Source organism: Nerophis lumbriciformis, linkage group LG15, assembly GCF_033978685.3.
Source record: "Nerophis lumbriciformis linkage group LG15, RoL_Nlum_v2.1, whole genome shotgun sequence".
Classification (NCBI taxonomy): Eukaryota; Metazoa; Chordata; class Actinopteri; order Syngnathiformes; family Syngnathidae; genus Nerophis; species Nerophis lumbriciformis.
The window spans coordinates 34,711,110-34,783,198 of record NC_084562.2 but is presented as its reverse complement, the minus strand read 5'-3'; the positions used below and the strand labels follow the sequence as shown (position 1 = coordinate 34,783,198).

Genomic DNA, 72,089 nt, shown 5'->3' with positions numbered 1-72,089 from the left:
ACTTTATTTTTCAATGTGTTTGTTCTGTAAAGGAATGAGTTCATGTTTAAAATGACTGGTTAATAGTGCTATTATAAAGTGCAATGTCAGCACAATTTTCTTTCCTGCAATTTAAAATGCACTTGTTTTAATAAATAAATACAGCGTTTGAAAAGCATACACAATCTGTGTTAATATATTAGTCTGTGGTTAAAAGGACTTGAAAGGACTCGAAACTCAAAATGCAGGACTTAGGACTTGACTTGAGACTTTCCAGTCTTGACTTTGGACTTGACTCGGGGCTTGCCTGTCTTGACTCGGGACTTGACTCGGACTTGAGGGCAAAGACTTGAGACTTACTTGTGACTTGCAAAACAATGACTTGGTCCCACCTCTGGAAAGCACGATACATATGTCTGACCTGGATGCTCAGTATTGTCAAAACAATAATCAGCACAATAATCCTTCCTTCCACCGTTAGCAATACATCGCCAAAGTTCATGGCAAATACATGCTTTGTTGTCTGTGACTATTCTTCTTCATTCTCATTGAGTTGGTCACAACTCACAACTGGACTGCCCAGGATGTGTTGGAAGACATTTTGCCTCTCATCAGAGCAGGCCTAATCAGTTCATGCGCCAAGACTTGATAGGACTACTCTAGTCTCAGGGGATGGTGCAGGACCTGTATCTTCTTATCTAGTGCACCAACAAGAAGGATTTCAATCTTTTGTGAGGCAGAACATCAGTCAATTAAAAAAATACACCAGAGTCAGATCTTTGCCAGACAGTCATTTTGGTGGACACATCTCCATTAGTATTCCATTTTGTAGGGAACAATTATCATGGGCACACCTGTTCTACAGTCTTCCACACTTTGGGTGGACTCACCCTGTTTAGTATTGGGTAAAACACGGCACACTGATAAAGCTTAACCTTCCATCCATCCATCCATCTTCTTCCGCTTATCCGAGGTCGGGTCGCGGGGGCAGCAGCCTAAGCAGGGAAGCCCAGACTTCCCTCTCCCCAGCCACTTCGTCCAGCTCCTCCCGGGGGATCCCGAGGCGTTCCCAGGCCAGCCGGGAGACATAGTCTTCCCAACGTGTCCTGGGTCTTCCTCGTGGCCTCCTACCGGTCGGACATGCCCTAAACACCTCCTTAAGAGGCGCTCGGGTGGCATCCTGACCAGATGCCCGAACCACCTCATCTGGCTCCTCTTGATGCGGAGGAGCAGCGGCTTTACTTTGAGCTCCCCCCGGATGACAGAGCTTCTCACCCTATCTCTAAGGGAGAGCCCCGCCACCCGGCGGAGGAAACTCATTTCGGCCGCTTGTACCCGTGATCTTGTCCTTTCGGTCATAACCCAAAGCTCATGACCATAGGTGAGGATGGGAACGTAGATCGACCGGTAAATTGAGAGCTTTGCCTTCCGGCTCAGCTCCTTCTTCACCACAACGGATCGATACAGCGTCCGCATTACTGAAGACGCCGCACCGATCCGCCTGTCGATCTCACGATCCACTTAAAGCTTAACCTATTTTTTAATATAACAATCTACAAGGTTAATACAGTTTGCCGCTCTCTCTGTCCCTCCATTTATCTGCTTTCTTTTGCAACTCAAGTTTTGATTACATATATGTATTGTTGCATTTGAAACAATTGTATTGTTGATAATAGAGGTTATTATTATTATTATTATTATTATTCATTATCAATAGTGCTATGTATATTGGTGTTTTTATTGCTCCATTTGTAGTGAAATAATGTTCATTGTCATTTCTGCGTTATTAATATTTACTTCACTAACTACTTCTTTGCTATCACTTTTCGTATCATAATTGTACATATTGTATGTTGCTGATGTTGTTCTGTTGTTGTTGTTGTAGTTTTTGTTGTTGTTGTCTCTCTGTCTTATCCCCCTCTGTTTTCTTTTTTTCTTCTTTCTATCCCCTCCTGTTCCAAACATTAAAAATATCCATTTCATAAAAGTCAAATACAAATGAGGCAACCATAAAAGTATCCCACACTTCTCTACAAAACCCAATACCAATGAAGTTGGCACGTTGTGTAAATCGTAAGTAAAAACAGAATACAATGATTGGCAAATCTTTTTCAACTTATATTCAATTGGCAAAGACAATGTTCGAACTGAGAAACTTAATTTTGTTTTCCAAATAATCATTAACTTAGAATTTAATGGCAGCAACACATTGCAAAAAAGTTGGCACAGGGGCATTTTTACCACTGTGTTACATGGCCTTTCCTTTTAACAACACTCAGTAAACTTTTGGGAACTGAGGAGACACATTTTTAAGCTTCTCAGGTGGAATTATTTCCCATTCTTGCTTGATGTACAGCTTAAGTTGTTCAACAGTCCGGGGTCTTCGTTGTGGTATTTTAGGCTTCATAATGCGCCACACATTTTCAATGGGAGACAGGTCTGGACTACTGGCAGGCCAGTCTAGTACCCGCACTCTTTTACTATGAAGCCACGCTGTTGTAACACGTGCAGAATGTGGCTTTTCATTGTCTTGCTAAAATAAGCAGGGGTGTCCATGAAAAAGACCTTGCTTGGAGGGCAACATATGTTCCTCCAAAACCTGTATGTACCTTTGTACAGATGTGTAAGTTACCCATGCCTTGGGCACTAATACACTCCCATACCATCACAGATGCTGGCTTTTGAACTTTGCGCCTACAACAATCCGGATGGTTCTTTTCCTCTTTGGTCCAGTGGACACGACGTCCACAGTTTCCAAAACCAATTTGAAATGTGGACTAGTCAGACCACAGAACACTTTTCCACTTTGCATCAGTCTATCGTAGATGAGCTCGGGCCCAGCGAAGTTCACGGGCATTCAATGTTGGTTTTTGGCCTTACCGCTTAAGTGCAGTGATTTCTCCAGATTCTCTGAACCCCCTGATCCCTAAATTCCTTACAATAGTTTGTTTTGAAATGTTGTTCATAAACTGTTCGACAATTTGCTCACGCATTTGTTCACAAAGTAGTGACCCTCACCCCATCCTTGTTTGTGAATGACTGAGCATTTCATGGAAGCTGCTTTTTTTTCCCCAATCATGGCACCCACCTGTTCCCAATTCGCCTGTTCACCTGTGGGATGTTCCAAATAAATGTCTGATGAGCATTCCTCAACTTTATCAGTCTTTTTTGCCTCTTGTGCCAGCTTTTTTTAAACATGTTGCAGACATCAAATTCCAAATGAGTTAATATTTGCAAAAAGTAACAAAGTTTACCAGTTCAAATGTTAAGTATCTTGTCTCAGCAGTGTATTCAATTGAATATAGATTGAAAAGAATTTGCAAACCATTGTATTCTGTTTTCACATCTCATCCACATCTCCGGGTGGATGAGATCCGCCCGGAGTTCCTTAAGGCTCTGGATGCTGTAGGGCTGTCTTGGTTGACAAGACTCTGCAGCATCGCGTGGACATCGGGGGCAGTACCTCTGGATTGGCAGACCGGGGTGGTGGTTCCTCTCTTTAAAAAGGGGAACCGGAGGGTGTGTTCTAACTATCGTGGGATCACACTCCTCAGCCTTCCCGGTAAGGTCTATTCAGGTGTACTGGAGAGGAGGCTACGCCGGATAGTCGAACCTCGGATTCAGGAGGAACAGTGTGGTTTTCGTCCTGGTCGTGGAACTGTGGACCAGCTCTATACTCTCGGCAGGGTCCTTGAGGGTGCATGGGAGTTTGCCCAACCAGTCTACATGTGCTTTGTGGACTTGGAGAAGGCATTCGACCGTGTCCCTCGGGAAGTCCTGTGGGGAGTGCTCAGAGAGTATGGGGTTTCGGACTGTCTGATTGTGGCGGTCCGCTCCCTGTATGATCAGTGTCAGAGCTTGGTTCGCATTGCCGGCAGTAAGTCGGACACGTTTCCGGTGAGGGTTGGACTCCGCCAAGGCTGCCCTTTGTCACCGATTCTGTTCATAACTTTTATGGACAGAATTTCTAGGCGCAGTCAAGGCGTTGAGGGGATCCGGTTTGGTGGCTGCAGGATTAGGTCTCTGCTTTTTGCAGATGATTTGGTCCTGATGGCTTCATCTGGCCAGGATCTTCAGCTCTCACTGGATCGGTTCGCAGCTGAGTGTGAAGCGACTGGGATGAGAATCAGCACCTCCAAGTCCGAGTCCATGGTTCTCGCCCGGAAAAGGGTGGAGTGCCATCTCCGGGTTGGGGAGGAGATCTTGCCCCAAGTGGAGGAGTTCAAGTACCTCGGAGTCTTGTTCACGAGTGAGGGAAGAGTGAATCATGAGATCGACAGGCGGATCGGTGCGGCGTCTTCAGTAATGCGGACGCTGTATCGGTCCGTTGTGGTGAAGAAGGAGCTGAGCCGGAAGGCAAAGCTCTCAATTTACCGGTCGATCTACGTTCCCATCCTCACCTATGGTCATGAGCTTTGGGTTATGACCGAAAGGACAAGATCACGGGTACAAGCGGCCGAAATGAGTTTCCTCCGCCGGGTGGCGGGGCTCTCCCTTAGAGATAGGGTGAGAAGCTCTGTCATCCGGGGGGAGCTCAAAGTAAAGCCGCTGCTCCTCCGCATCGAGAGGAGCCAGATGAGGTGGTTCGGGCATCTGGTCAGGATGCCACCCGAGCGCCTCCCTAAGGAGGTGTTTAGGGCATGTCCGACCGGTAGGAGGCCACGAGGAAGACCCAGGACACGTTGGGAAGACTATGTCTCCCGGCTGGCCTGGGAACGCCTCGGGATCCCCCGGGAGGAGCTGGACGAAGTGGCTGGGGAGAGGGAAGTCTGGGCTTCCCTGCTTAGGCTGCTGCCCCCGCGACCCGACCTCGGATAAGCGGAGGAAGATGGATGGATGGATGGATGTATTCTGTTTTTATTTATGATTTACACAGCATGCCAACTTCATTGGTTTTGAATTTGGTACATCAACACTATGATGGAGTGGCTGGACAGGACAAAAAAAAAAGGTTCCATGGTATATTAACAAAGCAAAATATACCTAAAGGACTGTAGATGTCTGTCATTTTTGCATTCCAGAAGAGGGAAAGTGTTCTTATGTGGGGCATACCACTACCTTAGAGCAGTGGTCGCCAACCTATTTGTAACTGCGGACCGGTCAACGCTTGAAAATTTGTCCCACGGACCGGGGGACGGGGGTATGTTTTTTTTTTGTCATAAAAAAATACAATCATGTGTGCTTACGGACTGTATCCCTGCAGACTGTATTGATCTATATTGATATACAGGTAAAAGCCAGTAGATTAGAATATTTTGAAAAACTTGATTTATTTCAGTAATTGCATTCAAAAGGTGTAACTTGTACATTATATTTATTCATTGCACACAGACTGATGCATTCAAATGTTTATTTCATTTAATTTTGATGATTTGAAGTGGCAACAAATGAAAATCCAAAATTCCGTGTGTCACAAAATTAGAATATTACTTAAGGCTAATACAAAAAAGGGATTTTTAGAAATGTTGGCCAACTGAAAAGTATGAAAATGAAAAATATGAGCATGTACAATACTCAATACTTGGTTGGAGCTCCTTTTGCCTCAATTACTGCGTTAATGCGGCGTGGCATGGAGTCGATGAGTGTCTGGCACTGCTCAGGTGTTATGAGAGCCCAGGTTGCTCTGATAGTGGCCTTCAACTCTTCTGCGTTTTTGGGTCTGGCATTCTGCATCTTCCTTTTCACAATACCCCACAGATTTTCTATGGGGCTAAGGTCAGGGGAGTTGGCGGGCCAATTTAGAACAGAAATACCATGGTCCGTAAACCAGGCACGGGTAGATTTTGCGCTGTGTGCAGGCGCCAAGTCCTGTTGGAACTTGAAATCTCCATCTCCATAGAGCAGGTCAGCAGCAGGAAGCATGAAGTGCTCTAAAACTTGCTGGTAGACGGCTGCGTTGACCCTGGATCTCAGGAAACAGAGTGGACCGACACCAGCAGATGACATGGCACCCCAAACCATCACTGATGGTGGAAACTTTACACTAGACTTCAGGCAACGTGGATCCTGTGCCTCTCCTGTCTTCCTCCAGACTCTGGGACCTCGATTTCCAAAGGAAATGCAAAATTTGCATGGTTGGGTGATGGTTTGGGGTGCCATGTCATCTGCTGGTGTCGGTCCACTCTGTTTCCTGAGATCCAGGGTCAACGCAGCCGTCTACCAGCAAGTTTTAGAGCACTTCATGCTTCCTGCTGCTGACCTGCTCTATGGAGATGGAGATTTCAAGTTCCAACAGGACTTGGCGCCTGCACACAGCGCAAAATCTACCCGTGCCTGGTTTACGGACCACGGTATTTCTGTTCTAAATTGGCCCGCCAACTCCCCTGACCTTAGCGCCATAGAAAATCTGTGGGGTATTGTGAAAAGGAAGATGCAGAATGCCAGACCCAAAAACGCAGAAGAGTTGAAGGCCACTATCAGAGCAACCTGGGCTCTCATAACACCTGAGCAGTGCCAGAAACTCATCGACTCCATGCCACGCCGCATTAACGCAGTAATTGAGGCAAAAGGAGCTCCAACCAAGTATTGAGTATTGTACATGCTCATATTTTTCATTTTCATACTTTTCAGTTGGCCAACATTTCTAAAAATCCCTTTTTTGTATTAGCCTTAAGTAATATTCTAATTTTGTGACACACGGAATTTTGGATTTTCATTTGTTGCCACTTCAAATCATCAAAATTAAATGAAATAAACATTTGAATGCATCAGTCTGTGTGCAATGAATAAATATAATGTACAAGTTACACCTTTTGAATGCAATTACTGAAATAAATCAAGTTTTTCAAAATATTCTAATTTACTGGCTTTTACCTGTATATGAACTGATAAAGCCTGCTCAGATGAGAGGCAAAACGTCTTCTTGGACAACCAAATCGATTCAATTCCCTTGTCCTTATATTTTAGTATAACAGGAGAAATGTCCTAATTCGGACTTGAACAGGTAAACTTTTCCATGGAGAAAGATGGATGTTATTCACCTTTTGCCCACGCAAACTGCGGGTTCGTCTACTTATATTTATGACTTGTCATGATTGTCTTTTAAAACATCACCTGCCGAGTTATTACAAGTTTTATGATGGTGACAGTTTGACGAAGGACACATTAAATGTGGAGCGGGACTGACTGATTGACTTCGGCGGTTCCGTCACTGGCCGTATTAATATTTGTGAAGGACAGGAGTGTCGACACTTTTTCCATTGAGGGCCAGATACATAAAAAGTTGGAGGTGGAAGGGTAAACCTAAGGTACTTCAACACACACTAAAAAACAAACAAAGCCTGCATCTCAGATTTGTTTTATTGTCATTGTAACTGGATTTTTCGGTATGGATCTGTATCGATTAAATTGTATACAATAAAAGTGAGGGCTAGGAAGCAGAGGTGGGACCAAGTCATTGTTTTGCAAGTCACAAGTAAGTCTCAAGTCTTTGCCCTCAAGTCCGAGTCAAGTCCCGAGTCAAGACAGGCAAGCCCCGAGTCAAGTCCAAAGTCAAGACTGGAAAGTCTCAAGTCAAGTCCTAAGTCCTGCATTTTGAGTTTCGAGTCCTTTCAAGTCCTTTTAACCACAGACTAATATATTAACACAGATTGTGTATGCTTTTCAAACGCTGTATTTATTTATTAAAACAAGTGCATTTTAAATTGCAGGAAAGAAAATTGTGCTGACATTGCACTTTATAATAGCACTATTAACCAGTCATTTTAAACATGAACTCATTCCTTTACAGAACAAACACATTGAAAAATAAAGTGCAAATGTACTTATTTGTACAAAAGTGTTAACATTGAAAAAACATGACATATACGTGAACATAACAAAAAAGTTGTACTTATTATATGTCAGGGCCCTATGCTGCATTGCATTTGCAAAAGACCAAATTAGCCAAGAGTCTGTCAGTCATTTGTGCACGATGGGGGCGTAGTATGATGCCACCATGGCTGAAAACTCGCTCCACTGGAGCACTGGAGGCAGGCACTGCCAAGACTCTCATGGCCACTTGGAACAGTGAAGGAAGAGTCTTCATGTTCAATGCCCAGAACAAAAGGGGGAGAGAGTTTTTTGGGGTTGGTGCACTACTTGTAAGTGTATCTTGTGTTTTTTATGTTGATTTAATTAAAAAAATAAAAAAATAAAAAAATTATTTCTTGTGCGGCCCGATACCAATCGATCCACGGACCAGTACCGGGCCGCGGCCCGGTGGTTGGGGACCACTGAGGTAAACAACCAACAGTATGTCAGAAAGCTAGCTAAAACGGTACACATATTCATAATATAGTATACATTTTAACTGACCTTTATTTTACTATTTTTGTCTTTTTTTAGGTGGCTAAAATACGCGGTGCTGCTGACCGCCGTCTAACGTTACGTGTGATATATTGACTAACGTAACCCTGCTTAAAAAAATCACTGAACAAAAAGTATGAATAAGGTAGTGAACTGCAACAGATTCCCGTGTTTGCAATAACGTTATAACGTTAGCAGTGAGTTTACAGCCTCACTGATTTAACTACACAGCAAATAAAAGTCACGTTACTTAGCCAATAAACGTTATCTTACATTCAAAACTTACCGTTCTTTGTGCAACTTCAAATGCCGGACGAAGTTGGAAGTTGTTGCCTCTCCATCAGTCATTTTCGAACCGCATGTGTTGCATACTGCAAACCGTTTTGTGTTGACCACCTCGTAATTTTTATACCCAAACTAAATTATTTTAGGTATAATTTTTTGTTCACTGGCGTGTGGTTTGGACATGTCTTCTTCGTTGGTTGTCCTGCAATTTGATTGGATGAATGCTGTGTGATGAAAACAAAGTAGATCTAATTTGATTGGCTGTTGTACTGAGAGCACACCAGCTGACACACGCAACGCTGATAGACAAGTACACAATGAAAAATACGGAGCGCTCCCGAATAACTTTTTCATCTTTGGGTTTTGGGGAAAGTAGCAAGTCATGTCAAGTCATGTCAATTCAAAAGGCTCAAGTCCAAGTGAAGTCACAAGTCATTGATGTTAAAGTCTAAGTCGAGTTGCAAGTCTTTTTACATTTTGTCAAGTCGAGTCTAAAGTCATCAAATTCATGACTCGAGTCTGACTCGAGTCCAAGTCATGTGACTCGAGTCCACACCTCTGCTAGGAAGTGTAACCACATCAGGCGTCTACTCAGTAAACAAATGCATTGCAGCCCAGTTTTAGCTAGCGGGAGTCTTGGCTAGTGGAGGATGCCGATGAATATTCAGCGCCTGGAGACCCTCTTGCTTTGTTAAAGTCTCCTGTTTGGGAACAATTGGTCTTTCAATGAAACGGACAAAGACCAAGGTACAAGATGAATGCAGAGTGCCGCCATTGTTCAGGAGAGATGGAGAACGAGGCAACAAGCTGGAAACTATTAATGCTGCAATTCAACCAAGAAGGAATCTTACTGTTGGACTTGTTTGCGTCTTTTCACTTTAGTTAGGAGGCAACACTTTAAACCGAGGGGGGCCTCGAGTGCCGCCGGGAGACCATTTTTGTCCCGCATCTTGTTTTTTTATTGGCCCTCTGCATATCATAAAAATAAAACGTATTCATTTTTAATGAGATAAAATATCAGATTACACCACTATGCTTCATCGCTTGAAAAAAAAATCAAAGATGTTGATGTTTTGTTCTACAGTACATCGGATTGGTTTTTAACACATTTAGGGCCTGATTTACTAAATGTTTGTGTCTACTAAAACACGTGCAAACTTCGTAGCAATCCATTTTGCATCTCTGTCTTCATTAATATGCAGAATATATGCTGATTAGCAAAACACCCACAATACTGAGAGAAGAATATGCAGATTAATTATACAGCATGGGCAATGTTATTTATTAACGTCCATCACCACTTTGGGAGCATTATTTCGCATTTTATTTAGCACGTTTGGAAAGGACGTGCAAACTGACACAGTACCACACACTGTGAGAGAGGAGTGCTTTTATTATTTCATAGTTGCTAGATGAGTTAAGAGGTTGATTAAAACAAATACAATTACCATATTTTTCGGAGTATAAGTCGCACCGGAGTATAAGTCGCACCTGCCGAAAATGCATAATAAAAAAAGAAAAAAACATATATAAGTCGCACTGGAGCCCGTCCAAACTAGGAAAAAAACTGCGACTTATAGTCCGAAAAATACGGTATTGTGTTTTGGTGTCATTTTAAAAAAAAAATTTATGAAGTTCATTTTTTCACATAGAACTTTTGCACCGACATACAGGTAAAAGCCAGTAAATTAGAATATTTTGAAAAACTTGATTTATTTCAGTAATTGCATTCAAAAGGTGCAACTTGTACATTATATTTATTCATTGCACACAGACTGATGCATTCAAATGTTTATTTCATTTAATTTTGATGACTTGAAGTGGCAACAAATGAAAATCCAAAATTCCGTGTGTCACAAAATTAGAATATTACTTAAGGCTAATACAAAAAAGGGATTTTTAGAAATGTTGGCCAACTGAAAAGTATGAAAATGAAAAATATGAGCATGTACAATACTCAATACTTGGTTGGAGCTCCTTTTGCCTCAATTACTGCGTTAATGCGGCGTGGCATGGAGTCGATGAGTTTCTGGCACTGCTCAGGTGTTATGAGAGCCCAGGTTGCTCTGATAGTGGCCTTCAACTCTTCTGCGTTTTTGGGTCTGGCATTCTGCATCTTCCTTTTCACAATACCCCACAGATTTTCTATGGGGCTAAGGTCAGGGGAGTTGGCGGGCCAATTTAGAACAGAAATACCATGGTCCATAAACCAGGCACAGGTAGATTTTGCGCTGTGTGCAGGCGCCAAGTCCTGTTGGAACTTGAAATCTCCATCTCCATAGAGCAGGTCAGCAGCAGGAAGCATGAAGTGCTCTAAAACTTGCTGGTAGACGGCTGCGTTGACCCTGGATCTCAGGAAACAGAGTGGACCGACACCAGCAGATGACATGGCACCCCAAACCATCACTGATGGTGGAAACTTTACACTAGACTTCAGGCAACGTGGATCCTGTGCCTCTTCTGTCTTCATCCAGACTCTGGGACCTCGATTTCCAAAGGAAATGCAAAATTTGCATGGTTGGGTGATGGTTTGGGGTGCCATGTCATCTGCTGGTGTCGGTCCACTCTGTTTCCTGAGATCCAGGGTCAACGCAGCCGTCTACCAGCAAGTTTTAGAGCACTTCATGCTTCCTGCTGCTGACCTGCTCTATGGAGATGGAGATTTCAAGTTCCAACAGGACTTGGCGCCTGCACACAGCGCAAAATCTACCCGTGCCTGGTTTACGGACCATGGTATTTCTGTTCTAAATTGGCCCGCCAACTCCCCTGACCTTAGCCCCATAGAACATCTGTGGGGTATTGTGAAAAGGAAGATGCAGAATGCCAGACCCAAAAACGCAGAAGAGTTGAAGGCCACTATCAGAGCAACCTGGGCTCTCATAACACCTGAGCAGTGCCAGAAACTCATCGACTCCATGCCACGCCGCATTAACGCAGTAATTGAGGCAAAAGGAGCTCCAACCAAGTATTGAGTATTGTACATGCTCATATTTTTCATTTTCATACTTTTCAGTTGGCCAACATTTCTAAAAATCCCTTTTTTGTATTAGCCTTAAGTAATATTCTAATTTTGTGACACACGGAATTTTGGATTTTCATTTGTTGCCACTTCAAATCATCAAAATTAAATGAAATAAACATTTGAATGCATCAGTCTGTGTGCAATGAATAAATATAATGTACAAGTTACACCATTTGAATGCAATTACTGAAATAAATCAAGTTTTTCAAAATATTCTAATTTACTGGCTTTTACCTGTATATCCTCGATGAAAACACTTATTCAATGCATTTTTGGGGATGCATTTTTTGCGTCTTGAGCACAGTAGTGCAGCCTCCCTTCTATAAACCTTCCGCTGTAAATAAAGGACAAACGTAGATGCTCTGCACGACTGCTTCTAAAACGCCCATAAAAAGTGGTACATGACAGTGTCCCTGTATTGAAAGCCCTGTATAGTACACGCAAAATCCTCATTTAAATAAGGCGGTCTGCACCACTTCTCAATTGCACACGGAGTCTTAGTAAATCACACGCAACAAGCCCACTAATAGTACACGTTGTTTTATAAATTGTACACACTGTTTAGCACAAGGTATTTAGATCTTAGTAAATCAGGCTCTTAATGTGCAAACATGGAGCAAAAAGAATTGGAGAATTACCTGCCAGCGATTTACAGTTTCTATGTTCCAATTGAAAAAAAACTATTAAAACTGGTTACACAAAAGATAAGCAGTTTTTGGTTTTGCATTGCACCGGTTTGGTGGCTGCAGGATTAGGTCTCTGCTTTTTGCAGATGATTTGGTCCTGATGGCTTCATCTGGCCAGGATCTTCAGCTCTCACTGGATCGGTTCGCAGCTGAGTGTGAAGCGACTGGGATGAGAATCAGCACCTCCAAGTCCGAGTCCATGGTTCTCGCCCGGAAAAGGGTGGAGTGCCATCTCCGGGTTGGGGAGGAGATCTTGCCCCAAGTGGAGGAGTTCAAGTACCTCAGAGTCTTGTTCACAAGTGAGGGAAGAGTGGATCGTGAGATCGACAGGCGGATCGGTGCGGCGTCTTCAGTAATGCGGACGCTGTATCGATCCGTTGTGGTGAAGAAGGAGCTGAGCCGGAAGGCAAAGCTCTCAATTTACCGGTCGATCTACGTTCCCATCCTCACCTATGGTCATGAGCTTTGGGTTATGACCGAAAGGACAAGATCACGGGTACAAGCGGCCGAAATGAGTTTTCTCCGCCGGGTGGCGGGGCTCTCCCTTAGAGATAGGGTGAGAAGCTCTGTCATCCGGGGGGAGCTCAAAGTAAAGCCGCTGCTCCTCCACATCGAGAGGAGCCAGATGAGGTGGTTCGGGCATCTGGTCAGGATGCCACCCGAGCGCCTCCCTAAGGAGGTGTTTAGGGCATGTCCGACCGGTAGGAGGCCACGAGGAAGACCCAGGACACGTTGGGAAGACTATGTCTCCCGGCTGGCCTGGGAACGCCTCGGGATCCCCCGGGAGGAGCTGGACGAAGTGGCTGGGGAGAGGGAAGTCTGGGCTTCCCTGCTTAGGCTGCTGCCCCCGCGACCCGACCTCGGATAAGCGGAAGAAGATGGATGGATGGATGGATGGTTTTGCATTGTTGCCATACCAAAAACCAGGGCCCCCACTGCCTAATTGTATATTGGAATCTGTGTATAGGGCACCACAATCTTTAGTGAGCCACGTTTCGTGTAAAGAAGAGCATGTAAAATGTCAATTTATGAAAGACACAGTGCTAAATATTAAAATTTTACCACTAGTGTATTACTAGTCGTGTCCTGCTCCTGATTAGGATATAATGACATTATTCCCCACGCAGTAACACTGACTCCCCCCATACATTTTAGAAGTATGGGGGGACAATTGACTTGAGTTCAGGGGGCATGACTTAAAGTGGGTGTGGTTTGAACGGTTTGATGCATGTTTTTTTTTATCTGTGTGAAACATTTTTAACACTATTTGAATCAAAATCTACATTTTTGGATCGTTAAGATTACATGATGAACAAATGATTTATTTTCAGTACAAAATAACAAAAAATAAACAAAATGACTCTGGGCTTACCACTACTTATTACTGTCATTATAAATACATTCATGATGGGTGGGTCTGGGAAGGGGATTCAGTTTGTTATTACATTTCATATAGAGCACCCTGGCATTTATTATTTGACATTTTACAAGCTCATTTTGCTTATCAACGCTGCCTTACATGTTGGGGGCGGCGCATAGTTAACAAACTCCCGATGGCCAGTCCTCCCCTGTAACCTGCTCTCTTCCTGGTCCGATATAATGTACTGGAAACTACCGTATTTTCCGCACCATTAGCCGCACCTAAAAACCACAAATTTACTCAAAAGCTGACAGTGCGGCTTTTAACCCGGTGCGCTTTATATATGGATAAATATTAAGATTCATTTTCATAAAGTTTCGATCTCGCAACTTAGGTAAACAGCCGCCATCTTTTTTCCCGGTAGAACAGGAAGCGCTTCTTCTTCTACGCAAGCAACCGCCAAGGTAAGCACCCGCCCCCATAGAACAGGAAGCGCTTCTTCTTCTACTGTAAGCAACCACCCGCCCGCGTAGAAGAAGAAAAAGCGCGCGGATATTACCGTACGTTTCATTTCCTGTTTACATCTGTAAAGACCACAAAATGGCTCCTACTAAGCGACAAGGATCCGGTTCATGAAAAGACGCAATCTCTCCATCCGCACACGGATTACTACCGTATTTCACAGCTGATATTCCTGTGAACCGCACTGTGGAACGGGAGCACGTACGGTGAATATTCGCACCACAGGGAATGAGAAGTCATCCTTCACTGTGGTTCTAGCTTGCCATGCTAACTTCCACCCATGGTGATATTCAAAAGGAAGACCTTGCCAAAAGAGACCTTTCCAGCCGGCGTCATCATAAAAGCTAACTCGAAGGGATGGATGAAGAAAAGATGAGCGAGTGGTTAAGGTAAGTTTAAGTTTACGCGAAGAGGCCGGGTGGCTTTTTTCACGCAGCTCTGTCCATGTTGATATACGTATGTTTGTGATTGCACATTTGCGTACATTTTGGGAGTGAACAGAGTTGTTAGAACGCTGGTTTTTAATATATTATTAAAGTTTGACTGACCTATCTGACTGTTTTTTTGACATTCCTTTAGCGCAGTTAGATGCGGCTTACAACACGGGGCGGCTTATTGGTGGACAAAGTTTTGAAATATGCCGTTCATTGAAGGCGCGGCTTTTAACCCAGGGCGCCTTATGGTGCGGAAAATACGGTATATCCTTCATTTTACAAAAGCAGTGTTTGAAAACATTTATGATCCCACCCACCAGTTGAACAGCAAAGTAACAAACATTTTCAAATAATTTCTGGGAATGATGCGACTCGCTCTTGAATCGAATCTGACCTCTGATTGGTCAGCTGTTGCTTGCTGTCAATCAGTACCACATTGACTAGAAAGCAGCGGCAGAAAGCCAATTAATGTGGGCAGTCTAAAAGTACAAGCTTGGGTCTGAGCGGTGGTTTTACGCCTAGCACAAGTGTTTGACTTGACTCCATTCAATACTGTGCATTATTTTTGTACACTAAAAAATGCAGGGGACATGTGGCCCTTGTACAACCCCAATCCCCAAGTTACATTTGCGTAATGTGGGTTTAGCTCATCAGGCAATTGTAATTAAGGGCTATATAAATACATTTTGATTGATTGAATAATGTATGTGGCGCACACCTTGGTGTTTGTCTCATAAAGTGATGAAACTGGGAACGATTTTTGTATATTTGGGAAATTTGACAATTCATAATTTAAAGGCAGTACGTCGGACACGTTTCCGGTGAGGGTTGGACTCCGCCAAGGCTGCCCTTTGTCACCGATTCTGTTCATAACTTTTATGGACAGAATTTCTAGGCGCAGTCAAGGCGTTGAGGGGATCCGGTTTGGTGGCTGCAGGATTAGGTCTCTGCTTTTTGCAGATGATGTGGTCCTGATGGCTTCATCTGGCCAGGATCTTCAGCTCTCACTGGATCGGTTCGCAGCTGAGTGTGAAGCGACTGGGATGAGAATCAGCACCTCCAAGTCCGAGTCCATGGTTCTCGCCCGGAAAAGGGTGGAGTGCCATCTCCGGGTTGGGGAGGAGATCTTGCCCCAAGTGGAGGAGTTCAAGTACCTCGGAGTCTTGTTCACGAGTGAGGGAAGAGTGGATCGTGAGATCGACAGGCGGATCGGTGCGGCGTCTTCAGTAATGCGGACGCTGTATCGATCCGTTGTGGTGAAGAAGGAGCTGAGCCGGAAGGCAAAGCTCTCAATTTACCGGTCGATCTACGTTCCCATCCTCACCTATGGTCATGAGCTTTGGGTTATGACCGAAAGGACAAGATCACGGGTACAAGCGGCCGAAATGAGTTTCCTCCGCCGGGTGGCGGGGCTCTCCCTTAGAGATAGGGTGAGAAGCTCTGTCATCCGGGGGGAGCTCAAAGTAAAGCCGCTGCTCCTCCGCATCGAGAGGAGCCAGATGAGGTGGTTCGGGCATCTGGTCAGGATGCCACCCGAGCGCCTCCCTAAGGAGGTGTTTAGGGCATGTCCGACCACGAGGCCACGAGGAAGACCCAGGACACGTTGGGAAGACTATGTCTCCCGGCTGGCCTGGGAACGCCTCGGGATCCCCCGGGAGGAGCTGGACGAAGTGGCTGGGGAGAGGGAAGTCTGGGCTTCCCTGCTTAGGCTGCTGCCCCCGCGACCCGACCTCGGATAAGCGGAAGAAGATGGATGGATGGATGGATAATTTAAAGGGAAACTGCACTTTTTTGGAATTTTGCGTATTGTTCACTATCATGAGAGACAAGACGACAAAAGGCTTTTGTTTTTTTTTCCATTCTAACATACAAAATCTGGCTCATTCTTGGTAGCTAGCAATGCAGCAAATGGGAGCAATCAATTCTACCTCTAAATCACTTTAAAAATGCATTTAAAAAACGTCACCAATACTTAATTTACGTTCCGTAACCTGTGTTATAACTAAACCGTAGCGACAATGCACAACACAAGGCGATAAGACACCAATCTGTACTGACTGAAAAACATGAACAATCATATAACAGTATCTGTAAAGTATTATTTCATGTTTCGTTTGTACACAGCTAGCCAGACAGCGTATGTACTGTAGTTGTAACAACACGCATGATGTGCTACGTGTATCATGATTTATATAAAGTGTGACTCACTCAGTGGACAGTTGTTTGTTTGGTCCAGCTGGCCAGAGATGTTTTTTCTGGTTTATTTGCAGTAAGCACACCATTTATGTCGAAATAGCTTGTCTCCAAATTCCACATATGCAGCTTCTAGTCACTTCACCTCACTCTATAGGCTTCTGTTTGCTCTAACGTTTCACCCTCTTCTTTGTGCTGGCTTCTATAAGCAGAAATTAATCCTCCTTTCTTTCAGCTTCAAAAAAAATACGGTTGTGAATCCTCATTTGTTCAAGAATAGTCATCTTGGTTGTTTGTTACCAAGTCTGCCATAATTAAAACATACACAGACGTTTCGTATCCGGAAGTAGGAACACACATTGTCGGAGGTGCGTTGCTACGTAAACGAAAATCATTGCGCGTAAGAAGTCAGTCCCGGAATTGATTAAAATGATCAAAATAGGGTAAATATTGAACATATTACATATTGTTATAAACGTGTTTGTTAATACATTATATGACGCGTGGCGCAGTGGAAGAATGGCCGTGCGCGACCCGAGGGTCCCTGGTTCAATCCCCACCTAGTACCAACCTCGTCATGTCCGTTGTGTCCTGAGCAAGACACTTCACCCTTGCTCCTGATGGGTGCTGGTTAGCGCCTTGCATGGCAGCTCCCTCCATCAGTGTGTGAATGTGTGTGTGAATGGGTAAATGTGGAAGTAGTGTCAAAGCGCTTTGAGTACCTTGAAGGTAGAAAAGCGCTATACAAGTACAACCCATTTATCATTTTATTTATAATGTATTAGAGGGCCTTAAAGGCTACAACAATGTTTTATCATCTTTAAAATCCTTTAAAAAAGACGTATGTGTTCTTGTCTCGCCTAATGATTGTAAACGATAGGCAAACTACCAAAAAAAGTGCAGGTCCCCTTTAATAATCTTAACGTTGTTGTTTTCTGCAAAAACAAATGGTTACTCAACAATTTTGTTTGTCGGCACAAAACATGCATTAAATAAAATTCATGTTTGATTATCCATCCATCCATCTTCCGCTTATCCGAGGACAGATCGTCGGGGCTGTTTGATTAACAAAGTATAAACATTGTTTAACAGAAATAATAACATATGATTTTTATTATATTGAGGATTGGTCTCCAAATTTAATGCTGCTTAGTACCCAAATTTAGACTGGAACTGAACCGTGACCTTAATACCGAGGTACATACTGTGATAAGGACGTACCCTTCGTTATTTGATAGCTTCTTATCTCATTAACATTCAACCTTCCACTTTTACTCACTATTTACATCTCAGAATCTTTTTTTTCTACTTCTGATGCAGGCCATGTTTCATCTATTTTTTTGGGTAAGCCACAGGACAAGAAAAAAGAAGATGCAGACCACTCCTTATGCATCAGTGGGTGACGTCTCTGCGCCTCGACGTGCCTTGCGACTGGCCCCACTATGGACGAGACCAGGGGTCCCCAAACTATGGCCTACGGGAAGTCCAAAAAAAACAAAAAAGGAAAACATTTTTAAAATCTGTCCTTTCTAATCCATGTTCTACCACTTGTTACTCTCGGTGTCTCCTAGTCACTCAGGAAAATCATATTGTCTAAAAATGCATTTTCCCATTGATAACGACTATTAGTCAATTAGTGTGCGAGGAATATATATATATATATATATATATATATATATATATATATATATATATATATATATATATATATACATACAGGTAAAAGCCAGTAAATTAGAATATTTTGAAAAACTTGATTTATTTCAGTAATTGCGTTCAAAAGGTGTAACTTGTACATTATATTTATTCATTGCACACAGACTGATGCATTCAAATGTTTATTTCATTTAATTTTGATGATTTGAAGTGGCAACAAATGAAAATCCAAAATTCCGTGTGTCACAAAATTAGAATATTACTTAAGGCTAATACAAAAAAGGGATTTTTAGAAATGTTTGCCAACTGAAAAGTATGAAAATGAAAAATATGAGCATGTACAATACTCAATACTTGGTTGGAGCTCCTTTTGCCTCAATTACTGCGTTAATGCGGCGTGGCATGGAGTCGATGAGTTTCTGGCACTGCTCAGGTGTTATGAGAGCCCAGGTTGCTCTGATAGTGGCCTTCAACTCTTCTGCGTTTTTGGGTCTGGCATTCTGCATCTTCCTTTTCACAATACCCCACAGATTTTCTATGGGGCTATGGTCAGGGGAGTTGGCGGGCCAATTTAGAACAGAAATACCATAGTCCGTAAACCAGGCACGGGCAGATTTTGCGCTGTGTGCAGGCGCCAAGTCCTGTTGGAACTTGAAATCTCCATCTCCATAGAGCAGGTCAGCAGCAGGAAGCATGAAGTGCTCTAAAACTTGCTGGTAGACGGCTGCGTTGATCCTGGATCTCAGGAAACAGAGTGGACCGACACCAGCAGATGACATGGCACCCCAAACCATCACTGATGGTGGAAACTTTACACTAGACTTCAGGCAACGTGGATCCTGTGCCTCTCCTGTCTTCCTCCAGACTCTGGGACCTCGATTTCCAAAGGAAATGCAAAATTTGCATGGTTGGGTGATGGTTTGGGGTGCCATGTCATCTGCTGGTGTCGGTCCACTCTGTTTCCTGAGATCCAGGGTCAACGCAGCCGTCTACCAGCAAGTTTTAGAGCACTTCATGCTTCCTGCTGCTGACCTGCTCTATGGAGATGGAGATTTCAAGTTCCAACAGGACTTGGCGCCTGCACACAGCGCAAAATCTACCCGTGCCTGGTTTACGGACCATGGTATTTCTATTCTAAATTGGCCCGCCAACTCCCCTGACCTTAGCCCCAAAGAAAATCTGTGGGGTATTGTGAAAAGGAAGATGCAGAATGCCAGACCCAAAAATGCAGAAGAGTTGAAGGCCACTATCAGAGCAACCTGGGCTCTCATAACACCTGAGCAGTGCCAGAAACTCATCGACTCCATGCCACGCCGCATTAACGCAGTAATTGAGGCAAAAGGAGCTCCAACCAAATATTGAGTATTGTACATGCTCATATTTTTCATTTTCATACTTTTCAGTTGGCCAACATTTCTAAAAATCCCTTTTTTGTATTAGCCTTAAGTAATATTCTAATTTTGTGACACACGGAATTTTAGATTTTCATTTGTTGCCACTTCAAATCATCAAAATTAAATGAAATAAACATTTGAATGCATCAGTCTGTGTGCAATGAATAAATATAATGTACAAGTTACACCTTTTGAATGCAATTACTGAAATAAATCAAGTTTTTCAAAATATTCTAATTTACTGGCTTTTACCTGTATATATATATATATATATATTAGGGATGTCCGATAATATTGGCCTGCCGATATTATCGGCCGATAAATGCGTTAAAATGTAATATCGGAAATGATGAAGTGAAGTGAATTATATTTATATAGCGCTTTTTCTCAAGTGACTCAAAGCGCTTTACATAGTGAAACCCAATATCTAAGTTACATTTAAACCAGTGTGGGTGGCACTGGGAGCAGGTGGGTAAAGTGTCTTGCCCAAGGACACAACGGCAGTGACTAGGATGGCGGAAGCGGGGGTCGAACCTGCAACCCTCAAGTTGCTGGCACGGCCGCTCTACCAACCGAGCTATACCGTCCCAAATGATCTGTATCGTTTTTTTAATTATCGGTATCGTTTTTTTTTGTTTTTTTTTAATAAATCAACATAAAAAACACAAGATACACTTACAATTAGTGTACCAACCCAAAAAACCTCCCTCCCCCATTTACACTCATTCACACAAAAGGGTTGTTTCTTTCTGTTATTAATATTCTGGTTCATACATTATATATCAATATATATCAATACAGTCTGCAATGGATACAGTCCGTAAGCACACACGATTGTGCGTGCTGTTGGTCCACTAATAGTACTAACCTTTAACAGTTAATTTTACTAATTTTCATTAATTACTAGTTTCTATGTAACTGTTTTTATATTGTTTTACTTTCTTTTTTATTCAAGAAAATGTTTTTAATTTATTTATCTTATTTTATAATTTTTTTTAAAAAGTATCTTATTTTCACCATACCTGGTTGTCCAAATTAGGCATAATAATGTGTTAATTCCACGACTGCATATATCGGTTGATATCGGTATCGGTTGATATCGGTATCGGTAATTAAAGAGTTGGACAATATCGGAATATCGGATATCATCAAAAAGCCATTATCGGACATCCCTAATATATACATACATATATATATATATATATATATATATATATATATATATATATATATATATATATATATATATATATATATATATATATATGTGTCTTAATAAGGTTATCCAAAAAATAGTGCTCGATACCGTAGTAGAGCGCAATATATGTATGTGTGGGGGAAAAAAATCACAAGACTATTTCATCTCTACAGGCCTGTTTCATGAGGGGGGTACCCTCAATCGTCAGGAGATTTTAATGGGAGCATTCGCATACCATGGTTTATATAGGGCACAGAGTGGGTGGGTACAGGCTGGCCAACCAATCACCACGCCCCTAGGCCAGCCTGTACCCACCCACTCTGTGCCCTATACAAACCATGGTATGCGAATGCTCCCATTAAAATCTCCTGACGATTGAGGGTACCCCCCTCATGAAACAGGCCTGTAGAGATGAAATAGTCTTGTGATTTTTTTTCCCCACACATACATATATATATATATATATATATATATATATATATATATATATATATATATATATATATATATATATATACAGCCCAAATTGTTATAACCCAATGCGGCCCCCGAGTCAAAAAGTTCGGATGAACCACTTTGCATCCATTGCACCGGTCGCCCAGGGAGGGGGTCCCCACATCTGTGGTCCCTTCCACGGTTTCTCGTTGTTCTCATTGAGTTTTTTCTTGCCCTGATATGTGATCTGAGCTGAGGATGTTGTTGTGGCTGGTGCAGCCCTTTGAGACATTTGTGATTAAGGACTATATAAGTAAACTTTGATTGATTGATTAAAATATGAACTGTCCTACCACCATATTACCAAGGAACCCTGCCTTCCAATTTGTACATCACGTACAAAATGATTATTCCATCCATCCATCCATCCATTTTCTACTGCTTGTGCTATTGAATTAATTATTAGGTGGGTAGGAGATAAATAAATCATTTATGTTTGCATTAAAGCCCAGTGTTAAGACGGATGAAAAATGAGTGTTGGAATCTGTTATCATTTCTGGGTGTGAAACAGAATTCTCTCAAAGGCCTTCCTGAAGTCTCTGTTAAAAATGGTGTATATGATCGGGTTCAGGCAGCTATTGCAGTAGCCGATCCAGAAAAAGAGGTTGAAAAGAGCATCGGGGATTGTACATTTGTCTCTACAGAGTGCATGCAGACTGTAAGTGAAGAAAAATGGGAACCAGCAGAGGACAAATACTCCCATCACCACTGCCAGAACAAAAGTGAAGCGTTTCTCCCTCATTTGTGCCACTTTGCTTTTGGACAAAGAAGTGTGTCGCCTCGGAAGCGGCACAGGAGAAGGGAGGAGGAAACGCTGGGAGCAGTGGTCGGATGATACCCACGATATGGAGGCACAAGATGGAGGAGGAGGCTTCAACCTTCTTGCTGGTCCCTCAGTGTCCTTTCCAGCAGCTCTCCTGGAGAAGCGGAGTGAGGCACAAAGCGAAGACGTTTTCGCGTTGTCATCCCGTGCTCTTTCCTCTAAGACAATTTGGTCCAAGTCTTCTCTTTTGCGGTCGTCTATGATGGCAGAGATGTGTCTGCCTCCTGGCGGTGGGACGTCCAACTTTGTGCACTTGGCTCCCTCTCTTTGGAAAGACCTCGGGGCAGCCCCGAAGCAGGTCTCCGACTGAGACGGTTGGCGCTCCATCACGTTCTTGGCCACGAACACGGTGGAGGCTCGCTGCTTGGCAACACGATATATCTTACAGTAAACCAATATCATGATGACTCCAGGTACGAAAAAGGACACGAGGCAGGAGGACAGGATATACCACGTCTGGTTGTTGAGAAGACACTCGTGCCTCTGCGGGTGTTGGACCTCACCCGTTGAGTCCGAATGTTCTTCCGTCTGCGTCATCAGGAGAGGCGGTGAGGAGATGACGATGGATATCAGCCACACTACACTGATCATCACTTTGATCCGCTTGGGTGTCCGTTTGCGGTTGTAGCTGACGGCTTTGGTGACGGACCAGTAACGGTCGAGACTGATGGCGCAGAGATGGACAATGGATGAAGTGCAAAACAGAACATCCAGAGCCAGGTAGAAGGAGCACCAGGTGGAACCAAAATACCAGTAGCCCATCACCTGGAAAGAGGACAAACCTGTTAGGCAAGCCATCAAGGAGGATTTTCCATTTTCCGTCATTATGGTGCTTACATCGCATCCGGAAAGTATTCACAGCGCTTCACATTTTCCACGTTGTTATGTTACATCATTATTCCAAAATGGAATAAATACATTTTTGTCCTCAGAATTCTACAGACAATGACAAAGTGAAAAGGTTTTAATTTTTTGCAAATATAATAAAGATAACAACAATTACATGTACATAATTACTCACAGCCTTTGCTCAATACTGTGTTGATGCATCTTTGGCAGCAATTACAACATCAAGTCTTTTTGAAGACAATGCCACAAGCTCGACACACCTATCCTTGGGCAGTTTCAACCATTCCTCTTTGCAGCACCGGGAAGCATTGGTTTTCATCAAGGGTGTCTCTGTACATTGCTGCATTCTGCTTTTCACATTGTCATTATGGGGTATTGTCTGTAGAATTTTGAGGACAAAAAATAAAAAGCAATTTATTCCAAGGCCGTAACATAACAAAATGCAGAGGTGTGGACTCGAGTCACATGACTTGGACTCGAGTCAGACTCGAGTCATGAATTTGATGACTTTAGACTCGACTTGACAAAATGTAAAAAGACTTGCAACTCGACTTAGACTTTAACATCAATGACTTGTGACTTCACTTGGACTTGAGCCTTTTGAATTGACATGACTTGCTACTTTCCCCAAAACCCAAAGATGAAAAAGTTATTCGGGAGCGCTCCGTATTTTTCATTGTGTACTTGTCTATCAGCGTTGCGTGTGTCAGCTGGTGTGCTCTCAGTACAACAGCCAATCAAATTAGATCTACTTTGTTTTCATCACACAGCATTCATCCAATCAAATTGCAGGACAACCAACGAAGAAGACATGTCCAAACCACACGCCAGTGAACAAAAAATGATACCTAAAATAATTTTGTTTGGGTATAAAAATTACGAGGTGGTCAACACAAAACGGTTTGCAGTATGCAACACATGCGGTTCGAAAATTACTGATGGAGAGGCAACAACTTCCAACTTCGTCCGGCATTTGAAGTTGCACAAAGAACGGTAAGTTTTGAATGTAAGATAACGTTTATTGGCTAAGTAACGTGACTTTTATTTGCTGTGTAGTTAAATCAGTGAGGCTGTAAACTCACTGCTAACGTTATAACGTTATTGCAAACACGGGAATCTGTTGCAGTTCACTACCTTATTCATACTTTTTGTTCAGTGATTTTTTTCAAGCAGGGTTACGTTAGTCAACATATCACACGTAACGTTAGACGGCGGTCAGCAGCACCGCGTATTTTAGCCACCTAAAAAAAGACAAAAATAGTAAAATAAAGGTCAGTTAAAATGTATACTATATTATGAATATGTGTACCGTTTTAGCTAGCTTTCTGACATACTGTTGGTTGTTTACCTCAGTGGTCCCCAACCACCGGGCCGCGGCCCGGTACTGGTCCGTGGATCGATTGGTATCGGGCCGCACAAGAAATAATTTTTTTTTCTTTTTCCTTTTTTAATTAAATCAACATAAAAAACACAAGATACACTTACAAGTAGTGCACCAACACAAAACAACTCTCTCCCCCCTTTTGTTCTGGGCATTGAACATGAAGACTCTTCCTTCACTGTTCCGAGTGGCCATGAGAGTCTTGGCAGTGCCTGCCTCCAGTGCTCCAGTGGAGCGAGTTTTCAGCCATGGTGGCATCATACTACGCCCCCATCGTGCACAAATGACTGACAGACTCTTGGCTAATTTGGTCTTTTGCAAATGCAATGCAGCATAGGGCCCTGACATATAAAAAGTACAACTTTTTTGTTATGTTCACGTATATGTCATGTTTTTTCAATGTTAACACTTTTGTACAAATAAGTACATTTGCACTTTATTTTTCAATGTGTTTGTTCTGTAAAGGAATGAGTTAATGTTTAAAATGACTGGTTAATAGTGCTATTATAAAGTGCAATGTCAGCACAATTTTCTTTCCTGCAATTTAAAATGCACTTGTTTTAATAAATAAATACAGCGTTTGAAAAGCATACACAATCTGTGTTAATATATTAGTCTGTGGTTAAAAGGACTTGAAAGGACTCGAAACTCAAAATGCAGGACTTAGGACTTGACTTGAGACTTTCCAGTCTTGACTTTGGACTTGACTCGGGGCTTGCCTGTCTTGACTCGGGACTTGACTCGGACTTGAGGGCAAAGACTTGAGACTTACTTGTGACTTGCAAAACAATGACTTGGTCCCACCTCTGACAAAATGTGGAAAAAGAGAAGCACTGTGAATACTTGCCGGATGCACTGTAGTTTGTTTCTATCTCAGCTGACTTTAAATGTGTTAGTGCTTGAGTTGAAGTCCCGAAGTGATGTAAAGGAAACATTTTGGAGTGGTTTTATTGTGACCGTTATGTGCCTATGCCAGGATGTGGCTCCCTTATAATTAGTGTGTTCATTTGTGTAATATTTTTTCCCCATTAAGGTCTTTTAAATCCAGTTTAGCATTCCAAATTTGTGGTGTCCCAACCTGAAATAGATATCGGATACAAAAATTTGTCTCAGATGATATCGCTTTGCATGTAAAATCTCTGATACAAGCTCCGATATGAGCAATCCTGCAGCGCGTTTACTTGATTGACAGCCAGTCAACATGTAAATGTCCTCCAATAAGCACACAAGGCTGGTCTTTCCTTGAATTTTAGTGAAGTCATCTACAAAAGATAAACATAGTAGGCTGCAGGTTGCTAGGAGCAAGCAGCTACACGACAGCTAAGCACACAATAGCACAAAAGCTAGACAAGCGTAATAATTGTCCCTAATTGAACAATATTGTAGGCTGAAACAGCACATTTGTCAAAATAACTAAGCATCATATAATTATAGTTGCATATTACTGACATATTCAAAGTAGAAGGTAGAAGCGTATTAGAAAGTTTCCAATTACTAACATAGCCGCATTATTCTACTTGTGTCATGTGTTTTATTGACATTATTGTGACAACTAGGTAAATGAACAATCCACTTCAACTTAAAGCATACTCAAGTGTAAATCCAATCCAGATGGTTAATAACAGAGGTGAGACCAAGTCATTGTTTTGCAAGTCACAAGTAAGTCTCAAGACTTTTCCCCCAAGTCTCAAGTCATGTCCGGAGTCAAGACAGGCAAGTCCCGAGTTGAGTCCAAAGTCAAAACTGGAAAGTCTCCAGTCAAGTCCCAAGTCCTGCATTTTGAGTTTCGTGTCATGTCTGTGTTGATCATGTTTTTGTTTGGCCATGTGCTGTTTGGTTTTGGACTCTTTTTAGTTCCTGCTTTTCACTCTCTTGTCTTGTTTCCATGGTTACCCATTAGTTTTCACCTGTCACGTCACGCACCTGTTTCACGTTTTGAGTCACGCACCTGTTTTCGTTAATCATGTCTGTGTTATTTAAGCTTTTCTTTTTCTGTTGGTCAGTCTGGCGACATCCACATTTATGCTCTGCACATTCCTGACACTTGGTTTCATGTCCATCGTTCATGCTGCTCCTTTAGTCCATGCCAAGTAAGTTTTTGTTTATTAATACCACAGTTAGTGTTTTTTGTTGTTCATAGTTTCTGCCTTTGTGCAAGTTTTGTGTTAATAGCCAAGTTTTGTACCTCCACTGCGAGCGCCTTTTGTTTGTTCCCTTTTTTTGAGTGTTAATATTAAATCATGTACTTACATTCCCGTCTCGCCCGAGCCAACTTTCCGTTGCCTTCCGGAAAAGCAAACACCCAGGACCAAGTCCTGACATTATGTCGCCAGCAGAACAGTTTTTCCACACAAAAGTTGGACAGTTTGGACGAGGCAACGTGGGAGGTCCTCCGCGCCATGGAAGCCGAGACGCTTCGCTATTCCCCGATGGAGCGCAAGAATCTCATCTGGTGCCCTGACGACGCTAACGTGTCTCCCCAGCCACGGAAGCGCCGCCAAAGGCGAAGGACGTCAGGAAGAACTTCCGCGAGCCGGCAGGACACGCCGCTCCCACAAGCCCCTCCCTCTCCGGGCGGAAGCAAGCAGCAGCCAGCCCGGCTTCGCCCTGATGACGTCAAAGACCAGGATTTTTTTTCTGAATTCTTTTTCTTTTGATCCCCCGTGCCCCAGGACTCAAGCCACGCCCAAGTCACAAAAAAACAAATTTTCACCCACAAAATCACAGGTACAAAATAGACTTTTTGGACAATTTAAAGGGAAAGTTTCTGCCCCCCTCCTGACCTCCCTCCACCCACCCAAAAAAACGGTTCCAGACCGCAGGGAGCGTGTCTGGTATCCGCTCCTTGAGGGGGGGGGGCTAGGGCTGGGAATTGTTCAGATGGGGTGGCTCAGCATCACCAAGCCAAGCCACAGCCACCAGCACGGCCGCCGCCACCGGTCTTTCGGCCTGCGAAGCCGCAACCTCCGGTTCGGCCACCACCACCGGTCTTTCAGCCTGCCAAGCCGCAACCCCCAGCTAGGCCACCTCCACCTGCACCAAAGCTAGCACCTGTCGCTGCACCCCGGCTAGCACGTGTCGCTGCACCACGGCTAGCACCTGTCACAGCACCTGTCACAGTACCACGACTAGCACCTGTCGCTGCAACACGACTAGCACCTGTCGCTGCAACACGGCTAACACCTGTCGCTGCAACACGGCTAGCACCTGTCGCTGCACCACGGCTAGCACCTGTAGCTGCACCACGGCTAGCACCTGTAGCTGCACCACGGCTAGCACCTGTCGCAGCACCACGGCTAGCACCTGTCGCCGCACCAAGGCTAGCACCAGCTCCACCCCGTCAAGACCCACCACGCCAAGCTACGGTACCAGCTCCACGCCGCCAAGCGCCACCAGTCGCAGTTCCACGCCGCCAAGCACCGCCAAGCCAAGACCAAGCACCGCCAAGCCAAGACCAAGCACCGCCAAGCCAAGACCAAGACCCGCCAAGCCAAGACCAAGACCCGCCATGCCAAGACCAAGACCTGTCATGCGAAGACCAAGGCCCGCCATGCCAAGACCAAGACCTAGACCCGCCATGCCAAGACCCGTCATGCCAAGACCAAGACCCGCCATGCCAAGACCAAGACCAAGACCCACGCCAAGACCAAGACCCACGCCAAGACCAAGACGCGCCACGCCGAGCTTTGCCGCCTGACGCCGAGCTTTGCCACCTGACGCGCCACGCCGAGCTTCGCCGCCTGACGCACCACGCCGAGCTTCGCTGCCTGCTTCATCGCAGCTTCCACGCCTGTCACGACGACGACGCGCGTGCCTCCTCGTCGGCCACGGATATGGCCGCTACCTGGTCGCCCGCCACGCCAAGTGCGCCCACCTCCCAGTCAGCCACGAATGTGGCCATTCCCTGGGCGCCCGCCTCGCCTGCTTCAGCGGCTTTTCCACTCGCCACCGCCACTTGACTTTGCCTCGGTGGATTTGGGGACACTTGGTCTGGCGACCCACCGCCATGTCCCCCTCCCGCCGTCCCATGACTCTTGTTCATTTTTTTGTTTTTGGACATCTGGGATCTGTCCGTAAGGTTTTTTTTTTGTCATGTCTGTGTTGATCATGTTTTTGTTTGGCCATGTGCTGTTTGGTTTGGACTCTTTTTAGTTCCTGCTTTTCACCCCCTTGTCTTGTTTCCATGGTTACCCATTAGTTTTCACCTGTCACGTCACGCACCTGTTTCACGTTTTGAGTCACGCACCTGTTTTCGTTAATCATGTCTGTGTTATTTAAGCTTTTCTTTTTCTGTTGGTCAGTCTGGCGACATCCACATTTATGCTCTGCACATTCCTGACACTTGGTTTCATGTCCATCGTTCATGCTGCTCCTTTAGTCCATGCCAAGTAAGTTTTTGTTTATTAATGCCACAGTTAGTGTTTTTTGTTGTTCATAGTTTCTGCCTTTGTGCAAGTTTTGTGTTTATAGCCAAGTTTTGTACCTCCACTGCGAGCGCCTTTTGTTTGTTCCCTTTTTTTGAGTGTTAATATTAAATCATGTACTTACATTCCCGTCTCGCCCGAGCCAACTTTCCGTTGCCTTCCGGAAAAGCAAACACCCAGGACCAAGTCCTGACATTATGTCGCCAGCAGAACAGTTTTTCCGCACAAAAGTTGGACAGTTTGGACGAGGCAACGTGGGAGGTCCTCCGCGCCATGGAAGCCGAGACGCTTCGCTATTCCCCGATGGAGCGCAAGAATCTCATCTGGTGCCCTGACGACGCTAACGTGTCTCCCCAGCCACGGAAGCGCCGCCAAAGGCGAAGGACGTCAGGAAGAACTTCCGCGAGCCGGCAGGACACGCCGCTCCCACAAGCCCCTCCCTCTCCGGGCGGAAGCAAGCAGCAGCCAGCCCGGCTTCGCCCTGATGACGTCAAAGACCAGGATTTTTTTTCTGAATTCTTTTTCTTTTGATCCCCCGTGCCCCAGGACTCAAGCCACGCCCAAGTCACAAAAAAACAGATTTTCACCCACAAAATCACAGGTACAAAATAGACTTTTTGGACAATTTAAAGGGAAAGTTTCTGCCCCCCTCCTGACCTCCCTCCACCCACCCAAAAAAACGGTTCCAGGCCGCAGGGAGCATGTCTGGTATCCGCTCCTTGAGGGGGGGGGCTAGGGCTGGGAATTGTTCAGATGGGGTGGCTCAGCATCACCAAGCCAAGCCACAGCCACCAGCACGGCCGCCGCCACCGGTCTTTCGGCCTGCGAAGCCGCAACCTCCGGTTCGGCCACCACCACCGGTCTTTCAGCCTGCCAAGCCGCAACCCCCAGCTAGGCCACCTCCACCTGCACCAAAGCTAGCACCTGTCGCTGCACCCCGGCTAGCACGTGTCGCTGCACCACGGCTAGCACCTGTCGCAGCACCTGTCACAGTACCACGGCTAGCACCTGTCGCTGCAACACGACTAGCACCTGTCGCTGCAACACGGCTAACACCTGTCGCTGCAACACGGCTAGCACCTGTCGCTGCACCACGGCTAGCACCTGTAGCTGCACCACGGCTAGCACCTGTAGCTGCACCACGGCTAGCACCTGTCGCAGCACCACGGCTAGCACCTGTCGCCGCACCAAGGCTAGCACCAGCTCCACCCCGCCAAGACCCACCACGCCAAGCTACGGTACCAGCTCCACGCCGCCAAGCGCCACCAGTCGCAGTTCCACGCCGCCAAGCACCGCCAAGCCAAGACCAAGCACCGCCAAGCCAAGACCAAGCACCGCCAAGCCAAGACCAAGACCCGCCAAGCCAAGACCAAGACCCGCCATGCCAAGACCAAGACCCGTCATGCGAAGACCAAGACCCGCCATGCCAAGACCAAGACCCGCCATGCCAAGACCCGTCATGCCAAGACCAAGACCCGCCATGCCAAGACCAAGACCAAGACCCACGCCAAGACCAAGACCCACGCCAAGACCAAGACGCGCCACGCCGAGCTTTGCCGCCTGACGCGCCACGCCGAGCTTCGCCGCCTGACGCACCACGCCGAGCTTCGCTGCCTGCTTCATCTGCAGCTTCCACGCCTGTCACGACGACGACGCGCGTGCCTCCTCGTCGGCCACGGATATGGCCGCTACCTGGTCGCCCGCCACGCCAAGTGCGCCCACCTCCCAGTCAGCCACGAATGTGGCCATTCCCTGGGCGCCCGCCTCGCCTGCTTCAGCGGCTTTTCCACTCGCCGCCGCCACTTGACTTTGCCTCGGTGGATTTGGGGACACTTGGTCTGGCGACCCACCGCCATGTCCCCCTCCCGCCGTCCCATGACTCTTGTTCATTTTTTTGTTTTTGGACATCTGGGATCTGTCCGTAAGGTTTTTTTTTTGTCATGTCTGTGTTGATCATGTTTTTGTTTGGCCATGTGCTGTTTGGTTTGGACTCTTTTTAGTTCCTGCTTTTCACCCCCTTGTCTTGTTTCCATGGTTACCCATTAGTTTTCACCTGTCACGTCACGCACCTGTTTCACGTTTTGAGTCACGCACCTGTTTTCGTTAATCATGTCTGTGTTATTTAAGCTTTTCTTTTTCTGTTGGTCAGTCTGGCGACATCCACATTTATGCTCTGCACATTCCTGACACTTGGTTTCATGTCCATCGTTCATGCTGCTCCTTTAGTCCATGCCAAGTAAGTTTTTGTTTATTAATGCCACAGTTAGTGTTTTTTGTTGTTCATAGTTTCTGCCTTTGTGCAAGTTTTGGCATATTGCATTGTAACTAGTTCCACAGCAGTTTCTATCCTGTTCTTACCTTATCTCATTGATCTCATCTCATACTGTGTGTGTGTTTATGTGTGCGTACACATGGAAAACATAACAAATACATGAACATAACAATGAACAGAGTCAGGGCCCTATGCAATATGTACACATATTCTTAATATAGTATACATTTTAACTGACCTTTATTTAAATATGTTTGTCTTTTTGTAGGTGGCTAAAATACGCGGTGCTGCTGACTGCCGTCTAACATTACGTTACTGTGTGTGATACATTGACTAACGTAACGTTATGTGTAGGTACCTCATGCAACCCTGCTTAAAAAAAAATCACTTGACAAAAAATATGAATAAGGTAGCAAACTGCAGTGGACGCAACAGATTGTTGTGTTTGCAATGACGTTATAACAATAGCCATCTTATAAGTAGACACAGCATTGGCTGCTGTGACGCAAGAAATTTGGCCGCCATCTTGAAGTAGTGATGAGGAACCGGCGAGCAGCCTAAACTGACAGTTGACAGGTAGAAAACAAAGATGTCGGGCTGGTGTTCAGCATTTTCCTGCTCAAATGAGCGGACTGTTGAAAATAAGAATCGGGGGGTTACTTTTCACAAGTAAGATTTAACATTAACGTACTATTGGTTGAATTTTGTGAAAAGAATATTACCACAGAGTTGAGAAGGAGCAAAGATCTTCAATATTTGTATGTGAAAATCACAAAGAAATCTTCTTGGGGAGGATGACGCACCTACAGGGGTTTGGTTTACAAACTTTCAGCCCCACCTAAAACAAAATTCACCAGCCGCCACTGATTATGATGCATTCTTATTTGAGGCAAAGTATAAGACAATACTTTCTTAACAGTATAATTGTAACCAGGAATCAGTCTTCAAGTAACAATATTCAAATACTAACATTGTTGGGTAAGACAGAATTTGGTTTTATTCTAAATCCAGTGAAACAGATTGGTGGTTTTAGCTGATATAAAGACTTTCAGGTGTTTATATTTGTTTATGTTTAAGTATTTGGCAGAGGATTTTATCCAAAGCGACATACATAAAAAATACATATAAAACAATCACTGTAACCATTATCATTTAAGGGAAGAATGTAATACAAAATATCAATACAAAGTGTCAAGACAGAATAAACTCTCTGCTGCTGCAGCAACAGCGACCCTAACCCTAACCCTAGGATTAGGGTTAGGGGTTAGGGTTAGAGGTTAGGATTAGGGTTAGGGTTGTGTTAGGGTTAGGGGTTAATAGTTAGGGTTAGGGTTAGGGTTAGGTTAGATACAGTCTTATAGGTCCCTACGATATATAAATATCTAATGTATTCATACATTGTTTATGCAGGATATACGCATGTATATATAACCTAATCATATTGTTTCTTGAACTTAAAAATACCTGACCGTTTTTCCCCCCCTTCTCTGGAATTATATTCCCAGTTTTGATCTTGGGCATCTGGTCACTTTTGCCATACTTGCCAACCCGTTCGAATATTCCCGGAGACTCACGAATTTCAGTGCCTCTCCCGAAAATCTCCCGGGACAACAATTCTCCCGAATTTCTCCCGATTTCCAGCCGGACAACAAGGCACGCCCCCTCCAGGTCCATGCGGACCTGAGTGAGGACAGCCTTTCGTCACGTCCGCTTTTTCTCCATATAAACAGCGTGCCGGCCCACTCACGTTACAACATCTACGGCTTTTGGAGAGTGCACAACTGCACACACAACAAGAAGGAGACGAAGCAGAAGAACGAAGAAGAGACAATCATGGCGACGACGAGTAAGAAGAAGAAGTACGCTTGCAAGTCATCAGAGAGGGTGTTGAGCATGGTTAAAAACATAGTGACGGAGAATAGAACGAGGATGGACAATTCAACCCTAAACTCATTCCTTTCCTGCAAATTAAATTTCACGGATGCTGCCCATACTCTTGTGGATGTACTACCAGTCTGTGGTTGCCAGTGATCTGTACTACATCGTAGTGTGCTGGGGGGGGCAGTACATCTAAGAAGGACAGCTCCAGACTGGAGAAACTGATCAGGCGGGCCGGCTCTACGATCTGAATAAAACTGGACTCACTGGTGACGGTGGCAGAGAAGAGGACTGTTCAGTGCCAGACTGCTTCATCCCAAGTGCAGGACTAATAGACTAAAAAACTCCTTTGTCCCACACGCCATTAGACTGTACAACTCCTCTCTGGGAGGGAGGGGGAGTACTAGGATGACAGGGGATGCAAAACAATAACAGTGCAGAGGTGGGACCAAGTCATTGTTTTGCAAGTCACAAGTAAGTCTCAAGTCTTTGCCCTCAAGTCCGAGTCAAGTCCCGAGTCAAGACAGGCAAGCCCCGAGTCAAGTCCAAAGTCAAGACTGGAAAGTCTCAAGTCAAGTCCTAAGTCCTGCATTTTGAGTTTCGAGTCCTTTCAAGTCCTTTTAACCACAGACTAATATATTAACACAGATTGTGTATGCTTTTCAAACGCTGTATTTATTTATTAAAACAAGTGCATTTTAAATTGCAGGAAAGACAATTGTGCTGACATTGCACTTTATAATAGCACTATTAACCAGTCATTTTAAACATTAACTCATTCCTTTACAGAACAAACACATTGAAAAATAAAGTGCAAATGTACTTATTTGTACAAAAGTGTTAACATTGAAAAAACATGACATATACGTGAACATAACAAAAAAGTTGTACTTTTTATATGTCAGGGCCCTATGCTGCATTGCATCTGCAAAAGACCAAATTAGCCAAGAGTCTGTCAGTCATTTGTGCACGATGGGGGCGTAGTATGATGCCACCATGGCTGAAAACTCGCTCCACTGGAGCACTGGAGGCAGGCACTGCCAAGACTCTCATGGCCACTCGGAACAGTGAAGTGAAGTGAAGTCTTCATGTTCAATGCCCAGAAAAAAAGGGGGGAGAGAGTTGTTTTGGGTTGGTGCACTACTTGTAAGTGTATCTTGTGTTTTTTATGTTGATTTAATTAAAAAAAGAGAAAAAAAAATTATTTCTTGTGCGGCCCGATACCAATCGATCCACGGACCAGTACCGGGCCGCGGCCCGGTGGTTGGGGACCACTGAGGTAAACAACCAACAGTATGTCAGAAAGCTAGCTAAAACGGTACACATATTCATAATATAGTATACATTTTAACTGACCTTTATTTTACTATTTTTGTCTTTTTTTAGGTGGCTAAAATACGCGGTGCTGCTGACCGCCGTCTAACGTTACGTGTGATATATTGACTAACGTAACCCTGCTTAAAAAAAATCACTGAACAAAAAGTATGAATAAGGTAGTGAACTGCAACAGATTCCCATGTTTGCAATAACGTTATAACGTTAGCAGTGAGTTTACAGCCTCACTGATTTAACTACATAGCAAATAAAAGTCACGTTACTTAGCCAATAAACGTTATCTTACATTCAAAACTTTGTGCAACTTCAAATGCCGGACGAAGTTGGAAGTTGTTGCCTCTCCATCAGTAATTTTCGAACCGCATGTGTTGCATACTGCAAACCGTTTTGTGTTGACTACCTCGTAATTTTTATACCCAAACGAAATTATTTTAGGTATCATTTTTTGTTCACTGGCGTGTGGTTTGGACATGTCTTCTTCGTTGGTTGTCCTGCAATTTGATTGGATGAATGCTGTGTGATGAAAACAAAGTAGATCTAATTTGATTGGCTGTTGTACTGAGACCACACCAGCTGACACACGCAACGCTGATAGACAAGTACACAATGAAAAATACGGAGCGCTCCCGAATAACTTTTTCATCTTTGGGTTTTGGGGAAAGTAGCAAGTCATGTCAAGTCATGTCAATTCAAAAGGCTCAAGTCCAAGTGAAGTCACAAGTCATTGATGTTAAAGTCTAAGTCGAGTTGCAAGTCTTTTTACATTTTGTCAAGTCGAGTCTAAAGTCATCAAATTCATGACTCGAGTCTGACTCGAGTCCAAGTCATGTGACTCGAGTCCACACCTCTGTAACAGTGCAATAATTTTTCCAATAATTTTTCATAACATGGTCAATACTGCCTAATTCCTCTTGTTATATTCTTATTTTACTGTTATATTTTTATTCTCATTGTTGCTTTTTATTTTTATTCTATTGTAATATTTTTCTATTTTGTTTCCATTATTAACTTTTTACTTTTTAAATTCGATCTCAATTCTGTACAGACTGACAGACACACACGTACAAAATGAAAGATACGTAGCGCTCCTGAATAACTTTTTAATGTTTGGGTTTTGGGGAAAGTAGCAAGTCTTGTCAAGTCAAAAGGCTCAAGTCCAAGTGAAGTCACAAGTCATTGATGTTAAAGTCTAAGTCGAGTTGCAAGTCTCTTTACATTTTGTCAAGTCGAGTCTAAAGTCATCAAATTCATGACTCGAGTCTGACTCGAGTCCAAGTCATGTGACTCGAGTCCACACCTCTGGTCTATAATACTTAGTGGTTTTCATACCTACGATTGTTCTCTGTTTGAGTAAGTTAACTTGAGCAAACGATTGTTTCACGAGCAAGCATGGCCGCTGCGGAAGTTGTGACCTCAAGATGCAGTAGACTGGAGGACGACATGCAGGTAAACAAGTATAATTATTGCCAGAAAAAAAGGCACGCAGTAACAAAGGCTAACTTATAAGGAAGCCAGAATTGCAACCAAGAACAGGTGTGCTGAAGTTGCCAATCAGGGACAGGTGAGGGAAACAGCGCTGAGGCCAGAGTGGTGAAACCAGACAGGAAGTGAACACAAATTAGAAGTGATGGACAGGAAAAAAAAAAAAAAAAAGGTAAGGAAACAAGAACATGTCAGACCTGACAAAACAAGTCGTGACAACTTGCTGATATCAACATTTAATTGGGACAACTCTAATTGTGTTTGTCATTTTTGGTAAGTGTGCGACAACAGTATTGGATTTGGCGCAGCACTACACTGTCAAATGTTTAACACTCAGGAAGTATTTCTTGATGGAACTTAACCTCATCCATCCCTAATGTGCTAATCCCTTTATCACCTTTTCCCAGCTGGCTGTTGCATGACTTTTAAAAAGAGTATCCCAAAAACAAATCTCAGCAGGTTGCTGTCGTCAACTTCTGGATCCATTGCTGCTATGATTTTTATTTCATCATTGCAATCCATTCATCTATGATGTCATTTAACAAACAGCATGGAGGATAATGGGTTTGTCATGAGGTATTTAGCAGAGGTGTGGACTCGAGTCACATGACTTGGACTCGAGTCAGACTCGAGTCATGAATTTGATGACTTTAGACTCGACTTGACAAAATGTAAAAAGACTTGCAACTCGACTTAGACTTTAACATCAATGACTTGTGACTTCACTTGGACTTGAGCCTTTTGAATTGACATGACTTGACATGACTTGCTACTTTCCCCAAAACCCAAAGATGAAAAAGTTATTCGGGAGCGCTCCGTATTTTTCATTGTGTACTTGTCTATCAGCGTTGCGTGTGTCAGCTGGTGTGCTCTCAGTACAACAGCCAATCAAATTAGATCTACTTTGTTTTCATCACACAGCATTCATCCAATCAAATTGCAGGACAACCAAAGAAGAAGACATGTCCAAACCACACGCCAGTGAACAAAAAATGATACCTAAAATAATTTTGTTTGGGTATAAAAATTACGAGGTGGTCAACACAAAACGGTTTGCAGTATGCAACACATGCGGTTCGAAAATTACTGATGGAGAGGCAACAACTTCCAACTTCGTCCGGCATTTGAAGTTGCACAAAGAACGGTAAGTTTTGAATGTAAGATAACGTTTATTGGCTAAGTAACGTGACTTTTATTTGCTGTGTAGTTAAATCAGTGAGGCTGTAAACTCACTGCTAACGTTATAACGTTATTGCAAACACGGGAATCTGTTGCAGTTCACTACCTTATTCATACTTTTTGTTCAGTGATTTTTTTTAAGCAGGGTTACGTTAGTCAATATATCACACGTAACGTTAGACGGCGGTCAGCAGCACCGCGTATTTTAGCCACCTAAAAAAAGACAAAAATAGTAAAATAAAGGTCAGTTAAAATGTATACTATATTATGAATATGTGTACCGTTTTAGCTAGCTTTCTGACATACTGTTGGTTGTTTACCTCAGTGGTCCCCAACCACCGGGCCGCGGCCCGGTACTGGTCCGTGGATCGATTGGTATCGGGCCGCACAAGAATTTTATTTTATTTTTTTTATTAAATCAACATAAAAAACACAAGATACACTTACAAGTAGTGCACCAACCCAAAACAACTCTCTCCCCCCTTTTGTTCTGGGCATTGAACATGAAGACTCTTCCTTCACTGTTCCGAGTGGCCATGAGAGTCTTGGCAGTGCCTGCCTCCAGTGCTCCAGTGGAGCGAGTTTTCAGCCATGGTGGCATCATACTACGCCCCCATCGTGCACAAATGACTGACAGACTCTTGGCTAATTTGGTCTTTTGCAAATGCAATGCAGCATAGGGCCCTGACATATAAAAAGTACAACTTTTTTGTTATGTTCACGTATATGTCATGTTTTTTCAATGTTAACACTTTTGTACAAATAAGTACATTTGCACTTTATTTTTCAATGTGTTTGTTCTGTAAAGGAATGAGTTAATGTTTAAAATGACTGGTTAATAGTGCTATTATAAAGTGCAATGTCAGCACAATTTTCTTTCCTGCAATTTAAAATGCACTTGTTTTAATAAATAAATACAGCGTTTGAAAAGCATACACAATCTGTGTTAATATATTAGTCTGTGGTTAAAAGGACTTGAAAGGACTCGAAACTCAAAATGCAGGACTTAGGACTTGACTTGAGACTTTCCAGTCTTGACTTTGGACTTGACTCGGGGCTTGCCTGTCTTGACTCGGGACTTGACTCGGACTTGAGGGCAAAGACTTGAGACTTACTTGTGACTTGCAAAACAATGACTTGGTCCCACCTCTGGTATTTAGTTATGGTTTGCAGAATTATTCAAATCTACGCATATTCATTTGCTTTGATGTATTATTGTGTATTAAAAAAAAGCCTTCCAAAGGGATTCCCAAACAGCAAGGGTCATATTTGCAAAGTTTGTAGGGACAGATATAAGAAGCTGTGTTACACACAACAGTCATCTTTTAACAGAAGGATTCCAACCCACTGACCAGGGCTCTCAAAGGGGAACTGCACTTTTTTGGGATGTTTTCTTATAATTCACAATCTTTATGTAAGACAAAAACACATATGTTTTTCTTTTTGTTATGCATTCTGCAGTGACGTGCAGTCAGGGGAGGCAGGTGAGGCGGGGCCTCACGTGCCATCATGGAAAGAAAAAAAAAAGAAAAAAAAATAATAATAATAATAATTAAATTGTTATATGTATCCAGTGATTATACTATAAAGTTATTTTCCATTTAACTTCACCAGTTTTAGATAATTTTTTATTCAAAATCGCTGAATTTTCACATTTGCCGTTCAAATACTGAGAAGAGACTTGCGGTGAGTCAGCAGCCAGTTGAGGCACGTCACTGAGTTGAGCCTCACCATGGATTGCTCAATGACTTGGCTAACTGCTGGCCTGCTGTGCAGTGAGACCGTATTGCTGTATGAATTATATTATACATATCCATAGTTTAGTTAGCTGAGGTATATAATGTACAGTGTATTTTGTCAACAACTGTATGTGTGTAACGTATTTCTTGTGCTGAGCAATCATAAAACTGCTGCGAAGACGCACTGTGTGAGGCTCGCAGTAATCCCGCCTCCTGGTGGTAGAGGGCGGTAGTGATCCCAGGGAGCATTTCTGCGACTACTAGGCTGCAGAAGAAGTGACAACAAGCAGCAACAGTTAGAAGCGATCGTTTATTTTTTCCTCTTGCCTGGACTTTTAACATGGAGGATTACATATCTAAAATAAAACAGTTTTCTAAACTGGACTTTCAATCGAAGCAGGAGGTAATACTTAAAGGAAGATCTCCATCGAGACAGAGAGACTTTTAAAACTGAAGATAGATAAGGAAGACTTCTATAAACAAGTTATCAATGCTTTTGTTCAAAAGGAGCTGCGCATGGACTTCATTTATAAGTAAAGGTAAGACCATAATAAAGTTTTTTTTTTATTAAATGTGCTTTTTTGTGTGCTACAGTTTGTATGTGTAAAGTTAAAGTTAAGTTAAAGTACCAATGATTGTCACACACACACTAGGTGTAATGAAATTTCTTGTCTGCATTTGACCAATCCCCTTGATCACCCCCTGGGAGGTGAGGGGAGCAGTGGGGAGCATTGGGCAGCAGCGGCGCCGCGCCCGGCACTCATTTTTGGTGATTTAACCCCCAATTCCAACCCTTGATGCTGAGTGTTAAAGCAGGAAAGAATGCTGGTATGAGCTTTTAAACATAACCCGTTAACTGCTGCCAATCAAATGGTGAATAAGATACTCTTTAGGGATCATATGTTTGTAAATCTGACTGTGATGAAGTCAGTGCCTCACCAGCCATCAACCTCACCGCACGTCACTGGCATTCTAATTTGCAATATACGGAAAGTATGAGGTGGCTAACAATGTAGCTAATAGAAGTCATCTATTACTGCACCCATAAAGCACTGTAAAAAAACTTCCAAAAACTGCCAACAATACTCCATTTACATGTCGTGACCATCATATTAACCAAGTATTAGCGATGTCGTTATAATAAGCACTAATGCTGATGAACTACTTTAAGCGGTGCCGTGATCACCGAGAGGTAACTAGCTTATGCAGCTATGCCGACATACTGAGCCGGTGAGCTGCTGCATCGCCTCTGAGTCGGTGAAAGTTCATTCTACATTATAAATCATGCCTAGAAGGTAGAAAGAAAGAAATCAGAGAAATTGGTCAACTTAGGCGAGAAGGATACAAACGGTTGGTTGTTTTTAATGATATGATTTTTATTTTATTTTTTACCTGCATGATGATTATGATTAATTATACATCTAAACAGGAAGATATGAACATTGCATCAATCGGCATGATCAAAATACGGAAATATTACGTTATTAATAACATGCCTGTTACTACATTACATATACAGGTAAAAGCCAGTAAATTAGAATATTTTGAAAAACTTGATTTATTTCAGTAATTGCATTCAAAAGGTGTAACTTGTACATTATATTTATTCATTGCACACAGACTGATGCATTCAAATGTTTATTTCATTTAATTTTGATGATTTGAAGTGGCAACAAATGAAAATCCAAAATTCCGTGTGTCACAAAATTAGAATATTACTTAAGGCTAATACAAAAAAGGGATTTTTAGAAATGTTGGCCAACTGAAAAGTATGAGCATATACAATAGCATATACAATACTCAATACTTGGTTGGAGCTCCTTTTGCCTCAATTACTGCGTTAATGCGGCGTGGCATGGAGTCGATGAGTTTCTGGCACTGCTCAGGTGTTATGAGAGCTCAGGTTGCTCTGATAGTGGCCTTCAACTCTTCTGCGTTTTTGGGTCTGGCATTCTGCATCTTACTTTTCACAATACCCCACAGATTTTCTATGGGGCTAAGGTCAGGGGAGTTGGCGGGCCAATTTAGAACAGAAATACCATGGTCCGTAAACCAGGCACGGGTAGATTTTGCGCTGTGTGCAGGCGCCAAGTCCTGTTGGAACTTGAAATCTCCATCTCCATAGAGCAGGTCAGCAGCAGGAAGCATGAAGTGCTCTAAAACTTGCTGGTAGACGGCTGCGTTGACCCTGGATCTCAGGAAACAGAGTGGACCGACACCAGCAGATGACATGGCACCCCAAACCATCACTGATGGTGGAAACTTTACACTAGACTTCAGGCAACGTGGATCCTGTGCCTCTCCTGTCTTCCTCCAGACTCTGGGACCTCGATTTCCAAAGGAAATGCAAAATTTGCATGGTTGGGTGATGGTTTGGGGTGCCATGTCATCTGCTGGTGTCGGTCCACTCTGTTTCCTGAGATCCAGGGTCAACGCAGCCGTCTACCAGCAAGTTTTAGAGCACTTCATGCTTCCTGCTGCTGACCTGCTCTATGGAGATGGAGATTTCAAGTTCCAACAGGACTTGGCGCCTGCACACAGCGCAAAATCTACCCGTGCCTGGTTTACGGACCATGGCATTTCTGTTCTAAATTGGCCCGCCAACTCCCCTGACCTTAGCCCCATAGAAAATCTGTGGGGTATTGTGAAAAGGAAGATGCAGAATGCCAGACCCAAAAACGCAGAAGAGTTGAAGGCCACTATCAGAGCAACCTGGGCTCTCATAACACCTGAGCAGTGCCAGAAACTCATCGACTCCATGCCACGCCGCATTAACGCAGTAATTGAGGCAAAAGGAGCTCCAACCAAGTATTGAGTATTGTACATGCTCATATTTTTCATTTTCATACTTTTCAGTTGGCCAACATTTCTAAAAATCCCTTTTTTGTATTAGCCTTAAGTAATATTCTAATTTTGTGACACACGGAATTTTGGATTTTCATTTGTTGCCACTTCAAATCATCAAAATTAAATGAAATAAACATTTGAATGCATCAGTCTGTGTGCAATGAATAAATATAATGTACAAGTTACACCTTTTGAATGCAATTACTGAAATAAATCAAGTTTTTCAAAATATTCTAATTTACTGGCTTTTACCTGTATATTTACAGCGTGTTACGTGTATATGCAACGTTGATGGAGGTTTTTGGGTGTTTTTAGAGCACTTTATCGGCGGAATAGAGCGACTTTTCATCACCTCCATTGTTAGCTCACTTTTGCTAGCATTTATTTACAAATGAGAATGCATCAAAAAAAAAGAAAAACATACGTGCTGTGAAGTATATTTATATAGCGCTTTTCTCTAGTGACTTAAAGCGCTTTTACATAGTGAAACCCAATGTCTAAGTTACATTTAAACCAGTGTGGGTGGCACTGGGAGCAGGTGGGTAAAGTGTCTTGCCCAAGGACACAACGGCAGTGACTAGGATGGCGGAAGCGGGGATTGAACCCGGAACCCTCAAGTTGCTGGCACGGCCATTCTACCAACCGAGCTACACCGCCCCACACTGTGTTCTTGTCTCACAAAAGGATTGTGAATGATGGATACAATTCCCAAAAAAGTGCAGTTTCCCTTTAAGGTGTCTTGGAGTGAGGTTTACTTATCGTTCAAGCGCACAGTTAAAGGCCTACTGAAATGCGATTTTCTTATTTAAACGGGGATAGCAGGTCCATTCTATGTGTCATACTTGATCATTTCGCGATATTGCCATATTTTTGCTGAAAGGATTTAGTAGAGAACATCGACGATCAAGTTCACAACTTTTGGTCGCTGATAAAAAAGCCTTGCCTGTACCGGAAGTAGCAGACGATATGCCGATATGCGCGTGACGTCACAGGTTGTGGAGCTCCTCACATCTGCACATTGTTTACAATCATGGCCACCAGCAGCGAGAGCGATTCGGACCGAGAAAGTGACGATTTCCCCGTTAATTTGAGCGAGGATGAAAGATTTGTGGATGAGAAAAGTGAGAGTGAAGGACTAGAGGGCAGTGGGAGCGATTCAGATAGGGAAGATGCTGTGAGAGGCGGGTGGGACCTGATATTCAGCTGGAATGACTAAAACAGTAAATAAACACAAGACTCTATTAGCCACAACACAACCAGGCTTATATTTAATATGCCACAAATTAATCCTGCATAACAAACACCTCCCCCCTCCCGTCCATATAAATAAATAAATGATAAATGGGTTGTACTTGTATAGCGCTTTTCTACCTTCAAGGTACTCAAAGCGCTTTGACACTACTTCCACATTTACCCATTCACACACACATTCACACACTGATGGAGGGAGCTGCCATGCAAGGCGCTAACCAGCACCCATCAGGAGCAAGGGTGAAGTGTCTTGCTCAGGACACAACGGACATGACGAGGTTGGTACTAGGTGGGGATTGAACCAGGGACCCTCGGGTCGCGCACGGCCACTCTTCCACTGCGCCACGCCGTCCCTATAACCCACCAATACAACTGAAACACCTGCACAACACACTCAATCCCACAGCCCAAAGTACCGTTCACCTCCCCAAAGTTCATACAGCACATATATTTCCCCAAAGTTTCCAAAGTTACGTACGTGACATGCACATAGCGGCACGCACGTACGGGCAAGCGATCAAATGTTTGAAAGCCGCAGCTGCATGCATACTCACGGTACCGTGTCTGCGTATCCAACTCAAAGTCCTCCTGGTAAGAGTCTCTGTTGTCCCAGTTCTCCACAGGCCAATGGTAAAGCTTGACTGTCATCTTTCGGGAATGTAAACAATGAAACACCGGCTGTGTTTGTGTTGCTGCAGCCGCTCTCAATACACCGCTTCCCACCTACAGCTTTCTCCTTTGCTGTCTCCATTGTTCATTGAACAAATTGCAAAAGATTCACCAACACTGATGTCCAGAATACTGTGGAATTTTGCGATGAAAACAAGACGACTTAATAGCTGGCCACCATGCTGTCCCAAAATGTCCTCTACAATCCGTGACGTCACGTGCCGGCGTCATCATACCGAGACATTTTCAGCAGGATATTTCGCGCAAAATTTAAAATTGCACTTTAGTAAACTAACCCGGCCGTATTGGCATGTGTTGCAATGTTAAGATTTCATCATTGATATATAAACTATCAGACTGCGTGGTCGGTTGTAGTGGGTTTCAGTAGGCCTTTAAGATAAGCAGGCATCCGTTGCACATACAACACATGAAATACTTTTTCATCATTCATATTTTTACTGTATCATGTAATAACTTTCCTATACAAACAATGGTGGTAAAAGTGAAGTTTTCAATAGTTCCAACCAGAAACAGTATTAAAGTTGTAACAACCCACTTGTGCACGCTGAAGAAGGTGTTCACCCGAAACATTTGTGTGGCAACCAACACTATAATTGGAGTGCTGTCCTGCATCTTTTGTACACCAATTTTTAGCAACCCAAGATAACTAATACACAACATGAATGAATGATAAAATAACTGTTACAGTGTTGAAATGACTGTGGTTATATAACATAGATATATACTTGAATCTACCAATTAAGAGTCTAAGGCCGGCCTGGCTGCACTGTATAACTTAGAGATACATAGATAGTACTTTATTGATTCCTTCAGGAGTGAAGTGTGAAGTGAATTACATTTATATAGCGCTTTTTCTCAAGTGACTCAAAGCGCTTTACATTGTGAAACCCAATATCTAAGTTACATTTAAACCAGTGTGGGTGGCACTGGGAGCAGGTGGGTAAAGTGTCTTGCCCAAGGACACAACGGCAGTGACTAGGATGGCGGAAGCGGGGATCGAACCTGCAACCCTCAAGTTGCTGGCACGGCCGCTCTACCAACCGAGCTATACCGCCCCAGGAGAGTTCCCTCAGGAAAATTACAAATGTTGGTCACTTATGCATTCATGCCGTTTTCACAGCTACGTTCAGCCAGACGAAGTGGGAAATCTTATGTTATTCAGTGCTTCACAAATAGTTTCTGTTACGCGCCCCCCCATGAAGAAGAAAATATGTTGCACCCCCCCCCCCCAAATCTCCACCTTGATTATAGATAATATAGTTGGTCTATACAATTGTTATAACTATACCATCAATCAATCAATCAATCTTTATTTATATAGCCCTAAATCACAAGTGTCTCAAAGGGCTGCACAAGCCACAACGACATCCTCGGTACAAAGCCCACATACGGGCAAGGAAAAACTCACCCCAGTGGGACGTCGATGTGAATGACTATGAGAAACCTTGGAGAGGACCGCATATGTGGGTAACCCCCCCCCCCTCTAGGGGAGACCGAAAGCAATGGATGTCGAGTGGGTCTGACATAATATTGTGAGAGTCCAGTCCATAGTGGATCCAACATAATAGTAAGAGTCCAGTCCATAGTGGGGCCAGCAGGACACCATCCCGAGCGGAGACGGGTCAGCAGCGCAGAGATGTTCCCAGCCGATGCACAGGCGAGCGGTCCACCTCGGGTCCCGACTCTGGACAGCCAGCACTTCATCCATGGCCACCGGACCTGTGCCCCCCCCCCTCAAGGAAAAGGGGAGCAGAGGAGAAAAGAAAAGAAACGGCAGATCAACTGGTCTAACAGGGGGGCTATTTAAAGGCTAGAGTATACAAATGAGTTTTAAGATGGGACTTAAATGCTTCTACTGAGGTAGCATCTCTAATTGTTACCGGGAGGGCATTCCATAGTACTGGAGCCCGAATAGAAAACGCTCTATAGCCCGCAGACTTTTTTTGGGCTCTGGGAATCACTAATAAGCCGGAGTTCTTTGAACGCAGATTTCTTGCCGGGACATATGGTACAATGCAATCGACAAGATAGGACGGAGCTAGACCGTGTAGTATTTTATATGTAAGTAGTAAAACCTTAAAGTCACATTTTAAGTGCACAGGAAGCCAGTGCAGGTGAGCCAGTATAGGCGTAATATGATCAAACTTTCTTGTTCTTGTCAAAAGTCTAGCAGCCGCATTTTGTACCAACTGTAATTTTTTAATGCTAGACATAGGGACACCCGAAAATAATACGTTACAGTAGTCGAGACGAGACGTAACGAACGCATGAATAATGATCTCAGCGTCGCTAGTGGATAAAATAGAACGAATTTTAGCGATATTACGGAGATGAAAGAAGGCCGTTTTAGTAACACTCTTAATGTGTGATTCAAACGAGAGAGTTGGGTGGAAGATAATACCCAGATTCTTTACTGATTCGCCTTGTGTAATTGTTTGGTTGTCAAATGTTAAGGTGGTATTATTAAATAAATGTCGGTGTTTAGCAGGACCGATAATCAGCATTTCCGTTTTCTTGGCGTTGAGTTGCAAGAAGTTAGCGGACATCCATTGTTTAATTTCATTAAGACACGCCTCCAGCTGACTACAATCCGGCGTGTTGGTCAGCTTTAGGGGCATGTAGAGTTGGGTGTCATCAGCATAACAGTGAAAGCTAACACCGTATTTGCGTATGATGTCGCCTAGCGGCAGCATGTAAATACTAAAGAGTGCAGGGCCAAGAACCGAACCCTGAGGAACTCCGCACGTTACCTTAACATAGTCCGAGGTCACATTATTATGGGAGACGCATTGCATCCTGTCAGTAAGATAAGAGTTAAACCACGACAAAGCTAAGTCTGACATACCAATACGTGTTTTGATACGCTCTAGTAAAATATGATCGACGGTATCGAAAGCAGCGCTAAGATCAAGAAGCAGCAACATAGATGACGCATCAGAATCCATCGTTAGCAGTAGATCATTAGTCATTTTTGCGAGGGCTGTCTCCGTAGAGTGATTTGCCCTGAAACCGGATTGAAAAGGTTCACAGAGATTGTTAGACACAAAGTGTTCATTTAGCTGCTGTGCGACAATTTTTTCGAGGATTTTCGAAATAATCCGTTGCACATACAACACATGAAATACTTTTTCATCATTCATATTTTTACTGTATCATGTAATAACTTTCCTATACAAACAATGGTGGTAAAAGTGAAGTTTTCAATAGTTCCAACCAGAAACAGTATTAAAGTTGTAACAACCCACTTGTGCTGCACGCTGAAGAAGGTGTTCACCCGAAACATTTGTGTGGCAACCAACACTATAATTGGAGTGCTGTCCTGCATCTTTTGTACACCAATTTTTAGCAACCCAAGATAACTAATACACAACATGAATGAATGATAAAATAACTGTTACAGTGTTGAAATGACTGTGGTTATATAACATAGATATATACTTGAATCTACCAATTAGGAGTCTAAGGCCGGCCTGGCTGCACTGTATAACTTAGAGATACATAGATAGTACTTTATTGATTCCTTCAGGAGTGAAGTGTGAAGTGAATTACATTTATATAGCGCTTTTTCTCAAGTGACTCAAAGCGCTTTACATTGTGAAACCCAATATCTAAGTTACATTTAAACCAGTGTGGGTGGCACTGGGAGCAGGTGGGTAAAGTGTCTTGCCCAAGGACATAACGGCAGTGACTAGGATGGCGGAAGCGGGGATCGAACCTGCAACCCTCAAGTTGCTGGCACGGCCGCTCTACCAACCGAGCTATACCGCCCCAGGAGAGTTCCCTCAGGAAAATTACAAATGTTGGTCACTTATGCATTCATGCCGTTTTCACAGCTACGTTCAGCCAGACGAAGTGGGAAATCTTATGTTATTCAGTGCTTCACAAATAGTTTCTTTTACGAGCCCCCCCATGAAGAAGAAAATATGTTGCACCCCACCCCCCCCAAATCTCCACCTTGATTATAGATAATATAGTTGGTCTATACAATTGTTATAACTATACCATCAATCAATCAATCAATCTTTATTTATATAGCCCTAAATCACAAGTGTCTCAAAGGGCTGCACAAGCCACAACGACATCCTCGGTACAAAGCCCACATAAGGGCAAGGAAAAACTCACCCCAGTGGGACGTCGATGTGAATGACTATGAGAAACCTTGGAGAGGACCGCATATGTGGGTAACCCCCCCCCCTCTAGGGGAGACCGAAAGCAATGGATGTCGAGTGGGTCTGACATAATATTGTGAGAGTCCAGTCCATAGTGGATCCAACATAATAGTAAGAGTCCAGTCCATAGTGGGGCCAGCAGGACACCATCCCGAGCGGAGACGGGTCAGCAGCGCAGAGATGTTCCCAGCCGATGCACAGGCGAGCGGTCCACCCCGGGTCCCGACTCTGGACAGCCAGCACTTCATCCATGGCCACCGGACCTGTGCCCCCCCCCCCCTCAAGGAAAAGGGGAGCAGAGGAGAAAAGAAAAGAAACGGCAGATCAACTGGTCTAACAGGGGGGCTATTTAAAGGCTAGAGTATACAAATGAGTTTTAAGATGGGACTTAAATGCTTCTACTGAGGTAGCATCTCTAATTGTTACCGGGAGGGCATTCCATAGTACTGGAGCCCGAATAGAAAACGCTCTATAGCCCGCAGACTTTTTTTGGGCTCTGGGAATCACTAATAAGCCGGAGTTCTTTGAACGCAGATTTCTTGCCGGGACATATGGTACAATGCAATCGACAAGATAGGACGTAGCTAGACCGTGTAGTATTTTATACGTAAGTAGTAAAACCTTAAAGTCACATCTTAAGTGCACAGGAAGCCAGTGCAGGTGAGCCAGTAAAGGCGTAATATGATCAAATTTTCTTGTTCTTGTCAAAAGTCTAGCAGCCGCATTTTGTACCAACTGTAATTTTTTAATGCTAGACATAGGGAGACCCGAAAATAATACGTTACAGTAGTCGAGACGAGACGTAACGAAAGCATGAATAATGATCTCAGCGTCGCTGATACCTTCAGTTTCAGTTCAGTTCAGTTCAGTTTCAGTTTATTTCGAACATGCATAGGACACAATGCAATGCATCACATATTTCCAGTTGTTTCATTACAGCACGTCCGAACCCTTGCATAACATTGTAAGCTTATTAACATTAAAGGAAACAACACACCGGTCTTTCCTTGTCTCCCACCGTGGTTACGGTGAAGCCAAGCGCTACATACGCTTCATCATATTCTGGTACGGCCAAAAAAAAAAAAATCCCCGAGGTCACACGTCTCACCCCTTGCACTGCACCCCGCCCCGCTATTTGAGAAGGACTGTGTTAATCCGACATATCGTGCTCGACGACGGCAGAACTAAACACACAAATCACACAAAAAAATGATGCAAACAAACGCAAGGGTTTGCAATGAGTGCCTCGGATTGACAGAGGGAACAGGGAAACTGAACAAAGACTCCAGCAAAACGACAGATGAATCTCACAAAGTTAAACACTCTAAAAGTTAGACAATTGGGAGTTGAGGAAAATCCTGCTTTGAAAGTCAAACATGGTTCCAAGGACACATAGAGTTAAAGTTAAAGTACCACTGATCGTCACAGACACACAAGGTGTGGTGAAATTACCCTCTGCATTTGACCCGTCCCCTTGTTCCACCCCTTGGGAGGTGAGGGGAGCAGTAGCGGTGGCCGTGCTCGGGAATCATGTTGGTGATTTAACCCCCAATTCCAACCCTTGATGCTGAGTGCCAAGCAGGGAGGCACTGGGTCCCATTTTTATAGTCTTTGGTACGACTCAGCTGGGGTTTGAACTCACGACTTACCGATCTCAGGGCGGACACTCTAACCACAAGGCCACTGAGCAGGCTTAAGACCCATATTATGCATTACTTTTGGAGTTGACTAATATATGGTAAGCGATCTGAACAACACGGTAGAGAAGGGATTCCTTTGGCCCCATTCTTGGGTGCATCGTGCGTGAGAAGAAGGAAGTGTCGACTAAAGTGGATAGTGCACGCCTCGCCCCAAATTCGTCACATCTAATAAGTCAGGTAAACCGTGACAAATGGGGCCATGTGACTGTAAATGATAAGTACTATCTAATCATGTATCTCGTTGATATGTATTACTTTTAGTTGTGGGATATACAGAGTGCTAATAAAAAAAACTAACTCCAGGCCAAAAATGGCACCTGGGTTTTGTTTTGGACACACCTGGTTTGTTGCCTTACGGGAGATCATGTCATGGCACTTGCGCAATCCCTCATGCCTTCTGCTGCAAGCTCGGCTGACACCTCCGCTGTAAGCGCGCCAGGACACGCCCCTGCTCGCGCCGGCAAAGCTGCAGGCAATCAGTAATCTGCGCACCTGAGACTAATGAGGGCAGGCAGCATAAAGACCAGCGGACCCGAAGATCCAGTGCCGGAACGTAGTTCACTCCTTGTAGTAAGCATACCGTCTCTGGCTTCCCTCCTGCGTACTTGCTCTCTGTGACTTCCCAGTTCCCGTGTCTTATGTCCCTTGTGTTCCCCGCAGTGCCTTTTCTGTTCCCCGTGATCGAGCAGTGCGCCTCGACTCCTCTCTGGATTTTGAACTGCCTCCCTCGATCCTCGACCCCTGCTTGGACACGGACCTCGTTGCTTCTCTCCAGCTCCCGACCACTTGCTTGCCCACGGACTGCCTTCTTGCCTTGCCCCTCTGGTCTGACGAAGGATTTATCCAACACACACTTACAACAAACCCTGGTAACATTAACATTGTTAATTCTACACATCGTCTTGCAACAAACACATAGAGTAGTATACACCTCCCACACACTCATCAAGCGGTTCAATAGACCTATTGAACCAATTCTTGCTTTGGTGTTGTCTCCTTCCCCCGTCGTACATAACAGATCAGTTGTGCATCGTGGGGGGATTCGTACCCACTCGTAATTCATACTGTAACTCGTGCTGTAACTACAAAGGATTTATACTCTGTATTTACATTATCAAGACTTTATTTAATGAAGTTTTTTTTTTTAACCAAAATACATTAAGCGTATTCATGGTTTCTGTTGCGAAATGTTCATGATCCGCTTTTTCTGCCTGTGTCTAGTTTCTCTGTAGTACCCAAGTTTGCAGTCACTGGGACGGGACCTCCTGAGCAGCTTCTTACTTTATGGGGCGGCATGGCGTAGTGGGTAAACCTGAGGGTTGCAGGTTCGCTCCCCGCCTCTTACCATCCATATCGCTGCCGTTGTGTCATTGGGCAGGACACTTCACCCTTACCCCCGGTGCCGCTCACACTGGTGAATGAATGATGAATGAATGATAGGTGGTGGTTGGAGGGGCCGTAGGCGCAAACTGGCAGCCACGCTTCCATCAGTCTACCCCAGGGCAGCTGTGGCTACGAAAGTAGCTTACCACCACCAGGTGTGAATAAATGATGGGTTCTCACTTCTCTGTGAAGCGCTTTGAGTGTCTAGAAAAGCGCTATATAAATCTAATCCATTATTATTATTATTATTATTATTAGTGTGGCTGCGACAGGAAGACGGCGCAGTGTGCCATGCATAGTCACAGGAGATGCTCGCTCATCCTAGCTCCTCAACTTGCCCTTCCGTTTACTCTCTTTTACATCCGGCTACATTCCAGATGCGGAGGTTTCCGTACGTAGGTGAGACAGTTAGTTTATTAGCACAGCGGCTGTAGCGGGAAGACACGGGAACATCTTACGGAATTTGATCACATCTTGCTGTTCACGGACTCCTGTGGTGTTTCCCTAAAGTTCAGTGGACCTCATGCTGCTACATTGATTCATTCCATTGCTACCATCTTTAAAACTATCTTTTACTACTATTATACTGCTCTACTATTCATATGGCGTCTTCCTGCCTGCCCGCCTCACTCTTACTCTTTTCTTTGTTACTTTTTTCCTTAGATTCAGGGATGAAATTTGGGCACAACTGGTTTGCTTACTGGGCTTTGAAAGGATTTGATGCATGTTTTGGAATAATATGAAAGGGAAATTATTTGTTCTATAATGATTTTATTGAAGAAAATAACAAAATTAACAGAGTACATTTGCTTAGTTTGTTGTCAAGATTGCATTACTATTTGGTTTAATGTTTACCTTGTACGTCTTGGCTGGGAATCAAACCATGTCCTATGGTCCTCTGCCATGAAGCTAAAACCCTTTTATTCCGTATTCCATCAGCACAAATCATTGTTGACAACATACATAATTGTCAACCTTGAGACCTCCGATTTCGGGAGTTGGGGGGTGGGGGACGGCTGCGTTGACCCTGGATCTCAGGAAACAGAGTGGACCGACACCAGCAGATGACATGGCACCCCAAACCATCACCCAACCATGCAAATTTTGCATTTCCTTTGGAAATCGAGGTCCCAGAGTCTGGAGGAAGACAGGAGAGGCACAGGATCCACGTTGCCTGAAGTCTAGTGTAAAGTTTCCACCATCAGTGATGGTTTGGGGTGCCATGTCATCTGCTGGTGTCGGTCCACTCTGTTTCCTGAGATCCAGGGTCAACGCAGCCGTCTACCAGCAAGTTTTAGAGCACTTCATGCTTCCTGCTGCTGACCTGCTCTATGGAGATGGAGATTTCAAGTTCCAACAGGACTTGGCGCCTGCACACAGCGCAAAATCTACCCGTGCCTGGTTTATGGACCATGGTATTTCTGTTCTAAATTGGCCCGCCAACTCCCCTGACCTTAGCCCCATAGAAAATCTGTGGGGTATTGTGAAAAGGAAGATGCAGAATGCCAGACCCAAAAACGCAGAAGAGTTGAAGGCCACTATCAGAGCAACCTGGGCTCTCATAACACCTGAGCAGTGCCAGAAACTCATCGACTCCATGCCACGCCGCATTAACGCAGTAATTGAGGCAAAAGGAGCTCCAACCAAGTATTGAGTATTGTACATGCTCATATTTTTCATTTTCATACTTTTCAGTTGGCCAACATTTCTAAAAATCCCTTTTTTGTATTAGCCTTAAGTAATATTCTAATTTTGTGACACACGGAATTTTGGATTTTCATTTGTTGCCACTTCAAATCATCAAAATGAAATGAAATAAACATTTGAATGCATCAGTCTGTGTGCAATGAATAAATATAATGTACAAGTTACACCTTTTGAATGCAATTACTGAAATAAATCAAGTTTTTCAAAATATTCTAATTTACTGGCTTTTACCTGTAGCTACCATTGACTAGAGCACTGGACTCCTCTTTTATTGATTATTGTATTTGTCTCACTCGTTTGTGATTTATATTGCAGTGTGGAGGCAAACTCACTTATATCACATCTGACTACTGGTTGGGCGGCAGCTGCGTGCTGTCAATCATTGTCACTTGGCAAGGCTGCCCGTGAAAGCTAATCAATGCGCTTTTAGGCAGTTTGACATTATTATTTGGACATTACAGTAAAAATTGAAAGGAACAAAAACATTTTATTTAAAAAAAAAAAAAAAGACAGGTCCACCTGCTCTGTGTCCCCCAAATTACATTCTTATAATACTTTGTTAGATTTAGATTTGTTTTCTTCCTTTTGCTGTACCACCTGTTTCAACAGTCTATTCCTCATGAGTGCTAATACTTGTTGATACTTTCTTGTTACGCCTACCTCATAGTCTGCTTCTGGGGGTCCCATAACACTACAGTTTAGTGTCCATGTAAGTACCGTATTTTCCGCACCATTAGCCGCACCTAAAAACCACAAATTTACTCAAAAGCTGACAGTGCGGCTTTTAACCCGGTGCGCTTTATATATGGATAAATATTAAGATTCATTTTCATAAAGTTTCGGTCTCGTAACTACGGTAAACAGCCGCCATCTTTTTTCCCGGTAGAACAGGAAGCGCTTCTTCTTCTACGCAAGCAACCGCCAAGGTAAGCACCCGCCCCCATAGAACAGGAAGCGCTTCTTCTTCTACTGTAAGCAACCACCCGCCCGCGTAGAAGAAGAAAAGCGCGCGGATATTACCGTACGTTTCATTTCCTGTTTACATCTGTAAAGACCACAAAATGGCTCCTACTAAGCGACAAGGATCCGGTTCATGAAAAGACGCAATCTCTCCATCCTCACACGGATTACTATTTCACAGCAACTGATATTCCTGTGAACCGCACTGTGGATACTGTGGATACAATGGGAGCACGTACGGTGAATATTCGCACCACAGGGAATGAGAAGTCGTCCTTCACTGTGGTTCTAGCTTGCCATGCTAATGGCCTGAAACTTCCACCCATGGTGATATTCAAAAGGAAGACCTTGCCAAAAGAGACCTTTCCAGCCGGCGTCATCATAAAAGCTAACTCGAAGGGATGGATGGATGAAGAAAAGATGAGCGAGTGGTTAAGGGAAGTTTACGCGAAGAGGCCGGGTGGCTTTTTTCACACAGCTCCGTCCATGTTGATATACGACTCTATGCGCGCCCACATCACAGATGGTGTCAAAAAACAAGTGAAGCACACAAATACAACACTCGCCGTCATTCCGGGTGGATTAACCAAAGAACTCCAACCGCTGGATATTGGTGTCAACAGGGCATTCAAATCACGACTGCGAACGGCGTGGGAACAATGGATGACCGAAGGCGAACACACCTTCACTAAGACAGGCAGACAGCGCCGGACGACTTACGCCAACATTTGCCAGTGGATCGTAAATGCCTGGGCAGATATTTCGGTCACAACTGTGGTCCGAGTTTTCCGGAAGGCAGGATTCACAGAACTGCTGAACAGTGACACTGACTCCGATGACTTCGACGAGACGGAACCGGCCATTTTGGATCCCACATTTGCCCAACTTTTCAATTCGGACACCGAAGACGAAGAATTCGAAGGATTTACGAATGAAGAATAACTTCAGAAGGTGAGCGCTATGTTTATTTTGTGTGTTGTGACATTAACGTTCGAGCAACATTATGTTGCTATTGCTCTGCACTATTTTGAATTTTACTATGTTTGTGATTGCTCATTTGCGTACATTTTGGGACAGAGTTAGAACGCTGGTTTTTAATATATTATTAAAGTTTGACTGACCTATCTGACTGTTTTTTTGACATTCCCTTTAGCGCAGCGTAGGCGCGGCTTATAGTCCGGGGCGGCTTATAGGTGGACAAAGTTTTGAAATATGCCATTCATTGAAGGTGCGGCTAATAATCCGGTGCGCCTTATAGTGCGGAAAATACGGTACCTCAGTTTTTATTTGGACCCTTGGGTTTTTGGTTTTCTTCTTGTAAGCTTTTTTTTGGAGACGTTGTTCTCCTGTTTCTTCATCCACCTTTTTTATACCTTGTCCTTTCACAGTGTGTTTGGATCGGAAGAATTAAACATTTTAGGAACATGACAAAAATACACAAGCAGAAGAGCACTAAGCTATACCCTTCACCTCAGAAACCACAGTGAACAAGGAACCTAGAACACATTTGTATGTGTGTGTATCAGTGACGTGCGGTGAGGTTGATGGCTGGTGAGGCACTGACTTCATCACAGTCAGATTTACAGACATATGAACCCTAAAGAGTATCTTATTCACCATTTGATTGGCAGCAGTTAACGGGTTATGTTTAAAAACTCATACCAGCATTCTTCCCTGCTTGGCACTCAGCATCAAGGGTTGGAATTGGGGGTTAAATCACCAAAAATGATTCCCAGGTGCGGCGCCGCTGCTGCCCACTGCTCCCCTCACCTCCCAGGGGGTGATCAAGGGGATGGGTCAAATGCAGAGGACAAATGTCATTACACCTAGTGTGTGTGTGACAATCATTGGTACTTTAACTTAACTTTAACTTTACACATACAAACTGTAGCACACAAAAAAGCACATTTAATAAAAAAAACGTTATTATGGTCTTACCTGCTTAAGCTGCTGCCCCCGCGACCCGACCTCGGATAAGCGGAAGAAGATGGATGGATGGATGGATGGTCTTACCTTTACTTAGAAATTAAGCCCATGCGCCGCAACAAAAGCTCTCACTTAAACTTTCCACGTGCAAGATTGAATCTATTTAAAAAAGTGTAACCGAGGGTTTATAAATGTCGCCTATACTGTATGAAACTACAAAATAACAAACACGGAGGCTCCAGTTTACACGAGGACCACTTTATTTACCTTCTTTCAAAAACCTCCGCAACGTGACATCACTTCCGCTCTTAGCGCCTTCAAAATAAGAGCTCAAGGCATATACTGTATAACAGTGCATAACAGGAACTTAACATCACAAAGAGGAAAGCCCATGAAAATAGGTTACAAAAGTTATTTAATAAGAAGCCAAAAAGTGCAAAAACAATGATGTTCGTGTTGGAGGAGTTGTGAATTAGGTACACCTGCAGTCTGCAGGTGTATCTAATGTTGTGTCCCTGCAGTCATTCACAACTCCACCAACACCAACATTATTGTTTTTGCACTTTTTGGCTTCTTATGAAATAATTTTTTTAAATAGATTCAATCTTGCACGTGGAAAGTTTAAGTGTGGGCTTTATGTTATGATCCGCTGCCCGGATCATATTTTTGTTTACGTTTTCGAGGTACTTGTGTTTTTTGTTAGTTTTGGACTCCTTGAGTGCCTGTTTTGTACACCTGAGTTTGTTGCCATGGCTGCTTATTATTTTCACCTGCCGCGTGTGTTCCCGACGCGCACCTGTTTGTCATCTCTGACATTATTATTTAAGCCTGCCTTCCCTGTCATTCTGTCTTGCTTCCTAGTTTGTTTTCACACAACAGATGACGACTTTTGTTTCCTGCTCTGAACCTGCTAGCTTCCACGCTAGACTCCTTTTTACCTTCTGGCTCCCACGCTAGCTCCTTTAGTTTTTGCCTTCCGTGCTATGAGCACGTGTTTGTTTATTCCAGTATAATTTATTTCTTAAATAAATCATTTCTTACCTGCACGCTGTGTCCGAAGCCCGATCTGCATTCCTGGGAGAGCGAGCCCCGCATCACCATGCGCCCCGGTCGTCACACTTTAGTTGATGTAACAATTCTACGGCGGGGGTGCAGGAGGCGAGCCTCAGCCAGTGCGTCTTTTGCAGCCGTTTTATGATCGCTCAGCACAAGAAATACTTTACACACATACAGTTGTTGACAAAATACACTGTACATTATATACCTCAGCTAACTAAACTATGGAAATGTATAATATAGTTCATATAGCAATACGGTCTCACTGCACAGCAGGCCAGCAGTTAGCCGAGTCATTGCGCAATCCATGTTGAGGCACTGAGTGACGTGCCTCAACTGGCTGCTGTTCACCGCGCCGTCTCTTCTCAGTATTTGAACGGCAAATGTGAAAATTCAGTGATTTTGAATAAAAATAATCTAAAACTGGTGAAGTTAAATGGAAAATGTCTTTATAGTATAATCACTGGATACATATAACAATTAAAAAAAAATTTTTTCTTTTTACATTTTTTTCTTTCCATGATGGCAGGTGAGGCCCCGCCTCACCTGCCTCTAGTGACTGCACGTCACTGGTGTGTATATATATATACATATATGCATATAGTCGCGATCAAAAGTTTACATACACTTGCAAAGAACATAATGTCATGGCTGTCTTGAGTTTCCAATACTTTCTACAACTCTTTTTTTTTTAGATAGAGTGATTGGAGCACATACTTGTTGGTCACAAAAAACATTCATGAAGTTTGGTTCTTTTATGAATTTATTATGGATCTACTGAAAATGTGACCACATCTGCCGGGTCAAAAGTATACATACAGCAATGTTAATATTTGGTTACATGTCCCTTGGCAAGTTTCACTGCAATAAGGCACTTTTGGTAGCCATCCACAAGCTTCTGGTTGAATTTTTGACCACTCCTCTTGACAAAATTGGTGCAGTTCCGCTAAATTTGTTGGTTTTCTGACATGGACTTGTTTCTTCAGCATTGTCCACACGTTTAAGTCAGGATTTTGGGAAGGTCATTCTAAAACCTTAATTCTAGCCCGATTTAGCCATTCATTTACCACTTTTGACGTGTGTTTGGGGTCATTGTCTTGTTGGAACCCCCAACTGCGCCCAAAACCCAACCTCCGGGCTGATGATTTTAGGTTGTCCTGAAGAATTTGGAGGTAATCCTCCTTTTTCATTGTCCCATTTACTGTCTGTAAAGCACCAGTTCCATTGGCAGCAAAACAGGCCCAGAGCATAATACTACCACCACCATGATTGACGGTAGGTTTGGTGTTCCTGGGATTAAAGGCCTCACTTTTTCTCCTCCAAACATATTGCTGGGTATTGTGGCCAAACAGCTCAATTTTTGTTTCATCTGACCACAGAACTTTCTTCCAGAAGGTCTTGTCTATGTCCATGTGATGTCAGATGAAACAAAAATTGAGTTGTTTGGCTTGTGGATGGCTACCAAAAGCGCCTTATTGCAGTGAAACTTGCCAAGGGACATGTAACCAAATATTAACATTGCTGTATGTATACTTTTGACCCAGCATATTTGGTCACATTTTCAGTAGACCCATAATAAATTCATAAAAGAACCAAACTTCATGAATGTTTTTTGTGACAAACAAGTATGTGCTCCAATCACTCTATCACAAAAAAATAAGAGTTGTAGAAATTATTGGAAACTCAAGACAGCCATGACATTATGTTCTTTACAAGTGTATGCAAACTTTTGATTATGACTGTATGTGTGTATATATTTATATATATACATGTATATATATATATATATATATATATATATATATATATATATATAGGTATGTGTGGGGGAAAAAAATCACAAGACTATTTCATCTCTACAGGCCTGTTTCATGAGGGGGGGTACCCTCAATCGTCAGGAGATTTTAATGGGAGCATTCGCATACCATGGTTTATATAGGGCACAGAGTGGGTGGGTACAGGCTGGCCTAGGGGCGTGGTGATTGGTTCATGTGTTACCTAGGAGGTGTTTCCGTCTATGGCGGCATGTTGTTACAATTTCGCTGCGCTTGTTGAGGGATGACAGGTCTGGACGGTAGATAATAAACAGTTTCTCTTTCAAGCATAGGTTGCATCTTTTATTACCACTATTGTAAGGTGTGCTGGATGCAAGAATTTGCCATGTTATTGAATATTCAACATTATTGTCTTTGAGGTCCCAAATGTGTTTGCTGAGTTCTGTGGTATTTCGCAGGTTTTTGTTCCTGAAAGAAGCCTTGTGGTTGTTCCATCTGGTTTTGAATTCACCCTCGGTTAATCCTACATATGTGTCAGATGTGTTAATGTCCTTGCGTATTACCTTAGATTGGTAGACAACTGATGTTTGTAAGCATCCCCCGTTGAGGGGGCAATCAGGTTTCTTTCGACAGTTACATGCTTTGTTGGTTTTGGAGTCGTTCTGACTGGGGGTCGACGGCTCATTTGCAATTGTTTTGTTGTGGTTTGAGATGATTTGTCGTATATTGTTCATGCAGCTGTAGCTCAATTTGATGTTGTTCTTGTTGAATACTTTTCTTAGGTTGTTGTCTTTGGGAAAGTGTTTGTCAATCAGGTTGAGGAATTTGTGTCCAATGTTCGTTGAGACGTTTTTGCTGTATGGGGGGTTGTACCAGATGATGCCGTTTCGTTTTCTGTTCTTTTTTGGCTGGTTTCCTGGCGTGGGTTCATAGGTGAGGGTGAAATTGTATCCTTACAATAGTGGTAATAAAAGATGCAACCTATGCTTGAAAGAGAAACTGTTTATTATTTACCGTCCAGACCTGTCATCCCTCAACAAGCGCAGCGAAATTGTAACAACATGCCGCCATAGACGGAAACACCTCCTAGGTAACACATGAACCAATCACCACGCCCCTAGGCCAGCCTGTACCCACCCACTCTGTGCCCTATATAAACCATGGTATGCGAATGCTCCCATTAAAATCTCCTGACGATTGAGGGTACCCCCCCTCATGAAACAGGCCTGTAGAGATGAAATAGTCTTGTGATTTTTTTTCCCCACACATACATATATTGCGCTCTACTACGGTATCGAGCACTATTTTTTGGATAACCTTATTAAGACATATATATATATATATATATATATATATATATATATATATATATATATGTATACATAAATGTCCATATCCCCATCAGTTTGGCTGTAAAGGCCTGGAAATTTGAAGACCCCTTAAACCCTGCCCGATTCAGTTTTTTTTCACACCTTTTTATTTTTGGAAATGGTTTTTATACTTTTTTAATCAAGTTTTAATTAAATTTAATGCATGTTTTGTACAAAATCTAATTCACGGTTAAAAAAAATAAAAATAAGAAAAATAAGTAGGAATTTTAAAACCTAAAAACATAATATTGTCATTCTTCCCTATTAGATATACTTCGACTAGGGTTGGATCCCAGCACCAGCCTCTTTTGAGACAAGCACTTATGTTGTGCACCATGGGAGCCAGTATGATTGCATGGGGAATTATGACATTATATTCTAATTGCAGTAAGCAGCTAGGAATGCGCTTGCGGTAAAATTTCATATGAAGTGCTCTGTCATTCATTAATTGACATTTTACATGCCCCTCTTCACACAAAACGGGGCCCACCAATAGGCAACAGGGCCCTATTACCCACAGCTCCTGTTCTGCATTGGTGGTGATGCTCTGAATAATAATGATGAAGGATTCTTTCACATTAACGCATTAATTTTGACAAGCCTAAACAAATGTAGGGTAAAATGGAATATTTACATAAATATGCACATCTAGATATATACAGTAGATCCAAAAAGTATTCATTTCTGAGTAAAAATATTGCCAAAATGTACCTGAAAGACTCTCAGACCAACAGAAGCAAAATTCTCTGGTCTGATGAGACAAAGTAACGCCTGGCGTGAATGCCAGGCGTCATGTTTGGAGAAAACCAGGCACTGCTCATCACCAGGCCAATTCCATCCCTAAATTAAAGCATGGTGGTGGTAGCATCATGCTGTGGGGTTGTTTTTCAGGGGCAGAAACTGGGAGACTAGTCAGCAATGTACAGAGACATTGTGGATGAAAACCAACGCTTCCCATCCAACCTGATGGAGCTTGAGAGGTGCTGCAAAGAGGAATGGACAAAGAGGAATGGACAAAACTGCCCAGAGATAGGTGTGCCAAGCTTGTGGCATCATACTCAAAAAAGACTTGAGGCTGTAATTGCTGCCAAAGGTGCATCAACACAGTATTGAGCAAAGGTTGTAAATACTTATGTGCATGTGATTTGTTTTGTTTGTTTTAATAAATTTGCAATAAAAAAATAAATAAATAAAAGTATCATCCATCCATCCATCTTCTTCCGCTTATCCGAGGTCGGGTCGCGGGGGCAGCAGCCTAAGCAGGGAAGCCCAGACTTCCCTCTCCCCAGCCACTTCGTCCAGCTCTTCCTGTGGGACCCAGAGGCGTTCCCAGGCCAGCCGGGAGACATAGTCTTCCCAACGTGTCCTGGGTCTTCCCCGCGGCCTCCTACCGGTGGGACGTGCCCTAAACACCTCCCTAGGGAGGCGTTCGGGTGGCATCCTGACCAGATGCCCGAACCACCTCATCTGGCTCCTCTCGATGTGGAGGAGCAGCGGCTTTACTTTGAGCTCCTCCCGGATGGCAGAGCTTCTCACCCTATCTCTAAGGGAGAGCCCCGCCACCCGGCGGAGGAAACTCATTTCGGCCGCTTGTACCCGTGATCTTGTCCTTTCGGTCATAACCCAAAGCTCATGACCATAGGTGAGGATGGGAACATAGATCGACCGGTAAATTGAGAGCTTTGCCTTCCGGCTCAACTCCTTCTTCACCACAACGGATCGATACAGCGTCCGCATTACTGAAGACGCCGCACCGATCCGCCTGTCGATCTCACGATCCACTCTTCCCCCACTCGTGAACAAGACTCCGAGGTACTTGAACTCCTCCACTTGGGGCAAGATCTCCTCCCCAACCCGGAGATGGCACTCCACCCTTTTCCGGGCGAGAACCATGGACTCGGACTTGGAGGTGCTGATTCTCATCCCAGTCGCTTCACACTCAGCTGCGAACCGATCCAGTGAGAGCTGAAGATCCTGGCCAGATGAAGCCATCAGGACCACATCATCTGCAAAAAGCAGAGACCTAATCCTGCAGCCACCAAACCAGATCCCCTCAACGCCTTGACTGCGCCTAGAAATTCTGTCCATAAAAGTTATGAACAGAATCGGTGACAAAGGGCAGCCTTGGCGTAGTCCAACCCTCACTGGAAACGTGTCCGACTTACTACCGGCAATGCGGACCAGGCTCTGTTTGCAATAAAAAAATAAATTAAAAAAAGTATAGTATAGTGTATTGTCCTTTTTGGAATATCATAACAACATGTTTCCGGATGAGGTGGTTCGGGCATCTGGTCAGGATGCCACCCGAGCGCCTCCCTAAGGAGGTGTTTAGGGCATGTCCGACCGGTAGGAGGCCACGAGGAAGACCCAGGACACGTTGGGAAGACTATGTCTCCCGGCTGGCCTGGGAACGCCTCGGGATCCCCCGGGAGGAGCTGGACGAAGTGGCTGGGGAGAGGGAAGTCTGGGCTTCCCTGCTTAGGCTGCTGCCCCCGCGACCCGACCTCGGATAAGCGGAAGAAGATGGATGGATGGATGGATGGATGTTTCCGGATGCACTGTAGCCATGTGTTTTCTAACCTTTTTTTGAGCCGAGGCACATTGGAAAAATCTTCCAAACACCAAACAAAAATATGAATTAACATTAATGATGTATCTTCTGGAAGAGCACTTATTTGTGAAGAAAGATAGAATATTGTTGAGAATCACCTCCAATTATGCATTCATATATTTGTCCTCACCTCATTGGCCAAGGAGAAGGGGATGACCAGTGTGGCCACCAGAATGTCAGCTGAGGCCAGAGACACCAGGAAAAGATTTTGAGGAGCCCGCAAAGCACGGCTGGTAAAGACGGCCAAAACAACCAACACGTTCCCCACCACCGTCACCAGGATGATGACCGTGACCACCAGCAGGATGAGCACGGATGCTGCCAGAGAGTGTGGGGGCAGAGGAGGGGATCTTGACAAAGAAGTAGACGCCTCGCTAGTATTCTCCCAAGATGAAGAATGGGTTACAGGTGCCAGCACATCAGGGTCCATCCTTCCCTAGAAGAAAGTCAAAGAATCCTCAAAACAATTTGTAACATTGTTTGAATGCAGGCTCCATCAGAGTAGTAGGAAATGACCCAATGTACAATCATAATGAAGTGAAGTCATTCCCTCTCTTAGCAGTCCAGATGTTGACTTACTGTGCTTTCTAATGCAAAAGCTTCAGTCGCAGCATCACAGGCAGCAGAAAGAAATCATCCCAGAGCAAAAAAAAAAAAAATCAGAGTAGGAGGTACGAACTAAAAAAAAAGAGGTCCTCGCATTGATGCGACTGCTTGAAGCTCTGTGTGGAAATGCAGCTGTGCCACTCTGCTGGAATAAGGCAGCAGGAAGGGGAGAGAGCGTGAGATGAAAGACGGAATAAGAGGGAACGTGGTGAGCGAGAGAGGTTTGAGGAGCGCTCCAACACCCGGGAAATAAGCAAGGAGAGATTGAAGGAAGATGACAAATGAGAGAGGAGAGAAGAGAATTAACATAAAATAAATAAAATATAATAATAATAATAATAAACAATGTACTTCATTCATTGATGTTTATGAAGCAGACTTGACCACCTGCAGCAGCACCTCTCTGTATTCTATGTAAAAAGAAGACAGAAGAATGTACTACAAACAACTGTAGTGGGGTTATGAAGTAATGAAATAATAATCAATCAATCTTTATTTATATAGCCCTAAATCACAAGTGTCTCAAAGGGCTGCACAAGCCACAACGACATCCTCGGTACAAAGCCCACATACGGGCAAGGAAAAACTCACCCCAGTGGGACGTCGATGTGAATGACTATGAGAAACCTTGGAGAGGACCGCATATGTGGGTAACCCCCCCCCCCCCCTCTAGGGGAGACCGAAAGCAATGGATGTCGAGTGGGTCTGACATAATATTGTGAGAGTCCAGTCCATAGTGGATCCAACATAATAGTAAGAGTCCAGTCCATAGTGGGGCCAGCAGGACACCATCCCGAGCGGAGACGGGTCAGCAGCGTAGAGATGTTCCCAGCCGATGCACAGGCGAGCGGTCCACCCCGGGTCCCGACTCTGGACAGCCAGCACTTCATCCATGGCCACCGGACCTGTGCCCCCCCCCCCCCCCCCCCCCTCAAGGAAAAGGGGAGCAGAGGAGAAAAGAAAAGAAACGGCAGATCAACTGGTCTAACAGGGGGGCTATTTAAAGGCTAGAGTATACAAATGAGTTTTAAGATGGGACTTAAATGCTTCTACTGAGGTAGCATCTCTAACTGTTACCGGGAGGGCATTCCATAGTGCTGGAGCCCGAATAGAAAACGCTCTATAGCCCGCAGACTTTTTTTGGGCTCTGGGAATCACTAATAAGCCGGAGTTCTTTGAACGCAGATTTCTTGCCGGGACATATGGTACAATGCAATCGACAAGATAGGACGGAGCTAGACCGTGTAGTATTTTATACGTAAGTAGTAAAACCTTAAAGTCACTTCTTAAGTGCACAGGAAGCCAGTGCAGGTGAGCCAGTATAGGCGTAATTTGATCAAACTTTCTTGTTCTTGTCAAAAGTCTAGCAGCCGCATTTTGTACCAACTAATTTTTTAATGCTAGACATAGGGAGACCCGAAAATAATACGTTACAGTAGTCGAGACGAGACGTAACGAACGCATGAATAATGATCTCAGCGTCGCTAGTGGATAAAATAGAACGAATTTTAGCGATATTACGGAGATGAAAGAAGGCCGTTTTAGTAACACTCTTAATGTGTGATTCAAACGAGAGAGTTGGGTCGAAGATAATACCCAGATTCTTTACTGATTCGCCTTGTGTAATTGTTTGGTTGTCAAATGTTAAGGTGGTATTATTAAATAAATGTCGGTGTTTAGCAGGACCGATAATCAGCATTTCCGTTTTCTTGGCGTTGAGTTGCAAGAAGTTAATGTACAGCATTAATCTTGGAGATTGGATTTATACTGTATCTCCTTTCAAACACACCATCAGCAGCTTTTTCATATTTTCATGAATAAATGTCCGCCGTTTGGAAATGATTTTAACATCCTTGGCTGTTGCTGGATTAATTCTGCTCTAATGTTGTGCAGACTAGCAGTGATAGGCTTGGCCCATTTGGCGACACAGTTGGTCATGTTTTTGACGATTTATTTTTTTAATTCAATGGATATCATCCACTTCTTCTTCTCAGCACTGTATTTCACGCTTACATTCTTTACAATGGTTGGAAAACAAATGTAAATGGTAAATGGGTTATACTTGTATAGCGCTTTTCTACCTTCAAGATACTCAAAGCGCTTTGACACGATTTCCACATTCACCCATTCACACACACATTCCCACACTGATGGCAGGAGCTGCCATGCAAGGCCCTGACCACGACCCATCAGGAGCAAGGGTGAAGTGTCTTGCTCAAGGACACAACGGACATGACGAGGTTGGTAGAAGGTGGGGATCGAACCAGCAACCTTCAGGCCACTCTCCCAACTGCGCCACGCCGTTCCCATGTAATGTAATGTCCATCTCTAGCTAATGCTAGCGAGTAAGACCAAATGTCACTTGCTACACCAACTAATGGCGTGGATGCTTGCAACTAAAATGTTTGCTTGCAACTTAAAGCATAACAATTAGTTGAGGGACTGCTCTTATCTCAAAACAATTTTAAGTTGGGGTAATCTTAAATTGAAATACCACTGCAGAGTACAGTGGTACCTCAACTTACAAGTATTTCAAGAATTCAAGTGTTTTGAGATACAAGCTGTCGCTCGGCTTGTGTCATGCTTTAAGTTGCGAGCACCATTTGAGTTACGAGTACGTTGGCAGCCCCCACCAAAAAGCAAGAAGAAGAAGAGTTACGAGCCTGCCCACTGCTTGTCACACCTGGGTGAAGTCTTGTCTGGGTTTCGTCTGGTTTCATGTTGTTTTGTCATTTCCTGTTTTATTTTGAAATGCTGACTCTCCCTCTCGTTTCAGATCACTTGCCCTCCCTCCTGTATCACTGGTCTGATGTCTTTCCTGATTGCCTGATTGTGCCCACCTGTGTCACCCTCCCTCATGTGTATGAATCTATCGTCCTCACTGTAAAAACTCTTTCAGTGGTATTGTCCATTCTACTTTATTTTTAAAAGTAGATTTCCATCCATCCATCCATCTTCTTCCGCTTATCCGAGGTCGGGTCGCGGGGGCAGCAGCCTAAGCAGGGAAGCCCAGACTTCCCTCTCCCCAGCCACTTCGTCCAGTTCCTCCCGGGGGATCCCGAGGCGTTCCCAGGCCAGCCGGGAGACATAGTCTTCCCAACGTGTCCTGGGTCTTCCCCGTGGCCTCCTACCGGTCGGACATGCCCTAAACACCTCCTTAGGGAGGCGCTCGGGTGGCATCCTGACCAGATGCCCGAACCACCTCATCTGGCTCCTCTCGATGTGGAGGAGCAGCGGCTTTACTTTGAGCTCCCCCCGGATGGCAGAGCTTCTCACCCTATCTCTAAGGGAGAGCCCCGCCACCCGGCGGAGGAAACTCATTTCGGCCGCTTGTACCCGTGATCTTGTCCTTTCGGTCATAACCCAAAGCTCATGACCATAGGTGAGGATGGGAACGTAGATCGACCGGTAAATTGAGAGCTTTGCCTTCCGGCTCAGCTCCTTCTTCACCACAACGGATCGATACAGCGTCCGTATTACTGAAGACGCCGCACCGATCCGCCTGTCGATCTCACCATCCACTCTTCCCTCACTCGTGAACAAGACTCCGAGGTACTTGAACTCCTCCACTTGGGGCAAGATCTCCTCCCCAACCCGGAGATGGCACTCCACCCTTTTCCGGGCGAGAACCATGGACTCGGACTTGGAGGTGCGGATTCTCATCCCAGTCGCTTCACACTCGGCTGCGAATAAATCAATTTATTTTTATTTTTAGAGTTTTTGAGTTATCTATAAGTAAAAAGTGTGAATGTTTTCGTAACTTAATTTTTTATGTGATAAAATTACTTTTATTGGACTTCCGACATAAATTGATTTAGTAAAACTCAGTTCAAAGGTTTATATCAGACCTAAAACGTCAGGACCCGCCCACCTGCATGCGGCTGTGGAAGAACAAGCCCAGACACGTTTCTTCACGGAGCCCAAGGAAAACACTTTACCGAACTCATGTAAGTAACAATTTATATTGTTCAAAGTCAGTATTTGCCAGGATTTAAATGTATACATTTTCAAAAGCATGGTTCAATGTTATATTTAGTTTACTACTTTTCCCGCCGACCGCCATTTCGAATGTGCTCTTACCTCCAACAGCTCATTAACTTCAACCAAACATTGTTTATAGCTGTGAAGTTTATAATTAGCGTTTTCTTTGCGTGGTAGTTTAATATCTTATTCTTCAGTTTATAAGCAGCCACATTAAAGCTGCTTAACTAGCTTGCATTCAAAGTTGCTAGCAGCTAGCTAGGTACACTTGACAGAGCTATCTGAAGCCCCCTCAGACCTGCTGTCCATGCACACTCCTAGGCAAAACGCTACTCTTGTAAGAATAACACTCATTGTGTAAGTCTCAATCTCAACATCCTCCCCCCCCCTAAAAAATCTCATCAGTAGTCACCAGAGGTGGGACCAAGTCATTGTTTTGCAAGTCACAAGTAAGTCTCAAGTCTTTGCCCTCAAGTCCGAGTCAAGTCCCGAGTCAAGACAGGCAAGCCCCGAGTCAAGTCCAAAGTCAAGACTGGAAAGTCTCAAGTCAAGTCCTAAGTCCTGCATTTTGAGTTTCGAGTCCTTTCAAGTCCTTTTAACCACAGACTAATATATTAACACAGATTGTGTATGCTTTTCAAACGCTGTATTTATTTATTAAAACAAGTGCATTTTAAATTGCAGGAAAGAAAATTGTGCTGACATTGCACTTTATAATAGCACTATTAACCAGTCATTTTAAACATTAACTCATTCCTTTACAGAACAAACACATTGAAAAATAAAGTGCAAATGTACTTATTTGTACAAAAGTGTTAACATTGAAAAAACATGACATATACGTGAACATAACAAAAAAGTTGTACTTTTTATATGTCAGGGCCCTATGCTGCATTGCATTTGCAAAAGACCAAATTAGCCAAGAGTCTGTCAGTCATTTGTGCACGATGGGGGCGTAGTATGATGCCACCATGGCTGAAAACTCGCTCCACTGGAGCACTGGAGGCAGGCACTGCCAAGACTCTCATGGCCACTCGGAACAGTGAAGGAAGAGTCTTCATGTTCAATGCCCAGAACAAAAGGGGGGAGAGAGTTGTTTTGGGTTGGTGCACTACTTGTAAGTGTATCTTGTGTTTTTTATGTTGATTTAATTAAAAAAATTAAAAAAAATTAAAAATTCTTGTGCGGCCCGATACCAATCGATCCACGGACCAGTACCGGGCCGCGGCCCGGTGGTTGGGGACCACTGAGGTAAACAACCAACAGTATGTCAGAAAGCTAGCTAAAACGGTACACATATTCATAATATAGTATACATTTTAACTGACCTTTATTTTACTATTTTTGTCTTTTTTTAGGTGGCTAAAATACGCGGTGCTGCTGACCGCCGTCTAACGATACGTGTGATATATTGACTAACGTAACCCTGCTTAAAAAAAATCACTGAACAAAAAGTATGAATAAGGTAGTGAACTGCAACAGATTCCCGTGTTTGCAATAACGTTATAACATTAGCAGTGAGTTTACAGCCTCACTGATTTAACTACACAGCAAATAAAAGTCACGTTACTTAGCCAATAAACGTTATCTTGCATTCAAAACTTACCGTTCTTTGTGCAACTTCAAATGCCGGACGAAGTTGGAAGTTGTTGCCTCTCCATCAGTAATTTTCGAACCGCATGTGTTGCATACTGCAAACCGTTTTGTGTTGACCACCTCGTAATTTTTATACCCAAACAAAATTATTTTAGGTATCATTTTTTGTTCACTGGCGTGTGGTTTGGACATGTCTTCTTCGTTGGTTGTCCTGCAATTTGATTGGATGAATGCTGTGTGATGAAAACAAAGTATATCTAATTTGATTGGCTGTTGTACTGAGACCACACCAGCTGACACACGCAACGCTGATAGACAAGTACAAGATGAAACATACGGAGCGCTCCCGAATAACTTTTTCATCTTTGGGTTTTGGGGAAAGTAGCAAGTCATGTCAAGTCATGTCAATTCAAAAGGCTCAAGTCCAAGTGAAGTCACAAGTCATTGATGTTAAAGTCTAAGTCGAGTTGCAAGTCTTTTTACATTTTCATGTCAAGTCGAGTCTAAAGTCATCAAATTCATGACTCGAGTCTGACTCGAGTCCAAGTCATGTGACTCGAGTCCACACCTCTGGTAGTCACCATTTAAAGGGTACATTTTCAAATTTTTCTTCCGTGGGGGCATGCCCCCAGACCCCCTACTGTTGCTAGGTTACCAACTTAGACCACCGTGGCTACAAAAAAATCTAGAGGAAATACTGCAAATGAGTATATTAGGGTGTAAAAAAAACAGATATAAAGGGCTCTCATCAGGCTTATATATCCAAGAGGTTAGACATGAACCATAACTTGTCTTTTTTGTTCTCTCTCTCCAATGACAGATGGGATGGCCCTGTAAGTTGTGCAGCACTGTTGTACCAACCAAGAGTGACATTTTAAAGCATTACAGACTGCACTATGGGACCTTTGGACACAGCCATTCCTTGCCTTGCATTCATGTAGGTTGCCCATGCTCTTATACATCCCTTTGCTCTCATCTGTCAAGATGCTAGACTTCTCCTCTCTGACACCACCGCCAGAGAGTCTAGCTCCACTCCCACCACGTTACAGGCCTTCTCTACCAACTTGTCCAGTCTGTTTGCGTCCCTCGCTCTCAGCCCGCTGCCCCAGCAGGCCACGGCGTACAAGAAGGCGCCTGCCACCACCGACTCGTAGAATATCTTCTATTCTATTCTATTCTATTATCATTCTATTTTTCCTGACCAAGTTTCCATTGTGACTTGGACATGACATACTAGACTCACTTTTTGCCTGAAAATGTATACTAATACCCTTAATATCAGTAACGGTCAACATTTGCTGTCTTACAGATTAATGAAGCGTTCCGAAGGTGCACTGCTGTTCCACTGGAATCAACATTTATGTCCCAACTGGACAGGTACACTCCAAAACTCCTGGAGCTCTTCAGTGCAAAAGGAGGAGTGACTGCAGCGCATCAAGAACTTGTTGATGGAACTGACACAGGTGGGTTAAAAGTGGTTTAAAAGTTTAAACTGAATCTGTAATCATGCTCTAATAACGGTATCACAGATTTGGAGTAAAATTGCCAACAAAATTCATTTATTTATTCTTCTTCTCTTAACTCTAGGACCCAAGTGCCTCTGCAGTGAAGAAGAGAGATGTGACTGTGAGATGCCCAGTGTTGGGTTAGTTACTGAAAAGCAGTAACTAGTTACAGTTACTAGTTACTTCATTTCAAAAGTAACTCAGTTACTTACACCAAAAAGTAATGCGTTACTGTGAAAAGTAACTATTTAGTTACTTCTTTTTTCTTTTCTTTTTAAAGCTCCAATTAATGCCTTTTTAGCCTTCATTTCAGTACTGTTATTGTAGTGGAGAATAATACAATCTGTTGATCAACTTGACATGCATTTGCATCACTGAACTTTGCTAAGCCATGTGGTCTACATACAACACACAAAGACAAAGATATGTTACAAAGGCCAATTTGTTTCTGGCCAGAACAAATTGACAAAACTATTTTAAATAGCTGCAACATAACGTACATAAGTAACAAACAGCATAATAACAGCATAGATGTAAAGCAAGAAAGGCACACACTACATACACAAAGTCTAACCAGGCATTTTCTTCCTCAAGTAATTCTGATACAAAATCATGTCTGAAACCCAGAACACTGTACACATTTCCCCAGTTTTAGTTTAGAGATAAGGAAAGATTGGCCTGGCCCACTAGGATCCCTCTTTATGTTTGTGAACTTTATAGTCTATACATTTAGACTGATGTGATAATCAAACACTCTAGAAGTCTAGAATGAAAGAGTATATAAGAGAATTGACAGCAACGTTCCCTCTCAGGAGCGCACCTGTGCAATTGCGCACTGCTCAAGCGTCCTCTGCGCACGGCAAATCTATGCCACGCACAAAATCAAATAAAAAAATAAGCACATAACAATTTTCGACACGACACGGACACGACAGACAAAACCGTTTTCGTCATCATTGTTCAAATATTGTAACGTCTGTCGAGACGCTTTGAGGACATGAATTCCATCCATCACTTTACTGAGCAAAACTCTTTACTGTCGGCCATAAACACATCACCAAAACATTAGTAAAAAAAATGATATCTAGCAAAACTGGTCATTTTCTGCAGTACAAACCAGACCAAAAGCAACTTTGTTATATCAACAGCAGCCACTCGCTCTTTCTCACGTGCGCCAACACTTGCACATATGGCACTTAGCCAGTGATGCGTTTACAGCCACACAAAAAGTCGGACAACTCCAACACCACACATAAAGTGTCATTCCAGGTCGTTACACTATGATTTACCAATCAAATGTGTGCTTATTCTAGTGTCATTTATTAGGAATCTTAATTTATAAATATTAATCATTAAATGCTGTTAGTATATTAAATAAATACTAATAAAAATATGTTTTTTACAAACAGGAAGTTGCAAGAATGTACACATGATCCCCTGCTTACATCTCATTGTGCAACATGTGAATGTTTTAATGGGAACTAAATGCAATGTCTGAAAGGGGTACAAATTATTTCCAAAGCAGGACCTCCACCCAGACAAACAATACAAGTACACAGTTCATGAAAAACAATATTTTTTGTTATTGTCATTGTAAGTGGGCCTAAACACTTATATTAGAAATGGAAATGACTGCTGTCATTTGATTATAATAATAAGAGAATGTTGTCTGTCTATCTGTGTTGGCCCTGTGATGAGGTGGGGACTTGTCCAGGGTGTACCCTGCCTTCCGCCCGAATGCAGCTGAGATAGGCTCCAGCGACCCCGAAAGGGACAAGCGGTAGGAAATGGATGGATGGATGGAGATGTAAGTTGTTATTTAGTGAGGTTTGGGACAGGTGTGCTGCTGGTGTAGCCACAGTGTGCACGTCTAAAGTTGCTCACATGGACTCCACTGAATGCTCAGGGAGTTTTTGCGTTTGCTCACACACATGAAAAATTAGAGGGAACATTGATTGACAGAGTGTGTGTACCTTCCGCGGTGAATGATGAGCAGAGGCAGACTTAATCCTTAAGTGGTGGTGGAGGTGAAGTGGCATCAGAGTCTCTGTCTCTCTTTACTAGCTTCGTCAAAGCATGTTGCT

The 72,089-nt window shown here is 43.6% G+C and overlaps 1 protein-coding gene across 2 annotated transcripts; it reads right to left on the bottom strand.

Moving 5' to 3' along the window:
* Positions 1-21,740: 21,740 nt before the first annotated feature.
* Positions 21,741-63,025, bottom strand: LOC133616065 (alpha-2Db adrenergic receptor-like). 2 transcript variants are annotated; one of them, XM_061975108.1, is made up of 3 exons: positions 62,897-63,025; positions 62,448-62,753; positions 21,741-23,098 (listed from the first exon to the last, which is right to left on the bottom strand). In XM_061975108.1, exons 2-3 carry the CDS (start codon positions 62,745-62,747, stop codon positions 22,001-22,003), a joined length of 1,398 nt encoding a protein of 465 aa, XP_061831092.1. In that variant the 5' UTR covers positions 62,748-62,753; positions 62,897-63,025; the 3' UTR covers positions 21,741-22,000. The 2 variants fall into 2 exon arrangements, with proteins under 2 accessions (XP_061831092.1, XP_061831091.1); XM_061975107.1 differs by having other exon boundaries at positions 62,448-62,945.
* Positions 63,026-72,089: the final 9,064 nt, after the last annotated feature.

Coding starts and splice junctions, on each gene's coding strand:
- LOC133616065 (XM_061975108.1), bottom strand. CDS start 62,747: ATGGACCCTGATGTGCTGGCACCTGTAACCCATTCTTCATCTTGGGAG. Junction 23,099..62,447: donor CCTTCTCCTTGGCCAATGAG/GTGAGGACAAAT, acceptor TCCTCTTTCCAG/GTGATGGGCTACTGGTATTT.